This window comes from Apium graveolens, chromosome 7, assembly GCF_009905375.1.
Source record: "Apium graveolens cultivar Ventura chromosome 7, ASM990537v1, whole genome shotgun sequence".
Taxonomy (NCBI): Eukaryota; Viridiplantae; Streptophyta; class Magnoliopsida; order Apiales; family Apiaceae; genus Apium; species Apium graveolens.
Window position 1 is genome coordinate 181,157,331 of NC_133653.1, and position 72,089 is coordinate 181,229,419.

The 72,089-nt window shown below is 34.4% G+C and overlaps 3 protein-coding genes across 3 annotated transcripts; 2 read left to right on the top strand and 1 right to left on the bottom strand.

Moving 5' to 3' along the window:
* Positions 1 to 22,307: 22,307 nt before the first annotated feature.
* On the top strand, positions 22,308 to 27,357 carry LOC141675215 (mitochondrial phosphate carrier protein 1, mitochondrial). Its single transcript, XM_074481926.1, has 6 exons — positions 22,308 to 22,681; positions 24,636 to 24,985; positions 25,069 to 25,112; positions 25,757 to 25,971; positions 26,062 to 26,186; positions 26,955 to 27,357. The coding sequence occupies exons 1-6, from the start codon at positions 22,535 to 22,537 to the stop codon at positions 27,028 to 27,030; spliced, it is 957 nt and encodes a 318-aa protein (XP_074338027.1). The 5' UTR covers positions 22,308 to 22,534; the 3' UTR covers positions 27,031 to 27,357.
* Positions 27,358 to 28,750: 1,393 nt separating this feature from the next.
* Positions 28,751 to 46,046, top strand: LOC141671015 (uncharacterized). The gene is made up of 14 exons (XM_074477082.1): positions 28,751 to 29,182; positions 35,006 to 35,082; positions 35,639 to 35,797; positions 36,632 to 36,845; positions 37,657 to 37,743; positions 37,860 to 37,999; positions 38,934 to 39,014; positions 39,420 to 39,484; positions 41,465 to 41,640; positions 43,643 to 43,773; positions 43,873 to 43,960; positions 44,491 to 44,704; positions 44,865 to 44,971; positions 45,199 to 46,046. The coding sequence occupies exons 1-14, from the start codon at positions 29,015 to 29,017 to the stop codon at positions 45,646 to 45,648; spliced, it is 2,157 nt and encodes a 718-aa protein (XP_074333183.1). The 5' UTR covers positions 28,751 to 29,014; the 3' UTR covers positions 45,649 to 46,046.
* A 656-nt stretch (positions 46,047 to 46,702) lies between these two features.
* On the bottom strand, positions 46,703 to 49,436 carry LOC141671016 (homeobox-leucine zipper protein ATHB-6-like). The gene is made up of 3 exons (XM_074477084.1): positions 48,856 to 49,436; positions 47,994 to 48,367; positions 46,703 to 47,737 (listed from the first exon to the last, which is right to left on the bottom strand). The coding sequence occupies exons 1-3, from the start codon at positions 48,914 to 48,916 to the stop codon at positions 47,171 to 47,173; spliced, it is 1,002 nt and encodes a 333-aa protein (XP_074333185.1). The 5' UTR covers positions 48,917 to 49,436; the 3' UTR covers positions 46,703 to 47,170.
* Between the last annotated feature and the right edge of the window lie 22,653 nt (positions 49,437 to 72,089).

Sequence of the window (72,089 nt, forward strand, 5' to 3'; positions counted from 1 at the left end):
TCTGTTACAATATGAACTGTTGTTCTCTCTCAGTGATGAACAAATATCACTAAGAGCTGCTAGGTTACAATGTATAATCTTCTCGATAATGATAACACATATAGTGTAAACCCTAAGTCTGTGTTTATATAGTACACGGTTAGAAGATATATTCTAATTGATATGGAATACAATTCTGTCTCCTAAAATATATCAATCATATATCTTCTACAAGTCTTCCAGTCTTCTAACTCTTTCCATGCATATCTTCTTTTGTTTTAGTCTCGATCTTCTCCTGTAAATCAGCTTCATTCCTTAACTGAAAGTCTTCCCGCACTTAAGTTCTGATATGACCATAAGTTCTGATATTAAGTTCTGACTTCCAGTAAGTCCTGATTTCAGTAAGTCCTGATATGTCATGTTGTTAAGTTCTGAAAACTAAACACAAATCATATTAGACATGACATCTCAAATATATCTAACAGTTTGTTTTCAAATAAATTCTATATATACATGATGTTTTACGAATTGTGATTATTAATATCATATAATATGTTAATGATTTTGGTATATGAATATTACCGAATTTCAATCAATAACGCCAGAGAGTACCGTTGTATATATGAGGTGTATATTTTAGACCGAGGATCGGTTAGTATAATTTGATGTAAACCCGGAAGTATTCCAGAGGTGTTTTATTTGAGAGTATTAACGTTATAGTAGAGTGTGATGTAAAGTTGTAAGACCGAGGGTCGGTCAGTTTTTATAAAGTATAAACCCGGGAATCATCCCGAAGATATTTTGGACAATCAAAAGTCCGCACTTATTTTATTCCAAGGGACTCGATGTCTACTTGCGAAATATTAAATTACCTCGAATTTAGTTAAAACGATTTTCAAAGATCGTATTCCCTCACCTATATTTTATTGTTCGAATAATGAATATTATTTTAACTATTCATTTATTATAGGAGAAGTATTCTCCAACGATTATTTATTTCAAACTCGATTAATATATTGATAAAGGTTACCCTAATTATCTAAAAGTAAAATAGTTGGGGAATATTATTTCAAATATTCTTTTAGAACATAATCATTCGAGGTCTAATTATTTAATAATTATTATTTAATTATTATTTATTTATTAAATGATTTAATATGATTTAGAAATTATAAAATCTAGTTTAGAATATTTTCTAAGTTTCAGAAAATTATTCGAATATTTTCAGACCGTCGATGAATAAATCTCGACTTACTTTAAATATTTAAACATAGTTTTAAAGGAAACTCTCCCCCTTATTTATTTATCTGTTGACAACGGTCAACTCACATCCTTAGTACTTCCTCTGAAAACTTTCAGAAGTACATATATATGTATATATGAGGTAAAGTTGTGCCTATCAACAAGCAAAACGCTTGGGGAACTTCGATATAGTTCGATGATTCCAAGTATATGATGGGATTCTTAAAAGGACAAGGAGGGGTAGAGATCCAGTACTTCGTGGACTGGGGAGACTACCATATTTATTTTCCGTATGAGAAGGTACCATGTGTACTGAAGATCATACGAAGTATGCAAAATATACCCGGGTGGAATGTGGAAGCATATAAATCCCGAATGCGGCTTGGGTGACAACCATGATGTTAGGAAGTCGTCCTTCTACAAGTAGAAAAGGTTACTGTTACCGTTATACGACTGATCATCGTATCTCGGGGGCTCTAGTGAATGTCCTAAATTCTTCCAATTGGAATTGTGATGCAATACCGTAACCCAAGCCTAGGTGTTGGGGTATACTGTGACGCCCTCAATCTCGGGGTTAGGAAATGAGGACTCACACACCTCTATTCTAATAATAAAATATGCATAAACCCCGATTAACTACTAACAGGATCAACAGGATAAAGTATGAGACAAGATTACAACTACCAATCATAAAATATAACTTACAAACCCAAAATATTACTAAATAATCAATATCGATTCCGGCTGGGAACCGACAGATAACCCATTGTATCTTTATACACCTCTTTCTAGGCGCGAGCTCACTCATAACCTGTACTACCTGCTCGGGAAACTGGAAGCCCTCAACACGGTAGGGACCACCAGGTACGCTCTTACGAGCAGTGCGCCTAAGCCTGGCCATCTTCTTGCTTAACTGTCATGGTTAGATTAAGACAAAACAAGTGAGTAGAAAACTCAGCAAGTAACTATATAGCAGTTCTACAATATCAATTCTCAATATACTTTGAACAAACTAGGGCATTCTATTTTAGCTAATCTAGGTGGCAGATTTCCATATTTTTTTTTGTTTTCTTTGGATTAAGGAAAAGGTATCCGAAGAATAGTTGGGCTTTCAAGAAACAAAGCTCGAAACAGGACGAAAGCCGACATTCATCACAATTCATTATAGGATCAAAATAGATCTTTCGGTAGAGGAAAGCAACAGTATTTCAAGATATAGAATCATTCATATGATCAACAAATTCAGGAATCAGGGTTCTGAGCTTTAAGCTCCACATTAACATAATCAACTCTTTTCAAAGCAGTATAAACCATTTTCATTTCCAAAAATCAATTTACTGAATAAAAGTTTCAGTTCCCTTTTTAAATAATCATTTAGAACCCTTGATTGGATTACTTATCTTTCCATTTCATTATATACGGGTGATCAGCCCGTATCGACCTCCATTCCGGTCTTTAAGGTACCATTCGGCATAATTTCAGCCTTAAATTGGACTAGTCCCACTAGCCTCTTACCATGACTGGACTAGTCCCACTAGCCTCTTACATCTCAATCCAATCCATCAGGAATTCATTTGGAAAACCTTGAGTTGGAAAATAATGGGTTTTCTAAAATTCATTTTATCATTACCAAGCCTTTGAAATCATTCGGACTCTTTCAAGTCAAAACTCATTCTTAATTCATATTTTAAAGAAAACAAAGTTCAGGGAGTGAATCAAAGATACGCAAGGAACAATTCTCAAAAATTCTGTATCAAGGATAATAAGGCACTAAATTTGAAGGATCAGTAATAACTTAGGGATCATTAGGGCGATCAAGAGAAACAGGGTATCATTAACAGAGTTATCCAAGATAATTAAAGGTTCAATATGATTCATGGCATTATAGGAAACTGGAACAGAAAGGCAGATTATCAAAGGGTGAAATTAATAGGATTATCAATAACAGGTTATCAAGAACAAGGGTACTTCAAATCAATATCAGGGTTTCATAAAGCAAGGATTTTATACTTTAACAGTTCAATACTCTACATGGTATGAACAACATTTCCTTTATAGTCATTTACACAAGTAATCAGAGTTACTTGCCTGAAATTGCTTTCCTGAGGGTTGAACTACTGCCACCTAGTATACTTTTCCCTTTCCTAGCCCGAATGCCCTCACGCTCCGAATCTACAATATAAACCAAAAAATCTTAATTAGATTCCCAACTCTCGTTCCCGGAACGATCTCTCTATACGATAACTCGATTATATCTTTGACTCGAGCATACGAATATAGCTTATACAAATAAGCACACAGCACATAGCACAATCCTTTCGCGTAGTTTTTATATCCTTATATTCCTAGCAATCAAAGCATACTCGCTTGACCTAGGCTATTTCTCAAATCACACTAACACGACTCTTTTACGAGTACTAGACCCATTTACAACCAAACATTTACGTGCATACTATCACTTATATCAATCGACTTCATTCCCTTTTCTTTTATTCCTTAATTCGAACCACATAACACAATCAACTAAACAATCCATAGATATTCACATATACGCATCCAATCATTTCATTTTTGATTATCAAAAACCAAGTTTTGACCTTAAGTTCATATGGCCTATTCGACCTTATTGCAAATACCCACCATAAAATCAATCAAATACTCACTTTAATTCACATAAACACGTATCTCATTCAACAACCTTTAAAGAACCACTCTCCTTTCTTTTAATCATAAAAATTCCAACCATAATCATACATATACAATCAAATTTCTCAAAAATCACACCATACAACTTTAGTTCTAGCATGATCCAATATTTAAACTAGCACCATTTTCTTTATTAACAAATTTCGAACATAAACACCACTCAATCATGGTCATGCAATCAAGTTCTCATTAGTCACTAAGATATTTAGCAAAAATCAACTCAATTCTCTTTTTAAGCCTAAGACCCATTCGGGTTTATCAAGAAAACACACATGCAAAGATCAATCTTGACATGCAAAGTCTTATATCACATTTTCAACTTGTTTTAAACCTATCACATTTTCAACTTATTTTAAACCTTAACTTAGTCATTAATCTCACTTTCATCAAGATTTCCGAAGCACAAAGCCAAACATCACCTAATGACTCAACCTTAATCAAATCATTCAATCAACATGCATGCATTTACTTAATCACAAATCAATCTCTTCTAAACCCATTTTCTATTTGGCAAAAATTTCAAAATTCACAATCCAAGAACCAAACAAGGACATGCACATCTTGATCCTTTTTAAGACTAACATGCAATCACTTTTAGGCTATTCATACTTAGTGTTTACCAAGATTATCTCACAAAAATCAATTTCCTTTCTTATTAACATAAAAATTCGAACCTAACTTAGCATGCATCAATGATTTCATTCCTTTTCAAGCTAATAACAATCCATTATTACTTTAAATAAGTTTACTCAAATCAAACAACTTTAAAGATTAAGTCCATTCGGCCTTTTTCAAAAACAAAACATGCAACTTGATATTCTTACTCCTTGAATCACAAATCATCCTATTTCTTAACATCAAATCATTAAATCATGCATTTAACCACAATCAACTTGATTTCCTTAAAAATAATAATGGCCATTCGGCCTTATCAATCAAAACACCACATGCAAACATAAAGAAGTGATCTTAAGGTTCTAGAGCTCAGTTTTTAACATCATAGCTCACCACCGGTTCACCGGAGTTCATCACCGGTGGCGGTGGCATCTCGGTGGTGCCCCCATTCGGGGGTTTCCAACCATCAACCACCAATTACACAAGTAATCACACATGCAACACAATCCTCATTCAAAACACAAAACCCCTTTTTATTTTCATGAAAACCGAACTCAAAAACCACCAAACTCAACTTTGATCCTTCCCAAAAACTTAAAAAAAATAACAACATGCATGAATGAATACAAGTGGATATCTCTATTTCTCCCACAATTAGGGTTCCATACTCGAGAATGAGTGAAGAACAAGTGAGAGAGAGTGAAGAAAGAGAGAGTACCGAGAGGGAGGGAAAAATCCGAGAGAGAGAGAGAGTGAGAGGGTTCGAGAGAAAGAAAGAAAAAGAGAGAAGAGAGAATGAGTGCATGGGAGGAAAGAAAGAAAAAGAAAGAGAAGTGGGTTTATATACCACTAAAAAACAAGGGCAAATTTGTAATCTACTAATCCTCTTTTATGCTCATTATCCATTTTCTTTTTACTCATATGCAACAAAATTTAAATATAAAATATATTTCTCTCGGGAAGTCGAGAATTATAGAAAATGACAATTTTAATATGTAGGCCTCGAAATTAGATTTTTAACCATTACTCATAATAAGAATTTGAGCGAACGGTTGATTTTATATGAATTTCGCAAACTCGCTTTAATAAATACATTTTCCACATAAAATCAATTTAAAAATGCAAAGATCAACAATCAAATTCACTTATCATTTTTAAAAAGTCTCTAGGACCTCTATGAAGATAACAGAACAAATCCCATATTTTTATCCATCTCAGATGATTTTATAAAAATGCACGAAGGTTAATTAAAACCGTTACTTAAATCACATAATTCCTTTAAGATTCACAAAATTGACACAGAACATATAGTCATGCACACAGTCAAACAATCACACACATATAGTCACATAACGACTCAGGTCTGATCATAGAATCTATCCCTCTTTAATCTTTATCATCTTTTACGCGTACCGGGTCACGTTCAGCCTGACGGCCCGACGCTCAGCGTTTCGATTACGATTCTCATTATCTTTGCCAATCAACACGTCTCTTAAGACGAAATACTTTATTCATTCACTTCACATATAATTCACATTTTATATTATTTAATTACATATTAGGATGGGTTCCGTTCTACCTGACGGCCCGACACCACAGCTCGACTTCTAAGCTGACTCTTTAAATTGGAACGTTTTTATCCACGCTCCTTAACTCTAGTATACAGATAAGACAAATAATCACCGCTTAATCACATAATCTCATCACATAACACATACTTTACTTTCTTAATTACGACGCAAAATTCTCGGTCGTTACAATCTACCCTCCTTAAAAGGATTCTGTCCCCGGAATCTAATCTAAACAAATAGATGGGGATACTTTTCTTTCATTTCGCTCTCTAATTCCCAAGTCGATTCCTCGACTAGTGAATTTCTCCACAACACTCTAACTAGAGATACAACTTTATTTCTAAGCGTCCTTTCTTTTCGATCCAAAATTCGCACTGGCTGTTCTATATAGGATAAATCTGGTTGGATTTCTACTGGTTCCAACTCGATCACATGGCTCGTATCAGCATTATACTTCTTCTGGAGAGATACATGAAATACATTGTGCAGATGTTGCATTTGCGGCGGCAGCGCCAATTCATACGCCACTTTCCCAACTTGTCGCAATACTTCAAATGGTCCAATGTACCTTGGACTTAGCTTTCCTTTCTTTCTTAATCGAGTTAAACCTTTCCAAGGAGATATCTTCAACAAGACTTTGTCTCCAGTTTCGAATTGCACATCTTTCCGCTCTTGATTCGCGTACTTTGCCTGTCGGTCTTGAGCTGCAATTAATCTCTTTCGTATCATTTCAACTTTTTCCTTCGTTTGCTGCACTAGCTTGGGGCCAATTAATTTGCGCTCACCAACTTCGTCCCAATAAGTAGGGGATCTATACTTTCTTCCATACAACACTTCATAAGGCGGCATGCCAATACTAGCGTGATAACTGTTATTGTAGGAAAACTCAATTAAGGGCAAATGATCGTCCCAATTTCCTTTGAAATCTATCGCGCAGGTTCGCAACATATCCTCAATTTTCTGAATTGTCCTTTCACTTTGTCCGTCTGTCTGCGGATGATATGTTGTACTCATTTTCAATTTTGTTCCCAAATGATCGTGGAATTGTCGCCAAAATCTCGAATTAAACCTTGGATCTCTATCAGACACGATAGATACAGGAACTCCGTGACGCATCACGATTTCATCCAGATACAATTTGACCAGCTTCTCTAATGAAAACCTTTCGTTTATCGGCAAAAAATGTGCTGACTTCGTCAACCGATCAATTACCACCCAAATCGCATCATGATTAGACTTGGTTTTAGGTAATCCTACCACGAAATCCATCGCGATATGTTCCCATTTCCATTCAGGTATGTCCAGTGGCTGAAGCAATCTGCTTGGCCTTTGATGTTCCGCTTTAACTCTTTGGCATGTGTAACATTTACTTATCCATTCTGCAATTTCCTTTTTCATGTTTGGCCACCAAAAATTTTCTTTCAAATCCTGGTACATCATCTTACCCCCAGGGTGAATTGAAAATCTCGAGTTATGTGCTTCTTGCAAAATCTCGTGCTTTAGTTCCACAACATCAGGTATCCAAATACGTGAGTTAACACGGTATATCCCTTTTCCATGCTTTTGAGCTTTAATTTCTTCTCCTGTCAACTTATCCTTTTCGCGATTCATCACTTGTTCTTGACAGCATCGAATCTTTTCCAAAATTTCAGGTTGAAACAATATTGCATAAATAGCTTCACCTCCACATTCTGGAGTCTGCACCACTATTTCCATCTTTTCAAAGTCCTTGATTAATTCTTCTGATGACGTTAACATATTCAACTTTTCCTTTCGACTTAAAGCATCAGCTACCACATTTGCCTTTCCAGGATGATAGTTTATCGCACAATCATAATCTTTGATCAAATCCAACCACCTTCTTTGTCGCATATTTAGTTCTTTCTGAGTAAAGATATACTTTAAGCTCTTATGGTCCGTATAAATCTCGCACTTTTCCCCGTACAAATAATGCCTCCAAATCTTAAGGGCAAATACAATTGCTGCCAATTCCAAATCGTGCGTTGGATACTTTTGCTCATGCGGCTTGAGTTGTCTTGACGCATATGCTATTACCTTCCCGTGTTGCATTAACATGCATCCAAGTCCTTTATAAGAAGCATCACTGAATATCACAAATTCACCTTTATCATCTGGTAATACCAACACTGGGGCGGTTACCAATCTCTTCTTTAACTCTTGAAAACTTTCCTCACACTTTTCTGTCCAAACGAACTTCTCATTCTTTCTCGTCAATTTTGTCAATGGAACGGCAATCTTTGAGAAATCTTACACAAATCTTCTATAGTATCCGGCTAATCCCAGAAAACTTCTGACTTCCGTCAGAGTCTTGGGTCTTTCCCAATTTATTAAAGCTTCTATCTTGGCTGGATCCACTTTAATTCCTTCTTTATTAACTACATGACCAAGAAATTGCACTTGCTTTATCCAAAATTCACACTTTGAAAACTTTGCATACAACTTCTCTTTTCGCAGAATTTCCAAGGAAATCCTCAAATGCTCCTTATGATCTTCCTCCGTTTTGGAATAAATAAGTACATCGTCAATAAACACAATCACGAACTTGTCCAAATACTGCTTGAACACTCTGTTCATAAGATCCATAAATGCAGCTGGCGCATTCGTCAAGCCAAATGCCATCACCAAAAACTCATAATGTTCGTATCTTGTTCGGAACGCTGTCTTGGGTATATCTTCCGCTTTGATCTTTAGTTGATGATACCCAGATCTTAAATCAATCTTTGAAAAGCACGAAGCTCCTTTTAATTGGTCAAACAAGTCATCGATCCGCGGTAGAGGGTACTTATTCTTGATCGTCAACTTATTCAGCTCACGGTAGTTGATATATAATCGCATACTTCCATCCTTCTTCTTTACAAACAACACCGGTGCGCCCCACGGGGATACACTCGGTCGGATTACTCCTTTGTCCAACAACTCTTGCAACTGAGCTGGCAATTCCTTCATTTCAACCGGCGCCATGCGATAGGGAGCTTTTGACACTGGTTCCGTACCAGGAGCCAAGTCAATCGTAAACTTGATCTCTCTGTCTGGAGGTAGTCCAGGCAATTCATCAGGAAACACGTCCGGAAAATCTCTTACTACCGGAATATCGTCGATCTTTACAGATTCTTTCTCCACATCCACGACATGAGCCAAATAAACCTCGCATCCTTGACGTATTAATCTTCTCGCCTCAATAACCGTTAGAAATTTCTTCTCTTGCCTCTTTCCTTTAAATATCACTTCCTCGCCATCCTTGGTTTTTAACTTCACTTTCTTACTTTTACACTCTATTTGCGCCTCATGATTTGACAACCAATCCATTCCTAGTATAACCTCAAATTCTCCTAACTTAAAAAGAATTAAGTCAGCAGAAAAGTGCCGACCTTCTATAGACACATCACAAACAGGACAAATCTTATTAACAAGAACTTTCTCTTGATTTGCTACCTCTATAATCAAATTAGGCTCTAGAGGGTACGCAACACACTTTACTTTATCAAGAATACTTTCAGAGATAAAAGATCTAGTTGCTCTAGAATCCATCAAAACTTTTACTTCTACTGAGTTTATAACAAGCATACCTGCTACCACGTCCACACCTTGCACCGCATCTTTCATTATCATGTTAAAGGTCCTAGCTCTGGGTTGAGCTGATGGTGCTGGGAGAGACGGCGGTCCAGCAATTCTGAGAACATTAGCCTTCTGCACAGGCTCCTTGCAATTTCTAGCCATATGGCCTACCTTGCCATACTTGAAACAAGCCAAATCAGGCTTCCTTACTTCATTTGAACATTCTGAAGAATAATGCCCCTTATGGTTGCACTTAAAACATGTTATATCCAGTTTATTACGTCTCCCCGGGTGTCTCTTTCCACAGTTCCTGCATTCTTGCATCAGGGGCCTGCTATCCTTTCCCGGTTGTCCAGCTTTATGGAAACGGTTCTTCTGAGCTCCATTCCCGGGTCTAAAGCTCTAGAACTTTTTGTTCTGACCTCCACCATTCTTCCCAAACTTTCCTCTGAACTTTGAACTTCCTTGCTCTTGCTCAGAGCTTTCAAACTTCCTTTTTCCTCCTTCATTTTCTCTTTGAGCAGCTTCCCGCTCTCCTTCCACTATCACTGCTTTCTGAACCAAAGCAGCATAGTTCTTGATCTCCAACATCGCTATTTGACTCCTAATCCAAGGCTTAAGTCCCTGTTGGAACCTCTTAGCCTTCTTTGCTTCAGTATTCACGTACTCTGGCACGAACCTTGCCAACTCCGAAAACTTCACCTCATATTCTGCTACCGACATTTCCTCCTGTCTAAGATCCAAAAATTTCATCTCCAACTGATCTTGCATATAACTTGGCAAATATTTTTCCAGAAACATCTCAGTGAACTTCTCCCAAGATAAGTCTTTGCCTTCCAACAACGCCTTAGAAGACTCCCACCAGAAACTTGCTTCATCCCTCAAATAATAACTTGCGTACTGAGCTTTCTTATCGTCCTTAACTTCGGCTAGCTCAAAGGCTTTTTCCATCTCTCTCAACCACGACTGTGCTTTAATCGGATCTGGCAAACCTAAAAACTCTGGAGGATGAACGGATTGAAAGTGCTTGAAATTTCCAACTTTTGGGGCCACAGGTTGTTGCAAAAGCTGAGCAAGTCTGCTCATCAAAGTGATTTCTGGGTCTTGGGTGGGAATTTCTTCTTCTTGGTGATCTGGTGAGTTGGCCATTTCTCACAAACCTGATTGAGCAATTATTCAGCAATACGATAGCATGGCATATATATAACAACAATTTTTATGAAATCTCTTTTGTGGGTTTTAAGTTTTACCCAATTTACACTTGCAATCCTATTACTACATAATTCTCATATCAGTGTTGTTTTATCATGGCACAGAATAGGGTTTTACGATCTTTAGACATGGTTGTACGAAAACATAGCTGTATTTAAAACATGGCATTGAGAACAGTTTATAAGATAAACAAGGTGCACAAAGGAAAGCAAGATAATAGATTTATTTAAATCAAGGGTTACATAGGAAATATTCTGGATTTTAAGGTTCTGAAATAGGGTACAATAAATAGCAGGGTTAAACAGAGGAAAAACTGGAAAACATCCCCTTATCTACCCCTAACTTCCAACTACTACTACTACTACACTGGTCTGAAATACAACAAGATAAATGAAAAAGGGATCCCGGCATCTGACCAAGTATCCCAAAGCCTACCGGCGCTGAAAACAACAACAACAATCTACGGGCTCAACCAACAGTCCCGTCTAATCATCTAGAATCTCTCTCAACACAACCAACATCCAGCGAATGATCTTATGCAGCCTCCAGGCCTCAGCATCAGCATCACTAGTGGATGGTCCCTCATCCAATCTCTTCCTGGCAACCTGCTCTACCAACTGAATCCTAGCTCTCCATTCCTCCATCACCACCGAAGTCCTCTGCCTAGAGTCCCGAATCAACCTATCTACCAAAGCTCCCAACTCAGGAATGCGGGAGTACACAAAGTCTCGATCCTGGGCTAACTTGCCACCAATACTGACAGGAATAGTCTTAGGCATCTCCGACTCTGGCTCAGGGGCAGGGGTCTCTGAATCAGGCCTCAAGGGTGAAATCTGCATGGGGATCTCACTACTCTCAGAAGGGTCCTCCTCTGGGTCTGAACTAACATAAACATGCTCCTCTGGAGAGGGTGGAATAGGGTCCACAGGGGTACCAGTCAAGCTAATCTCTGAGTCTGAGTCACTACCACTACTAGGATCCTGAGAGAAAATAGCAACCAAGAAACAATGTTAGGGTTAAATAAAGCTTCCAGCTAACTCACACCCTAACTCCAGTTTCTGCTTTACCAATCAACGCTTTCCTTAGACTATACCTAATAGTCTAACTCAACTCTACATGTGTCGAACTCTCTCGCGATATAGATATATTCCCAAAATACCCCTTTTTAAAACCTAACTTGTCTCAGGGACTAGATCATGTAGCTCTGATACCAACTTGTGACGCCCTCAATCTCGGGGTTAGGAAATGAGGACTCACACACCTCTATTCTAATAATAAAATATGCATAAACCCCGGTTAACTACTAACAGGATCAACAGGATAAAGTATGAGACAAGATTACAACTACCAATCATAAAATATAACTTACAAACCCAAAATATTACTAAATAATCAATATCGATTCCGGCTGGGAACCGACAGATAACCCATTGTATCTTTATACACCTCTTTCTAGGCGCGAGCTCACTCATAACCTGTACTACCTGCTCTGGCAACTGGAAGCCCTCAACACGGTAGGGACCACCAGGTACGCTCTTACGAGCAGTGCGCCTAAGCCTGGCCATCTTCTTGCTTAACTGCCATGGTTAGATTAAGACAAAACAAGTGAGTAGAAAACTCAGCAAGTAACTATATAGCAGTTCTACAATATCAATTCTCAATATACTTTGAACAAACTAGGGCATTCTATTTAACTAATCTAGGTTGCAGATTTCCATATTTTTTTTTGTTTTCTTTGGGATAAGGAAAAGGTATCCGAAGAATAGTTGGGCTTTCAAGAAACAAAGCTCGAAACAGGACGAAAGTCGACATTCATCACAATTCATTATAGGATCAAAATAGATCTTTCGGTAGAGGAAAGCAACAGTATTTCAAGATATAGAATCATTCATATGATCAACAATTTCAGGAATCAGGGTTCTGAGCTTTAAGCTCCACATTAACATAATCAACTCTTTTCAAAGCAGTATAAACCATTTTCATTTCCAAAAATCAATTTACTGAATAAAAGTTTCAATTCCCTTTTTAAATAATCATTTAGAACCCTTGATTGGATCACTTATCTTTCCATTTCATTATATACGGGTGATCAGCCCATATCGACCTCCATTCCGGTCTTTAAGGTACCATTCGGCATAATTTCAGCCTTAAATTGGACTAGTCCCACTAGCCTCTTACCATGACTGGACTAGTCCCACTAGCCTCTTACGTCTCAATCCAATCCATCAGGAATTCATTTGGAAAACCTTGAGTTGGAAAATAATAGGTTTTCTAAAATTCATTTTATCATTACCAAGCCTTTGAAATCATTCGGACTCTTTCAAGTCGAAACTCATTCTTAATTCATATTTTAAAGAAAACAAAGTTCAGGGAGTGAATCAAAGATACGCAAGGAACAATTCTCAAAAATTCTGTATCAAGGATAATAAGGCACTAAATTTGAAGGATCAGTAATAACTTAGGGATCATTAGGGCGATCAAGAGAAACAGGGTATCATTAACAGAGTTATCCAAGATAATTAAAGGTTCAATATGATTCATGGCATTATAGGAAACTGGAACAGAAAGGCAGATTATCAAAGGGTGAAATTAATAGGATTATCAATAACAGGTTATCAAGAACAAGGGTACTTCAAATCAATATCAAGGTTTCATAAAGCAAGGGTTTTATACTTTAACAGTTCAATACTCTACATGGTATGAACAACATTTCCTTTATAATCATTTACACAAGTAATCAGAGTTTCTTGCCTGAAATTGCTTTCCTGAGGGTTGAACTACTGCCACCTAGTATACTTTTCCCTTTCCTAGCCCGAATGCCCTCACGCTCCGAATCTTCAATATAAACCAAAAAATCTTAATTAGATTCCCAACTCTCGTTCCCGGAATGATCTCTCTATACGATAACTCGATTATATCTTTGACTCGAGCATACGAATATAGCTTATACAAATAAGCACACAGCACATAGCACAATCCTTTCGCGTAGTTTTTATATCCTTATATTCCTAGCAATCAAAGCATACTCACTTGACCTAGGCTATTTCTCAAATCACACTAACACGACTCTTTTACGAGTACTAGACCCATTTACAACCAAACATTTACGTGCATACTATCACTTATATCAATCGACTTCATTCCCTTTTCTTTTATTCCTTAATTCGAACCACATAACACAATCAACTAAACAATCCATAGATATTCACATATACGCATCCAATCATTTCATTTTTGATTATCAAAAACCAAGTTTTGACCTTAAGTTCATATGGCCTATTCGGCCTTATTGCAAATACCCACCATAAAATCAATCAAATACTCACTTTAATTCACATAAACACGTATCTCATTCAACAACCTTTAAAGAACCACTCTCATTTCTTTTAATCATAAAAATCCGAACCATAATCATACATATACAATCAAATTTCTCAAAAATCACACCATACAACTTTAGTTCTAGCATGATCCAACATTTAAACTAGCACCATTTTCTTTATTAACAAATTTCGAACATAAACACCACTCAATCATGGTCATGCAATCAAGTTCTCATTAGTCACTAAGATATTTAGCAAAAATCAACTCAATTCTCTTTTTAAGCCTAAGACCCATTCGGGTTTATCAAGAAAACACACATGCAAAGATCAATCTTGACATGCAAAGTCTTATATCACATTTTCAACTTGTTTTAAACCTTAACTTAGTCATTAATCTCATTTTCATCAAGATTTCCGAAGCACAAAGCCAAACATCACCTAATGACTCAACCTTAATCAAATTATTCAATCAACATGCATGCATTCACTTAATCACAATTCAATCTCTTCTAAACCCATTTTCTATTTGGAAAAAATTCAAAATTCACAATCCAAGAACCAAACAAGGACATGCACATCTTGATCCTTTTTAAGACTAACATGCAATCACTTTTAGGCTATTCATACTTAGTGTTTACCAAGATTATCTCACAACAATCAATTTCCTTTGTTATTAACATAAAAATCCGAACCTAACTTAGCATGCATCAATGATTTCATTCCTTTTCAAGCTAATAACAATCCATTATTACTTTAAACAAGTTTACTCAAATCAAACAACTTTAAAGATTAAGTCCATTCGGCCTTTTTCAAAAACAAAACATGCAACTTGATATTCTTACTCCTTGAATCACAAATCATCCTATTTCTTAACATCAAATCATTAAATCATGCATTTAACCACAATCAACTTGATTTCCTTAAAAATAGTAATGGCCATTCGGCCTTATCAATCAAAACACCACATGTAAACATAAAGAAGTGATCTTAAGGTTCTAGAGCTCAGTTATTAACATCATAGCTCACCATCGGTTCACCGGAGTTCATCACCGGTGGCGGTGGCCTCTCGGTGGTGCCCCCATTCTGGGGTTTCCAACCATCAACCACCAATTACACAAGTAATCACACATGCAACACAATCCTCATTCAAAACACAAAACCCCTTTTTATTTTCATGAAAACCGAACTCAAAAACCACCAAACTCAACTTTGATCCTTCCCAAAAACTTAAAAAAAATAACAACATGCATGAATGAATACAAGTGGATATCTCTATTTCTCCCACAATTAGGGTTCTATACTCGAGAATGAGTGAAGAACAAGTGAGAGAGAGTGAAGAAAGAGAGAGTACCGAGAGGGAGAGAAAAATCCGAGAGAGAGAGAGTGAGAGGGTTCGAGAGAAAGAAAGAAAAAGAGAGAAGAGAAAATGAGTGCACGGGAGGAAAGAATGAAAAAGAAAGAAAAGTGGGTTTATATACCACTAAAAACAAGGGCAAATTTGTAATCTACTAATCCTCTTTTATGCTCATTATCCATTTTCTTTTTACTCATATGCAATAAAATTTAAATATAAAATATATCTCTCTCGGGAAGTCGAGAATTATAGATAATGACAATTTTAATACGTAGGCCTCGAAAGTAGCTTTTTAACCATTACTCATAATAAGAATTTGAGTGAACGGTTGATTTTATATGAATTTCGCAAACTCGCTTTAATAAATACATTTTCCACATAAAATCAATTTAAAAATGCAAAGATCAACAATCAAATTCACTTATCATTTTTAAAAAGTCTCTAGGTCCTCTATGAAGATAACAGAACAAATCCCATGTTTTTATCCATCTCAGATGATTTTATAAAAATGCACGAAGGTTAATTAAACCTTTACTTAAATCACATAATTCCTTTAAAATTCACAAAATTGGCACAGAACATATAGTCATGCACACAGTCAAACAATCACACACATATAGTCACATAACGACTCAGGTCTGATCATAGAATCTATCCCTCTTTAATCTTTATCATCTTTTACGCGTACCGGGTCACGTTCAGCCTGACGGCCCGACGCTTAGCGTTTTAATTACGCTTCTCATTATCTTTGCCAATCAACACGTCTCTTAAGACGAAATACTTTATTCATTCACTTCATATATAATTCACATTTTATATTATTTAATTCCATATTAGGACGGGTTTCGTTCTACCTGACGGCCCAACACCACAGCTCGACTTCTAAGCTGACTCTTTAAATTGGAACGTTTTTATCCACGCTCCTTAACTCTAGTATACAGATAAGACAAATAATCACCGCTTAATCACATAATCTCATCACATAACACATACTTTACTTTCTTAATTACGACACAAAATTCTCGGTCGTTACATTTACCATTAAGGTATTCACATGATAATAAGTCCACAAAAGAATTGTTTTCGAAAGAAGGTGTGTATCACCGAGGAAAACTATTTTTAAATAAACATATTTATCGTATATGGAATTATACTTAAATTTCTCATACAGTCTTTTCATATTGTACATAATTATGGCTAAGCATTATTGCTCACTCTTGCTTTCTTTTAAATATCACAACACAACAGATAACCAGTATGCCGGTGTGGGACTTAGTCGCTTGCAGTCATGGGGAGAATCCCTGACAGCTTTGTCTCAGGTGGGCCAAAGTATCAGATAGGTATAAGATATCAGTCGTAATTATTATAACTTCATGTAGAGGTTATGAATAATTGTTTGAGATTCTGTAAAGTACATTTGAGTTTTAATAACAGATGATACTTGTTGTACGTCATTTTTAAGGCTATAACTTGTGAGTGTGTGAGATTGGGGGTCTGTGATATGGAATTATTGGATTATTGAATTAATGCAGGTAACACATAATTGAAGGATTGCGTGACGATCCAGATTCCTGACCCCGGATTTGGGGGAGTTACAGTCCGCCTCCACGTCTATTGTTTTTTTCCTCTATGGGGTAAAATTTCTTCTCTTCTGCTTAACAGACTTCCTGTTTGGGTTGACATCCAAGCTATGCATTGCTATGGATTCATGCAGCCCGGGCATGTCTTTTGGGCTCCAGGAAAATACATCAGCATACTCTCGTAGCAATGACACCAACTCTTCTCTAAAAATTGTCTCAAGCCTGAATCATATCTTCACTATTTTAGAAGAATTGCTTTCATAAATCAGAATTGAATCTGTTTCTACCGCGGCCTCGACCTTTGCTTGGTCCTGGTTTGATATCATTTGCTGAATCCGGGCTTCCACGTTCTTTTTTTGTAGATTTAACCCTGGGCTGACGTCTTTTCTTGGTTGTTTTCTCTTACTTCATTTGTTTCAGGGTTGGTTGCTTGCATAATAGGATTGCCCTGGCTGAGAGCTGGGTTTACTTCAACCTCTACCATCACTTGGTTGCTTTTTGGCTCTTCCGAGCTTGGCTTGGTTTCTCTTGGATCCAGGTTGGATTCTATAACTTGAACTTTTTTTCTCGCAACATCCTTTGAGCGGGGGTGATGTTTCTTGTTGCTCTGTTGCTTTCGAAGGACTGTGGCTTTCCTTTTGTTGTCTCGGTGAGTTTCTGCCATGCCCAGGGCCTGGCTGTAACATCTTTCTATGACTTTGTAGTCTCCTTCTAACTTCTCCTATCCTAGTTGGAGTTGGGAACTTGATTTTCAGGTGTGATATAGAGGTGATTGCTTGTATTCTAGTTAGAGCTGAGCCACAAATTATTCCATTGTAGGATCAGGGAGTATTGATCACATAGAATTTTATAACATGGGTGACTTGGTTTGTAACTGACCCAAATATGATAGGCAGGTATAGTGTTTCTTGAATCGGGACCAAGTTGTTCCTAAATCCATAGAAGGGGTCCTCCCGACACTCATTTGAGTGGACATTCCCTAGTTCCATTAGATCTGCAGTATGCTTGAAGAGGATGTTAACCTAGGAGCCATTGTCTATCAACATCCTCCTCACTTTATTGTCAAAAATATCAAGTGTTACTATCAAAGCTTAGTTGTGATTGGAATTGACTCCTTCGTAATCCTTACTGCTAAAAGAAATTATCATCTCCGGGAAGGAATGGATAGAAAATACTTCATCACCTGATTCTGGGATATGGGGAGGTGAGTGGGAGTCTCCTAGGACTACATTCACCACATTCTTTCCTTTCCTTAATCCCTTTCCTTTATGATTAGTATCGCGGGATACGTACTGGCTTAGATTCCCCTTTTTGACTTGCTCCTCGATGAAGTACACGAGAGATATGCAATTCTCTGTTTTGTGGTCATGCGTTTCGTGGTAATCACATTGTCTATTGTAAGGTCGGCTCTCCAGGGGAGTCTCATGGGCTTCGGGGGGGGGGGGTAGAATGGCTTGTCTTTGATCTCTTTCAGTATTTCCTCCCTGGTCCTGTTCAGGGGGGTCCAATCTGGCTCCTGCCTAGGCTCCCTGGCTTGCCTAGTTAGTCCTGGGTCGCTCTTGGATTCCGTCTTAGGCAAGTCTTTGAAATATTGGAGTATTTTGCACCACATGGGTCTGCTGGCTTTGTTGGCTTTGCTTAAACTTTTTGTCCTGATGGTAACCCCCTTTCGTTCGATCATCAGAGTTCTTGCTCCAGGATCCCCCGTTCCGGGTCATCCTCATAGCCTGGAGCACATCTATTTCTCTAATGAATTTGGCTGCCATAGAGTAGGCAGCAGCTAGGCTCTGTGGTTCCTTTTTTATCAACTCTATAATATACCTTTTTGGTCCAGGTTCCTCCGGAATATGCTTAGTGCCTCCCGCTCATCTAAGTTTGAGATCTTATTGATTGCTTCCTGGAAACGCCTCATATAGGCTGAGAGAGTTTTGTTGTCATACTGGCGGATAATTTCGAGATGGCACATGTGCATCTCATGAGTCTTGTTTGCTCGGAACCTCTTGAAAAAGGATCCATGGAATCTTTCCAGTCGTGGATGCTTTGGGAGGGGATCCTGCTAAACCACCTCTGAGCCCCCCCCTAAAAGTCGATGTAAAGAACCTAGACTTTGTTAAATCATTGTAGTAGTATATCTGTGCAATTTGCTCGAAATAATTCAAGTGTTCTTCTGAGTCTCCCAATCCGTCAAATAAATTATATTATAATGCTTGAGGTTTCTCTGCCGGGGGATGGCCTCTAAAGAATGGCTAAAGGGTGTTAAAATTTCCCCAATCTCCATTCTAGAGTATTTCTCCATCTTTCTTTGAAGTTCATAAATCATATCTTTGAGGTCCTTCTGCCCCTCCTCGTCATCATCAGAAATGACCTCGGGGGTGGGGTCCCTCCGGGTCCTCTTGGTCTTGGACTTGGTTAGTAGTCTCTCCTCTTCTAACTGCATTCTTTTTTGAATCTTTAGCTCAAGCTTTGTTTCTTCTTCTCTTCTTATCTGTACTCTCATCTCTTCCAACCTCTTCTTCCTGGTTGTTTTTGTCTCTTTCTTACTTTGGTCTTTTTGATTTTTCTTCCCCTTAGCTCAGATCTGTAAAAAACAGATCTCCTAGATTGCTGAGAGTCTCCGGACTCTTCTTGATCATCCTCTTGTTCAAATTCTAGCTGAACCCGAGCTTGCTCTTCTCTGTAGAGCCTGATTGCTTCAACCAATTCATTGCTGGTTAGGTTGGCCATATGTTCTTCGGCCACTGGAACGTTGGTATACTTATATTGATTCAGCTCAATGAGGTTGCTCCTAGAGTGTGTCTCTGTCGGCCTTAGGGTCATGTGCCTGAGAATGGTCCTGGTCCTGGACCTGAGTACTTGCGGAGGGTTTTCCAGCTGTGTTTTTACCTGCCCTTGCCATTATCTCAAGTGTACAAATAAAAACTGACCAAGATTTGAAGCTAAAAATGTAGATCTAGGGTTACTTTTTAAAGATAACAAAAATTTTCCAGAACAATAGCAAACAAACTTTCTGGGTTTTGCTAGCAATATTACGGAATAAGTATAACGGGGTCTAAAACACGAAGACAATATGCAAGCTAAAGCAGATCTGGGTTTTAAAATAATCAAAAATATCTATATATAACACACACAAACGTGGCTCAAAAGCAAACGAAACTGGGTCCACACAAACGTGACCTAAAATGACGAGCACACACAAATGTGGCTTAAATAAACAACATTCATGGTTATGAGAGAGTATGGTTGTTTGGTTTCTTTCAGGTTAAAGAAATTGACTCTTTTAAGAGTTTGCTCATGAAGGTGAATCCAGGGGCACCGTGACCCAAGGATGGAGACCCCTCCTTCTAGCGCCAAATGATTACTCCAGATGGCGGGGCTGCTCCTTCCGACGCCGCGCCTGGACCTTCTTGCGGTGGATGAGGTGCAGCTACTAAGGGGTGTCTGTAAAACAACAACAAATGGGGGTTTGAGCCCCGTGGCGCCTCTGGTGTGAGATTAAGAACCCGTTTGGGGAAGACGAAGATAGATAGGAAAGGAAGGTGGATGTGTGTGTATATTTGTATGTAAGAGAGCGTAACCCCTAAACATTTTCCCTTTGGGGTATTTATAGCCCAAAGTTAGGGTTTCGGGGTTGGTACTTTCAGATCAGGGTCGTTCGTTACTGGAGGCAGAGGACGCCTGACTCGGATAGATCCCCTACGCGTATCCAGGTAAGTACCATCTTTGAGATGCACCAAAGGCGTGCCGACGCATGTCATGCTTGTCTCAGATGTTGGTTGTTGACGGATGTCATTGTCACGTGCCCATGCGCCCTTCCTTGGCAGGCTGTAGGATATGCCTGTGTTTGGGGGACCCCCTCGAGTCTGCTCTAGCTGGGTTGGATCCTAGATGGAAGGTGATCTTGCTCCTGGGTTGGGTCTGGGCCCGGATATCAACCTGAGCCTCTTGTTTGCTTCGGGTGAGGGGGTCTCAGTTCTTCAACTGAGCTGTTCTCACCCTAGACCTGAGTTGGGTCATAACCGGGTTGTTTATACCCTATCACTTAGAGCTCAATAAGAGTTTTTTCTCTAATACATTTTCATTCTTAGCTATTATTATATTTTTATATTTATCCCATAATTTTCTATATGTTTGACTTTTTTAATCAAATTGAACGCATGTATACTACAAACTAATTTTAAGAAAATAGTATACTGATAATGTGTAATTTACCTTACTTCTAACTATCGATTCACCTTTATACATGACTCACTCATTTTAATGAAATTGAGAGAGTTATTAGAATTAGTGATCTCGATTAAGTAATATATGATAAAGTAATAATTTCGCTTAAATAATAAATTTCAGGAATCCCAACTTAGGTTAATATTGTAAAATAATATTTTCGCTAAAAGTATAAGATAATAAAAATTAGAAAGTAATGGACCAAGTAATATGTGAAATAATAATTTCACACAAACATACACACACAAAATTTATTTTTTTAAATAAGAAAATATAGTACCTTGTTTCTTCATTCCACTCCAACCAATATTAATCTGTTCATTAATTTAATGTAAAACATAAATAATTCCTCATATATTTTGCTCGAGTTATCGCAAATAATTGTTTATTGTGTTTGTTTAAAATGCTTTTTTTAATGACACACTTAAGAAGATATTTTTGTCATTCGGGTTCGACAGTGTTCATTACCGACTAAATAATTACTTCATTCGTAATTGATTCCATAACCATATCATTCTCGCTTAAATAATTTATGAGAAACTCTACATCCGTCACATTTCTATATCGTAAATTAAAGATAGCTTTATTTAATTCTTCTACTCCTTCATTTAGTTCACCAAGTTCTTGTAATACGTAAACCATAATAATTCTATAAAATAATAAAATATTACTTTATCGATAAAATAATAAAATATTATTACTTCGATAAAGTAATAAATTCGGTAAATTAATAAAAAAATTTGGTCCCGAGTGAAAGAAGTTTAACTATATTTTACTTTTATGATTTATTTTTAATTTTTAATGTAACTGATTTTTTTATCACCTCATTATTACTATTATTTTTAAAAATCACCTTATGAGTCAGTATGACTTTATTTTTGGCTTAATCGAATGCCTAAATTGTAGAACAGAGATTATACATGGGCGTTGTAGACTTGGAGTTGGGGTCATGAAAAAAAGGAAGGGAGACGCGTTTAAACTAGGTTCAAGTAAAGACGTATGATTAATCTGCAACAAGTTGCGTGTAAACGTGGATTCATCTGCAGCAAGCAAACATGTAGGACTTGTTGAAAAAGCCAAACTAACAAAAGTACAAAACCCTAAACCCAAAAACAAACAAAATATATATACATACATACATTATACATACAATTGATGAAAGAGTCCGACGAACACAAACCGAGGAACCAGGAATGGAGGAGGATAGATTATTACAAGATATGTACATTGGGAGGAATGTTAAGTGCTGGAACTACTCATCTCCTCATCACTCCTCTTGATGTTCTTAAAGTTAATATGCAGGTATGTATGTGTATCAGATCATTTTGTTTGGTAATATTTGTTTAGTTCTGCATTTTAATGATCCGTTAGTAATTGATCCACATTTCGAGTTTTGTTAGAGGAATTATATTTTTAAAGTATTATGACATGATTTAGGCAATTTAATTCGGGTTTGATTGAATTTTTCGGAAACTGTTTTAAAAAATCAACACAGTTAAATGCCGTTTGAGCTGGACATATTTTTGGTTTCCGTAACTCAGTTTAATATTAAAATGTTATGCATAAATGTTTTGAGTTCTAGTAATGTGGTGTTGTAAGAATTGGCTTTGGGCAGCTTGTTGATCTCTGCCTTTCAAGTTTCATTCAGTATATATATGGACAATTAACTACGATAAAAAGGTTAAAAACTCTTTTACTTGGATATGTAATGACTAGACTTTGTATTACATTCCACAGACAATGAAGGAGAAGGAAAACCAATGAATATGAACAATATTGAGTTCAACTTTCAACTTCTAAGTATGTTAAAAATAATTTTATGGATCCTCAAATTGTAAGTTGTAATCTGATAAATGTTATTATGATAGAAAGAAAAATAGACATATAGGAACAAGTTAGAATTATTAACTGGTTTGAATAATCTTAAGAAGATTCAGGTTACAAGTAGACTTATTCGATAGACTGAAGCTGCTCATATTAAGTAAATGTAATTCTACTAGTACCGCAAGTAACTGTAACTGCTACTTTGTAATTCTATCATATCCAGAGAACATAAGTGACTGAAGCATCATACAGTGGAAACATACAGAGTAGCAATTCTATGAAAAATCTTGCATCCTATATATGTAGTATCTAGAAACAAGCTAGCATAGTTTTTAAAAGCTAAAAGCTTAAGGGGCCTCCCAGAGCTTAAGCACATAGTGAAGGTACCAAATTATTGAAGAGAAGCTCACTAAATAAATAAACACACACTCATATATGCAATGACTAAATAGTAAACATTAACACCATTTAGAAAAAATAATTACTTAGACAGCCAGGGTGGACTCTCTTTTTTTCAAAAGCACATTACAATCGCTTCACGTGGCCCTCTTAGCTCTCTTAGCTTGTTAAGTGGTGCTTGAAAGTGGATGTTTTTAAAAGCACAAAGTCAGCTTAACCAATCCTAAATTAAGTGAGGTAAACTTTTCACAACCATACAAGTTACAAACATATACTCACCTAACTAATGATGGTTTCTATAAACGTCAAGTGATTTTTCTAACATTACAATACAGCAGTTAATAAACGTGGAACGTGTAAATAAGGGGCTCCCATGTATTTACACCTTGCTGTGGACGAGGACTCTCTATAAATACTAAATGCTTAACATTATACTCCCTCTGTCCCAACCATTTCTTTACATTTTCTTTTTGGGATGTCTCATCCAATTCTTTAAATTTCAAAACTTACCAAAAATAGTCAATGGGTCCCACCACTTTCCCACTTTTTCTCCCTTTTCACACTACTTTTACTCCACTATCTCCATTTTATACATTAAAAATCAATGGGTCCCACTCCTTCATCCACTTTTCTTTCTCTTTTTCACTACTTTATACATATTTCTTAACCTCCGTGCCCAAACCAAACGTAAAGAATTGGTCGGGACGGAGGGAGTAATATTTAGGCGATATGCTAAGCATAAAATTAATAAAAATCTGATTTAACTAAATTACATTTTTCTCAGATGCGTCTTGCAAAGATTCAGACTTTAGGATGAAAACAACTACTGTAAAGCTACCCTGGAAGATACTTGTCACACTCAAAAACAGAAACCTATAATAAAACTTTATATGCTAATACATCATTACATGTCGAAATTGTTCAGCAACATGACACCTCGGCACAACAAAGAAAACTTTTTATATTTCTTGTCCAAGGCTTTAATCAACCATGTCTTGCTGAGTCTGGTCATCTGATCGTGTATATACTTTAGGTGAATCCAGTGAAGTACAATCGCATGACATCAAGTTTTAGTATACTTTGGAAAGAACAAGGCCCGTCTGCTTTTGGTAGAGGTTGGTCCAGCAAATTCTTTGGATATGGTATCCAAGGAGGTTTAAAATTTGGTCTCTATGAATATTTTAAAAGGTTTTACTCTGATGTGTTGGTGGAACATAATAGGAATGTCACATTCTTTCTGAGCAGTGCATCAGCACAATTAGTTGCTGATGTAGCTCTATGTCCATTTGAAGCCGTGAAAGTTTGTGTTCAAACACAGCCCACTTTTGCAAAGGGATTGGTTGACGGTTTTCCTAAACTGTATGCATCAAGAGGGATCTCTGGGTCAGCTTCCTAGCAACGTTTTATTTTCTTTGTTGTGTTTACTATCTTTATACAGAAATTATCCAATTCATATTTGCTTGCAGATTGTACAAAGGGCTTTTCCCACTTTGGGGTCGTAATCTTCCATGTAAGATCAGCACTATCTGCAAATCATGGTTTCACATGTCTAGTATAAATACTTCATACTTGTGCCTGGAAGCATTATACTCTGTTTTGGTTGTGGTCAGCATGACTAAAAAGCTAGAGTTGTGTAGGAAAGCATTTAAAATAAGATCTAAACTTTATAAGTGTGTTTTTATACTTCTATTCCGACAACTTCCTGGCAACATCTCTCCAGTACCTCAGGAGGAGAATAAAAAAGAGTCACTTCCTGGCAAAATGGGAAGTAATAATTAAAACTAATAATAGCTGGACTAAGTTGCAACGGGGAAGGAAAAGAATATGTAGGGTATGTAATGTGTGAGTCAGGCCTATTCAAGAATAATTTATTTTTCTTGCTGTACTTCTTCGTGTGAGAAACTACACATCATCCTTTCACTTCAACTTTGTTAATTCTTGTTCACATTTTTTTGCAACTTATAAATTTGGTAGAGTTATGTTTTTCTGAAGTCTACAATAAAAATTATGTGTTAAAAGAGTAAAAGTTTATTGTTTCTTCTCCGTAATCGACTCTAGGAAATAAGAACTTTGTATAATCATATAAGTATAGTCTTTTATACTTGCGGTGCTATTCTTATTTTAACAAATTTTCCCTGTAATCATGTTTGGCAGTCTCAATGATAATGTTCTCAACATTTGAGCATTCGGTGGATATGCTATATGGAAATGTTATACAAAGAAGAAAAGAAGATTGTTCACGGGCTCAGCAACTTGGCGTGACATCGTTAGCAGGTTTTGTTGCTGGTGCTGTTGGTACCGTAATATCTAATCCTGCAGATAATATAGTCTCCTCTCTCTATAACAAAAAGGCTGATAGTGTGCGACAGGTTTTGCTTTTTAACTAAGCACTCGCAATCATTTCTACCATAATTTATCTAGCATACAGGTTGCTGTACTAATTCTAAGGTGTCTTTCAGGCAATAAAGAACATTGGGTTTGCTAATTTGTTTACAAGAAGTCTTCCTGTACGGCTCACGATTGTAGGGCCAGTTGTGACTCTGCAATGGTTTCTCTATGATACTATTAAAGTACTCAGCGGACTGTAAGTGCATTTTTTTATATTTGTAACTGTTACTGTTGGTTAATAACTTCATATGCCAAATATGTGTCGGTTTTAATTTTTGGCATATTGTCCTCTGGGGTGCAGTAGTAATTGTAATTAGTCACTAAATCAGAAAAGGAATTTTCTTAAAATATAGACATTAGACACAATAAACATATTCTTTTGACAGATCTGCCCCTCTTGTTTCTCATCTAATAAATATAAAGGTCTTAGCTTAGTACTTGAATTAGTATTGACTAAAGAAGTTCCCCTCTTATCTTTCGTCCTGATTTCATTGTTGCCCTTTTATCTTGATAAAGTCTCATATCAATCCTCCAAGTCGCCAATTTGTAGCAATCTAGCCCTTTGGACATCTAATAATTTTAATGCATTACCATTGGTGTGACATTGTTCAAGGGCATGTTCACCTACTAATATTTCCACTGGAAACAATTATAAACGAATACTAATAACTTTATATAGTAACTTACTATGGGAACAAGCTGATGTTGATTGCCCCCTTGGCTGTCATGATTTCACAATTTGTTGAAGTTATAAAGTATAAACCGATGGATATGATTAATTACCGAATGTAGCTACTTCAGACTGTCTTTGTGTATTAATTCTTGATTGCTTCTACCTGATATTCAAGAATCTGGAAGAGTTTAAAAGTTTGTTGTTTGTCATACATCGAATGCAAAGTGTTTCTTCAACTCATTTTAGGGGTAATCTTTCCCAGTGAGATTTTGATTTTGACAACTTGTTCAGGCCTACGAGCGGAGGGCTTAACAGTCATGTAGAAGAAACTACCCAGCTCATGAGGAAACTTCAACAGATTGACTGACAATCTCTGTAGCAGAACCATGGAAGTCCATATACTGTATATGAAGAAACATGATAATAAATATAAGGTTCAGGCTGAGAGAACAGATGGCAAGTTACTCCGTCGATATCTTGATCATTAGAATTTTGTTTACAATTCTTTGGCCCTAGAAGATTACTACATTTATTTGTATGATTTGGCAATGTAGACAATAATTAGTAGAGAATGATCAGCCCTTTTGAGCAGTAATGGGGTTGGACTCCTGCAGAGATCTTACTCTGCAAACTCATTAGGAGTTGGGAAATAATTTAAAATGGCGCTGTATTCTCAGCTCAGTAGACGAGTTCATGGAATTTGCTTGTGTAGCCATTTGAATTTGAATATATTCTTTATTTGTATGCATATCAAAGTAAAAAACTATGCTACTTTACTGCCAGAAAATATAATTAAAGAGTAAAGTAACAGGAGTACCTTTCATTTGAATTAGCATATGGAGATCGGCGAGGAATTGTACAAGTTACATGCGACAAGCCTTATATGAACAAGAACAAGAACAAAAGTAGTAATCTTATATGTTCCACTCGGTTGCTTGTGGACCATTATGTTTGATGTTTTTTTGTTTTCTATTGAAAATTCGAATAAGAACTTGTTTTTCTGCTAATTGAATAAGAACTTGTTTTGTATAAAAGAAAAATGGTTAATTGTACTTTGCAACCTACTACTATGTTTTAAAAAAAAAATTGTACCAAAACTTTAAGAAATTCAGTTTACACCCTCATATTTCAAATTTGGGATTCATTATCCACCCCTTTTCAGAATTTTGTTGAATTGGGTAGGGGTAAAATCGGAAATTAAACAATATACTTAATCAAAATAAAATTTAGTTTGTTCACATATTATTAAAAATTGTATATTATTTTATAGCAACTATAAAATAATAAATTTTTAATTTTCAAATAACACTATTAATTTTACATTCGATTATCATTCTTTTAATATCAATTTCAAAATTTTTATTACTCTACTTAATTAAATTTAGTTATATAATCAAAATTAATTGTTAAAATATTTTTTTGTAGAATTACAAAATACTAGAATTAATAATATAAAATGAAATCAAAACTCAAATTACTATTCATATTAAAAATAAAAAACATACAATTTTGTATCAAAATTCAATTTTTAACATTATTTTAAAAGATATGAAATTAATTTACTTAATATTTTTGCTGGATTTCCGATTTTGCCCCTATTCAATTCAACAAAATTCTGGAAAGGGATGCATAATGAATCTCAAAGTTGAAGTATAGGGGTGCAAACTGAATTTTCCAAAGTTCTGGTACAAATTTGTTTTTGAAACATAATAATAGGGTGTAAAGTGCAATTTACTCAAAGAAAAAAGAACTAATAATAATCTGTTATTCTTTTTTTTTACAAGAGTCCAGTTATTACTGTCGAATAACTTTTTTTTTAGAAATTCTACAAATAAATAGCAAAATAATATATGTACGTGTAATTTGACTTCATTTAAATAGCAAAATAACATAAACTGTGTAATTTGACTCCATTTAGATACATCTCAACCTAAAAATCTGAAATTTTTGGTTGTTAATTAATTTTAGCATTTTTAGTTTTCTTTTTAGCATTTTTGTCAAAAATCTTGTAACTTGACTCCAGGGGCATCTGGAATATCCCTATTTTTACAAAAAAAATAAAATAAAAGCACAAATAACAAAATTGACAACATTTTGTTCCGCTGCATAAGTCAAAAAGGGGAAAAAACTAGAACGGAGGTGCAAAGCAAACGTGGGTGATGGCGTACGTTAGCACACCCAAACCCAATTGCAGCACCACCGCACCGATCGCACAAAATATAGACACAATACACACATAAACTCATACTTATCGAAAACTACTACTACTTTTACACATCATTCTTCACTCTACAATCCACGAACTATAACAAGAACTCTACATACACATATACATACACAGGAGAGCAGAGATGTGGGTGTTTTATCTGATCTCGCTTCCTCTAACCCTGGGAATGGTGATCTTAACTCTTCGATACTTCGCTGGACCAGACGTCCCGAAATACGTGTATATCACCGTTGGATACACTTGGTTTTGCTCTATTTCTATCATTATTCTCGTCCCTGCCGACATTTGGACGGTATTATTCTTTCACTTGCTTTGGATTTGCTACATTTCGTATTGCCTGCTTTGCTTTGCGTAATTCAATTACTTCAAAATATGATTGAGATTTCTTTCTAGATCGTAGAAATGTTGTATTTTGGAAGGAATTTACCTAAATTTAGGGGAATGTTACCGTAATTTTTATCGTGGTTGCAGTAAAACCTCGATAAGCTGATAATCTCAGCAAATTATATTGTGTTTTTTGGTCCTGACATAGTAGCTACAGTGTTATTTAACCTCAATAAATGGAAAAAATCTCCTGTCCCAAGGGCTATCATTTTGTTAAGGTGCAACTCTAGTTGGAGTTGGCAAAGTTTGATATAAACTTAAATATGATTCAATGGATTTTAATTGTACTATTATTAAGTTTGTGAGTATTAGCGTGTTAGGTACTAAGACATTATCTAGTTGTTGTTAATACACAGAGCTGGCTCAAGAAATTTTGAGGCCTTGGGCGAATCTCAAAATGAGGCCTATTTTTATAAAATTAAATATTATTTAATAATAATTTATTTACAATATTTAAACATACAAAGTAATATCACCTAAACACACTGCTACATAAAAAAAGAGGAAAAAAACATTAGACAAGATCCACTTGCTACAAACACCAGGCAGCTAGAATATTGTAGTACTGATCGGCCGATAGTGAATTTTAGAGGCGATTTTATTTACCTTTTGTCCCCGTCACAAAAAGCAGAAGCAATTTTCCCAGCAAAGTTACAAACTCGTAAGCAATTTTTCTGCAAAGAATGACCGATAAGAGAAGGTGGGTAGGTAGAGAATAGAGTTTAGGTGTTTGAATAAGTAGATGATCGTGAGATGATCGTGAGATGAAAAGTTACATTAACGTTACAATTTTGGAGATGAAAAGCAAAGCTGACTTATATTTATTAGGTTGGAGATCTAGTCAAATATTTATTATGAGCCCAAAAAAGTTACATTAACGTTACAATTTTACATCATCTATAAAATTAATCATTCACTTATATTTATTAGGTTGGAGATCTAGCCAAATATTTATTATGAGCACAAAAAACAAAACATGACTAATATTTTTGGTAAAGATATTATCCATTTTTCAATTTTTTTACAAGATTTATTTATGAATTCTAATTTTTTTAACACCTCAAAGTAATTTTTTTGATATTTTTTTTTATTTTACAAATCTACGTGTATATATATATAGTAATATAATTTTTGGGGGGGCCTATGGAAAATGGGGGCTTTAGGCGATTGCCTAACTCGCCTATATGGTGAATTGTATCCTCTACCCGAACCCGGCTTGGTCCAACATGACGTACAAATGGGTTGCTTTAACCCGATCCGAGTTGGAGTAAAATAGCAAATCAATATCAGTTTCAAAGCTAAAAACTTGACATCAATTTCAGTACATAATCTTTCTTAGGATACGAAAGGGAATTGAAGTCAAGAACTTACACCCATACATATATACATACGTCCATAATATGTATATATATAAACCGGATCTCTAATTAATCTTTAGTTTAATAAGCAAATCATGGCTTGATGGAAATATAGATTGACTTGATAGAGAAAGAAGATGGGAAGAGAAAAATGAAAGAGATAGAAAAGGAATACATGAGTGATCAAAAGATGAGGGAAGTGGCCTTGAAAAGATAGGGTTAAGATTGAGATTGACTGCCATGTGACTTTGTGAGGCATTTTAAATTGATTTGGGCTTTTATTTGGGCCGAAAGACATTGACTGAAATTAGGATAAGCTGAGAGATATGTTTTAAACATACACACACATACACACACATACACAAATGTTGACCCGATTTTTTCGGGTATTTTACCCAACCCAAACCGAAAGTCAAAAACCCCGACCCTAATTCGTACTTTTGTGGGTTGGGTTCGTGTCGGGTTTCGGGTCATCTGTGATTTTTCCACCGCTATATATGGTGCACCAGCCCTGATAATACATACTGTAGGTGTTTAGTTCGGAAAAAACTCGGAAGAAACTGCTTATCAGTTATCACCTACGAATGCCTAGGAAGCACAATTACCTAAATTTAGCGCCTAGGCATTCCGGTGCATGCAGGTCAACTATTACAGTGCTGAAGCCGTGAAGCTTAATTACTCTTATTTTAGGCGTGAATTGATGTGATCAATTCATAGTTATTATTGAATAGTATATAAATTTCAATCTCAAAATTAAATATTGTGCACTCCTTCGATCCCATAAATAGTCACTTTGACTTTTGCATATATTTCAATATGTTGAAAAAAATATTTGTGTACAATTTTTTTAATATTTTTTTGTATAAAAAGTTTGAATCTTAAACCACGGTAGAAGTTCTTAAAAGGTTCCAGTCATAGAAGTTCTAAAGGCCTTTGTTGAGTATTGCTATTTCGACAATTTTCCTATATTATTTCTGAATGTGTTATAATACTAGTACTAGATTCTCGAAAGGGCCGAGCCTTCCTCTAACACCTTGAGATTTTGGAGCGACTAGTTCCTTGACATGGTATCAGAGTCTAGGCAGGCGGGAGGACTCATGTTCGATCCCTGCCACCCTCGGTATTTCTCACAATAGTATCGGGGCACAATTTTTAAAATTAATGCCCCAAAGATGGGCGTCCGGGATCTACTCTTTGACCACATAGGCTTTCAAGTGAGGGGAGTGTTGGAATACTAATATAAGATCCTCGAAGGGGTCTTCCTCAACTTCTTAAGATTTTAGAGCGGCTGGTTCCTTGACAGAACTGTTCTAATACTACAAATCATTCCTTCTGTTGTTTGCTTGAGTGCCATTTTATTACTTCCTGAAATTCCATCATCTTCCACTTCTAAAGAAGAAAAGTAGAAAGTGAAATTCTTTGGGATTTTCAATTTTATTGGTATAGATAAGAACGCAAAGAGGTTATAATTATTGATATAACTAAGGTTTTCAAATAGTTGACTACAAAATTATGTCAACACAAAATCAATACAATTTTGACATAATAATAAAGTTAGATCAACCCAAAAACATGTAGGAAATGGTCAATCAAGCAATCTATCATTACTTAATTTGGTAATTATATCGAAAAAAGTCTCTTGAGCTTTTGCATAGTAGCTTCATCCATTTCCTACATGTCTTTCGATATAATTATCAAATTAAGTAGTGAGAGATTGCTTGATTGACCATTTCTACATGTTTTTGGGTTGATCTAACTATATTCTTATACAAACATTGTATTGATTTTGTGTTGACATAATTTTGTAGTTATTGACGAGGAACGAAAATAAGAATTAGTTTATATTTATTTAAAGTAGAGACTAAATAATGTATTTATATATATATATATATATGTTTTAATGTGGGCTTATGAGTTTATTAGTTTAAGTAGTTTGTTTACAATAAAGCCCAATTGTTTACGGGACTTAGTCCATTAGGTTTAGGAAAATTTTACTTTCATAGCAAAAATTTAAGTTCCAGAGCAAGAATCATTGAAAAGACAAAAATACCCCACATGTTAGCACAATAATAAGCAAGTTAAAAATCAAGACGAGGACAATATTATCTTTTTAATAGAAATTTGCTGTGGAAGTTAAAAATTGGCTCTGGAATAACACTACCCTAGGTTTAGTACTTGGGTTTTATAGTCTATATAAGTGATGTAATCGCGCACATTATTACGAAGCTTTGCTTATACACTTTTCTTGAGAATATTATTGATTTTATTCTTGGTAATCATATAATTCATCTCTTATTATCCGCTTTCATATTCTGTCGTACATCAGTTTTGGAGATGCATTAACACCTTATAAGTTGGTGTATTATAGATTTGTTCGCGCTTGCGCTTATCGATTCCTTGTGAATCCCATAGAGCTTGTACTCTTTTCCATCAACTAGTAGGAGCGTCCCACTAAATCATAGCTCGTGATATCGGGGCACAACTTTTGCATGCAACTAGAATCATTGAATCATAGCTAGTGACACCGGATTATTGCAAAACTAGATAATACCCTTGCTACTTTGAGCGTTCTAACAACAATTATCTAATCATAGCTCGTGATGTTGAAGTAATGCAAACTGGATAATATGATTTTATATATTCCATAAACAAATTTTACCTAAATTTGATATACGTAACATAATTATTAACATATACTCCCTCCGTCCCGGCCAATTCTTTACGTTTGGTTTGGGCACGGAGGCTAAGAAATATGTATAAAATAGTGAAAAAGAGAAAGAAAAGTGAGTGAAGTGGTGGGACCCATTGATTTTTAATATATAAAAGGAAGATAGTGGAGTAAAAGTAGTGTGAAAAGGGAGAAAAAGTGGGAAAGTGGTGGGACCCATTAACTATTTTGGGCAAGTTTTGAAATGTAAAGAATTGGATGGGACATCCCAAAAAAGAAAGTGTAAAGAAATGGTTGGGACAGAGGGAGTAAGAGATATGTTGTAAAAATTAATAAAATTAGACCAAAAAATTGTTATGATTATATAAATAATTATATCTATGTTTAAACAACATAATATTTTCAAGACATTTGTTATACTAATATGTTTGTTAAATTGTTATTATACAAATTGTTTGTGTTTTTATTTAGAAAATATATATAAATTTGTAAATAGTTTGAAACGTCATTAAAACCAAACCCAATATACTCAAGACATATGTTACACTAATAGGATAAATTTATTGTAGAAAGTTTATGGTGTGTATCATAAATATAATATTGGATAAAAATCAACCTATGTAGTTGAAGGTTGTTTTATTAACAACAAAAACAATTCTTTGTTAGTAAGATATTGCATCATAGTTTTTTTTATAAGAATTGATATTATTGCATCTTTATCATTGAATATTAATATTTTCCTTTTAACAAAAAAAGGTAAAAATAATGCTAAAACATGAAATCAAGGGAAGAAGAAAAAAGAATAGAGAGAATGACTGGAGTTGGTAACTAGAGAGGAAGAAAGAGGAAGTTAATAATTGCAATTTAAGGCCTAGGCCAACCCACTCAGTATATATCTTTTAGAAAAGAACTATGTTTGAAAACCACTTAGCCTAGTCCAGTAGACAACACACTCAGACCCTTCTATGCAATGACCGATCCTCAAAGAATCTTGGGTTGTAGTCGGTAAGAAAAAGAAAAATAGAAAGAGGTCAGAACAGTTTTTCAGATTTACTCTCGGTTATTTTTGTGTATAGTTTGTGTGATGTTTTTCTCAAGAAGAAACCGAAATAATTTTTTCACTGGTAAAATATACCCATCACCAACTGGGTTACCTGTACGAGCTGGGTCTGTACTAGTCGAGACCGCTCGAGAGTCGAGATTAGTGGGTTGGCTAGTATGACTTAATTTTAATCGCCGGACTTGGCTGAGCGATCTCTATAGTTGTATGACATCTATAAGATAGGTCTTTTAATCGACCACTTCATTAAATGGTTGCATTGCACATTTAATTTTATGTGTAAGTAAATTATACTCTAAAAAACTCCCTACAAATTTTCTTGAAAAATGTAACAGTGTAGACGATTTAATGACCTTTTGTCTTTTGAACTCTTCATGAGTTATCAAATCCACGAGAAGGTATTTAATATAAAAAATTTGCTTGCTTGCCTGCCTGCTGCTGTTAGTTTTATCGGAAGTACAACTAAAAGATGCAAAAAAAAATTAACAAGAATAACCATGACATAGAATTATTAACTTAATCAATTATATTAACTTTGTTTATTCTTTTCATTATTGTGCAGATAATTATTGGTAATGAAAGACATAAAATTATTAACTTGATCAGTTATATTAACTTTGTTTATTCTTTTCAATTATTGTGCAGACAATTATTGGTCATGAAAATAGTGTCATCTCTTTTTTCTGGAGCTGGTCGTATTGGAGTACATTCTTGCTTACTTGGTATGATGCAGTAGATTGGTGAATTGGCACACTATTGTTGTTTTGAGGTTTCTCTATATTGCATAAGATCTTTTAGATTAATTTAAGTATGATTTATGACTTGACATTGATTTGATTCTAAACATTTATTTACCAGGTGTTTGGAAGATTGAACTATCTAAATGACAAAATCAGTTAAATTGATACACTGATCCCACTGAATAAGTTTAAGGGGTTTTTTTTACCATCCGCTGACATCCTATTATATGTACTAAATTTCACCCAGCTAAAAATTTCATCAAGTTCGAAATGTCGCGTCCAGTTCTGTTAGTTTCGAATATAAGCTCCTTGAGATGTTCTTTGATCCAGTGAATATATTTAATTGATGCAAGTAACAGTTTTTCATTTTCCCCTGTGATGTAGGCATCAATATCTTATCACTTACATAACATTTGATTGGCTTTCTCACTTTATACACATAATGTTGCATGGTGTTTACATTGAGCATCTTTATTGTTAATTGTAAAAGCAAACCAGATAACGTGGTCAAGTTTTGTTATTCTTTTTGACTGAGCAGGCTCGTGGCCCCCCTTATCCAGGGTTATGAAGATGCTGGAGACTTTACAATGATGGAAAGACTAAAGACTAGCATACATGTCAATTTAATCTTCTATTTCATTGTGGGATCCATAGGTCTTTTTGGACTTGTTCTACTATTTACTCTCCGCAAAAAAAGGTTACTTTGTACTGTTACTATTTATAGTTTTCGTCTTGTTTTGAGAAAACAATATGTTTCTTATAATATATCACTAGTTGAGATTTTTGTTCAGTGTTTATCTATTGTGCTGTTAATACTCTTTGTTTAAATATGTTAACAGTTGAAGTGCTTTCGTCATTGGTAGTTTAATACTTGAATTCTGAATGCAATGCATGACTTGAGAATGAGATAGTGAGGACTATAAATCAGATATGTTACTTGATAGATCTTGTGAAAGAAACAGTATATTTGAGGATAAAAAAACGCATCCAGAAACTCTTTCTTACCTTGTGAGGTTTGTACGTGTTTATGGGTTTATCTGGGTTCCATGTTCTGTTATATAAGACTAACAACATTTGTCCTAGACATCTAGTAAATATGTTGTTGATTTGTTCTGCTCGACTGCTCCAGAGTATACTGTAACAGCATTCACTACACACTGCTTTCTACTTGCATGATTTTTATCAGACTTTTTATTACATAATTCTTATATACATTATACACTTATTTACATTATTTTTACATTATTGTATATTTAGTGGCTTATAAAATGCAAGTCCCCTGATCCCTGGAATACGACAGTGTGGATTGAAAGTATATATGCACACTCATTAATTATAATTTGTTATTATTATTTTGTTGACTGGTCGACAACTAGTACAAGCCGGACACTCACACACACATATTATAATTTGTTATTATTATTTTGTTGACTGGTCAACAAATAGTACGAGTCGGACCTCTGCCGACTTGACTCAGACTTTTTGCCGTGACAACTTCATCACTGCTCTTGTTGGGTGCATTCATTCACAGGACTGGAACTGTGTTAGGTCTGGCCATGGGTTGTTCCAATACTTTTGGACTTGTCACAGGCGCATTTCTTCTTGGTTTTGCATTGAGTGAAATTCCAAAGAGCATTTGGAGAAATGCTGATTGGACCACTCGCCAGAAGGTTCTGTCTCATAAAATTGCCAAAATGGCTGTGAAACTTGACAATGCACATCAAGATCTGTCGAATGCAATTGTAGTAAGTAATTTTATTATCAGTTCAAGAGTTTTAGTTACAAGTGGGAATAATCATTATATGTTGTATGTAATTTTGCCAGAGTCGTTTTTGTATTTACCCGATGTTTCTCGTAATTCTGATTGTCCTAGTTCCAGTTCAACTTGGATATGATTTAGCCAAAAAAACAAAAGGTTCAACTTGGATATGCTCATATTTCACCAGTTGAGTAGTTTTAACATGTATGAAGTATTCCCGCTGTTTCACTTTTGATTGTCCTAGCTCCAGTTCAACTTGGATATGAATGATTTAGCCAAAAAAACAAAAGGTTCAACTTGGATATGCCCAGATTTCACTAGCTGAGTAGTTTTAATATGTATTAACTATTCCCGCTGTTTCACAATAGTTCATTTCTGAAATTTAATTGACACCATCGAAATCGTGAAATTCTATGTTGTCGATTATATGGTTCTAGTAATTAACATTATTCGACTAGCAGTACTTGCACTAGGGTTATAGCTGAGCGTATGTATAAAAGTCAGGACCATTTACGTTCCTTTCAAGTAAAGTAAGCTGCCAATTGACTTCTTAAAATGAAAATATGTTTGACTGCCTATTATTTGCAAAGCTAGTCCCTTAATAATCAGGTCATCCTGAAACATTAAATGTTTACATTCTATGATAGTATCATATCTATGTCGAACAGATGAATTAAGTACAGTTTTTTCATTCAATATATTTGTGGCGGCCGTTACATATAACAGAAAAAACTATATGTGAAAATTATTTCTTTGTAGTTCATCGAACTTCTTTTTTGTCATTGCAAATGTTTTAGGTTGCTCAGGCGACTTCCAAGCAGATGTCCAAGCGCGACCCTTTAAGACCCTACATGAATGTCATTGATAATATGTTGGTTCAAATGGTATATTTATCTGTTTTACCTTTTTGTTTGATCTCATTTTGCTACGAATCATTTAATATCCGAGTAACTTTACCTAACACAGCTCTCGGTTTCATTATTCAACATCAATATGTCAGTTCAGTGAAGATCCATTATTTAAGCCACAAGGTGGTCGCCTAGGGGATAATGACATGGAATATGATACAGATGAGAAATCAATGGCAACACTTAGGCGCCATCTAAGGGGAGCTCGAGAAGAATACTACCGATACAAAAGGTAGAATAAATGCAACTATAATATTGGTAACAATAATATGAAATATGTGTACTTTTAAAGCAGATTCGGCTGCACCTTTTTTTGTTCATCACAGATGTGTATTGTTAAATCACCTAGCGCATGTCAAAATGAATTAGTTGCCTAATGATTTGAATCACTTTGTTTAATCAACTTTGGTCAGTATATTGTTCCTTTTTTGCTAAAATATGGAGCCAGTTTTATTAAATGTTAATTAGTGACCATTTTCATTGTCTCGCTTGGGCATATGGCGTATGCTTTGATAGTTAATTTGTGGCATTAGATGTTATTTTCCTTAATGGAGGATGGGGGGCGTTGGTGAAAGGTAGTTTCGGATGATCTTTGTTAAGGTGGCAGATGGGTGGAGCATTGGTGGAAGGTAGTATTCAGCGGATTTTTTCAAATCGGTCAATTTCCTAGAGCTTATAACTTGCGTACGACATGTAGCTCCCTATTTAGAAACTAATTTCTGCTAGAGCCTAGACGGTAGTCTATTGTTCAGATTTTATTTTTGAGCAATTTAAATTATACTAATACTGATGAAGGACTTATTTATCACAAAACAAGGATATTTTAGGTAGAGTATGATGTAAAATATGTATATATTTAGCATGTACTTGATGTTATGCTTACAGCTCTTATAGGGACGGTGAGTTACAATTTTTTGATTATTTTATTTTACTACTTTTTGAAAAGATGACCTTTCTGTTTCAAAAAGTAAAATATTAAAGACGAAGGTGGTTGGACTTTTCTTTTATATGAATTCTTACTCTTTCACATAATTCTACTTCTCTTTCAGCCTTTGTAACCATATTATTTGTAGATTTTTAATAATTGTGAATTGAAATTACATTATTGCAGCAAGCCAGTAATGCCAATCCTATTGATGAACAACATCTATGTAATTGTTTTGCAGTGAGTATATGACATATGTGTTGGAGGCTCTTGAACTTGAAGACACAATAAAGAATTATGAACGAAGAAAGGCAACTGGATGGTCTGTTTTTAAATTTGTTACGTTCAAAAATTTCTGCAATCTTTAGTTCAGTTTCTTGTTTTCATTGGGAACGTCTAAGTTCACTGTTATTTAAATTCTAAATTTAAAGGATTTTGGCATACCAGAGATATTAGAATATGTCATGCTATCTTTAATCCCCGTCTAAAGCTGTGTTGTCCTAATTGTCTTTTTGATTTACAATCCTGGTGTCTTCTCTGTATCTTTTGTAACTTCTCAGTTTTCAGGCTTCTTAAAGCTGTTAATTGAATATAGAAGTAATGTTGCAATATTTTTCCACAAACTTGAGACTGTTGAGCTAGTAGCATCTTGGCCTGTATTTTTTTTTGCTGATTGATCTTGGCCTGCATTCTGATTGTTAGTATCTTATGTTTTGATAAATTTCAGGAAATTTGTTTCAAGTCTCAGACCTGAGCGTACCGGCACATTGGGATCCTTTCTGGATACAATTGGTAATCAGAAGAATAATATAACTACTTTTATTTTTCCCAGTAGCTACTTTTTTGTTTTAGTTACTGTTATTTAACTGGGTGGTTTTTTAAGCCTCATTTTTTTATATGCACATTGTTGAATGAAATTATTGATATGCTAGGGGTTTGAAGCTCTTGAGGAGTCATAATAGTAATACTAGTTCATTTTTTTAAAATTATTATTTACTTCCATTTGTACTTTGAATAAAGCATTATAGTACTCCTCTTTGTGAATAAGTATGCCATTTTATATTTTTGGACCCCAGTTCGTGTGAGTCGGTCATACACAAGGGTTCTTGAAGTCCCAAGTTTCCGTGACCGTGAGTGGATTACAAATAAGGTTTTTTTTTTGTTCTCCCCGTCCTTTATAATGCATCCACGTCCCATTGAAGGTGCTTTTTCACTTGACTGCTTTTGATGTACTAATTTTGAATAAATGTTTTTCCAAATGGCTTTTTCATATATATAGATGAATTAGCACCGAATATCAAATTTTAATTAATTATAATCCAGGAAAGGATATTTTGGATGTTTATAGTTTTCGTTCATGCACACCCAAATTTATTTATCTTAAAATTTCATTCTCTACTACTTTCACCTCCCCCCCACCCTTCCCAGTCTTCCAAGTTGCTACCTCCACTTTACCTACATTAGTACATTGTTACTTTAACTCTCTTTTTCTTTGTTTCTCATATCTTAATCCCTCACTTGTGACATGGAACATTTTCATTAGAGTTAGAGCCTGAGAGGGAAGCAAGTAAATATATGAATAGATGAGACAATCATACCTCACAGCAATGGCTGCAACTTTATTTATTTTAGATTTTTAGGGAAATTTATTCCTTACTTTTTATTACCTGTATTGTTCAACTTCAGGAGTAGCTGCTTCCAATCTCCTTGAACAAAGTCTTCAGCAATATATACTGTATATACAAAATCTGATGAAAAAACTTATTCACAATAAAATTATTTTTCGATCTCTTTTGTGGCGTTCTTGAGTCCATGTTCAATTCTTTCTTATTTCGGTGAGAAATAAGTTATGTTCTTAGGTAGAGAAAACGTTCAAAAGCACCACGGTGAAGAAAAAATGATGCAAGAACAATTTGTGTAGAAAAACTTGTAAGATGGTTGGACAGAGATATGATTCGGAGAGGGGAAAAGAGGGACCCTGCTGATAGGTATTCCTAAAAATCAAACCGAGATGAAGTTTTTGAAACACTAACACAAATTGAAGAAAATTAAACACAGATGAAGAAAGAAGTCTCTTAAGTGCAATTTTAAAAGAAAATTTAAATACATATGAAGAAAGACTAGAAAATCATCTTGTTATCTTTGGTTAAAACGTCTTATAACCAATGACACTAATATTCTTATATTTTCTCTTACACGGACGACCAGTTACCGTTGACATTCTTCATCATGTTCATTGGTCTGGTCGATGAGTTTCCAAAAGTCTTAATTTCGTAACATCTTACAACAAGATTAAAGGAAAAGCTGTACGATTATTATAAAGATATACTTACAAAAGTACTTGTTAGAAAAAATAACGGAGTGACAATAAAATTACAATGTTGCCTTCACTTGGTGCCAGACAAGTCATGTGCTGTGAAATTGGTAGTTTTAAATGTCACGAGTAGCGTGTAGTTTTAATTATATATTAATTATTGGATTTTGTGTTTATAGTTAAATATACATAAGTGTAGGGTATTGTTCTGCCTAATATCTTTATAAAAATGTCAGTTCAGTATTTGTAGTTCACAAAGTCAAATAAATTACATCCATGTCAAATTTTGGGGGTTCCTTTTGAATAATATGAATGGCTAAAAATGATTTTTAAATAACTTACATGATTCTCTTACTAGCACAGAGTTAAGGTACTGTTGCAACAGTGGAATACTACAATTGGTTTAATCTAGATAGTCAAGAAAATTGAATATTATAATAACTGCCGATATTTTACAGAATTGATTTGGAGATGTATGATGCGGAAGCATTTGGTGAAACTGCTGGCTATCATTCTTGGTTGCATGTCAGTGGCAATTCTTTTAGCAGAGGCTACACTCTTGCCTAGTGGACTTGATTTGTCTCTTTTTTCAATTCTTATTAATTCTGTGGGACAGCAAGAGATGCTGGTGCAGGTAGCTTCAAAATCTTTTATTTTTCTTTTTTAACTTGTAGAAAAATGGGTTAATATTATCTGGACGTGGTACAGACCAATTCATGCCATCTTTAGATTATGCTTATACGCATCTTAATTGCTTATTTTGATATGATGCCTTATTGCGTATATGCTAAGTTACCCGGACTCGGGTACGGTTGTCGGATACGGTGCGGAACCAAGTGTCAGACTCTTAGTTTTTAAAAAATTAGGATTTGTAGATATGGATCCAAAATTGGACACAGGTGCGGGGATTCGGCAAATAACCTTCACATAAGCGAAATTATACCTACTTTTTATACATTACATTTGTAAATTCGTGTCTTCTACCACATAAAGTAAAGATATACATAAAATATTTGAACATAAATCAAAAAAATAACATGAAAATAGTAATCTCTAGACATCCCTCTTAAGAATTAATAGGATTAAGTTGTTGCTAGGCCTTATAAATCATTTTGAACTGGATTTTTTAAGGTCAAAGTGTTCGGTTTCCAACTAAAGGATCCGACACAGACCCCATACCCACATCCATTTCATGTTCGATGGACACGGGTATGAGGGCAAAATTGAAGACTCCGGGTAGCTTAGCGTATATGTATTATATATACTAGCTTATAACATGTGCGATGCACTGATTTTATTTAATATTACATGATTTTTAATTTGATTTATATTGAAAATTTTAAAACGTCAAAATTTGTTGTTTTGAAATTTTTAAATGACATGATTTAATATTAATTATATATTAACACGTGTATGTTCTTGATATTTTTTTTAAAATAAAGATATTTAAGCAATAAAAATATGAAAACAATAATGTGTTTATGTTTAAAGGGTAATTGGTTCGTTATTAGTAATTATAATATTATTATTTAATTTTGTTAAATAGAATTGTCTGTTACTTCCGGAAGATGAGCTAGTTTTGTTATTTTAAAACAAGTAATGTATTTTAGTAAAAAAGGTAATTGGTTGGTTATTATTAGTTATTATATTTTATTGAATAGAGTTGACCGCAATATTTTTGTCAAAAGATGTGTTTTGGTTGGAGAAAATAAAAAAGGTAAAAAAATTTACTTTAATAAGGTAATTGATTTATGTGCTAATTAAGTAAGGGTAAGTGGGTAACCAAGTAAAATATTGAAATCGTTAAGTAAGTGTAATTAAGTAAATTAACAAAGTACCAGACCAACCAAATTTTCAATGTTTCGTCGATTATAATATAGTATAGATATGATAGAATATTTTATATATGATAGAAAATTTTATATAGGGTTAGAAATGTGTATTTAACAACTTTACACCATTCATTCTGCACAATCTTTAGAAAACTGGGTTGCTTTTGGGATTTTGAAGAACTGCATTCTGTTGTAAACTCCAAGTTCCCTTTCAATTTAAACTAAGCTGTGCTTGATATGTTATAATATCTATCGTCTGCTGTAAACTACAGTGGACCTTTGCTGTCTATGTAAGTTGAGGATACAGTTTCTCATGAGCTATTAACTACAGATTGAGTTCCAAAAAGAATTCATCTGAGCTTTTCTAATTCAAATTCTTAATACTCATATCTGGACCCACTATTTACTCGAAAATGAAGATAGTAGGATCCGGCTAATAAATGGAAAATCTTTGTTTAAATTTTTTTAAAGATAAAATATATGTTGAATTGCATATCTTTCTTCTTACCTCGTTTCTTAATATGTTTGCTGTAAATTCATTACCCCGTAGTCCCCTCCTCAAACCATAACATTAGTAAATAAAAGTTAAGAATGAGATCATGAATTGCAATAGTTTCGGTTTTAGTCACATTTGTTTATTATCTTGCATCATAGTACATATGGACCTGTATATTTGCCTGCTAATGATGGAATCTATATGCTTGAGCTTTCGAATCTGCAATATAGGCTTTCTGTCATTACTAAAATTGGACAGACCAGTTAATTGATATGCACATTTCTTCTTTTTTCCTGAACTCTCTCCAGGTCTTTGCTTTTGTTCCTTTGATGTATATGTGCGTTTGCACTTACTATTCATTATTCAAAGTTGGAATGTTGATGTTTTATTCTCTGACACCAAGACAGACAAGCTCAGTCAATCTGCTTATGATCTGCTCGTAAGTTTTTCTTGTGAATTATACCAATTTCTGACCTTCTGTTTTGTCATCTTATTTTTTTAGAAGTGTTGAATTATTTTTATTTGGAAATTGTACCAGAATGGTTGCTCGATATGCTCCACCAATTTCATATAATTTCCTCAACCTCATTAGTCTTGGTAAAAAGAAGCAGACTATTTTTGAAAAGGTAAGCATTATAAATATTTATTTGCTGCATTAGCCATTTTTTATATTTATATATCAGCTGCATAAGCCAGTTGTGCAGCAAGTAATTATTGAATTCCGGGTCTTCACACTTTAATCTTTTGTCTTAAATTATATGTATAATAAAAAACATAATATCTAAAAGATTTCTTGATTCTCTGGCTGATTTTTATTAAATTGAGTTCTGATTGTAGTGTTTCATTGTAGAATTCTTGCCAGAAATTGCACTTTATTGTTATTCTTTGGCGTGTGGGTGGTGTCGATCTTTAAGCTAGCCAAATGAATGTTCCTCCATCTTATCATCCTTGTCCAACAGTCTAAAAGAAACAACTCTTATTTCTTTATTCTTTACTTGCATTTTTTGTTCAGTCATTGATAGTACCATGCTATACTTTTAAAATTGCCTATCTAGTCACTACTACAACAGGGTATGACAATTTATCTTGCACGATTCTTTCGCCTTCTATTATTTTTTCATTCGTTCCACATGCTAATGATTTCCTATGGCTGCAGAAAATGGGGAATATTGACGATGCTGTCCCTTTCTTTGGCGAAAATTTCAACAAAATTTATCCACTAATTATGGTTGTATATACGATGTTGGTAGCCAGCAATTTCTTTGACCGGATAATAAGTTTTTTCGGCAACTGGAAGATATTTAAATTTCAAACTGAAGCAGATGACTTGGATGGATTTGATTCATCAGGTTTACTAATACTGCAGAAAGGTAAGCATATCAAAGATCCTTCGGTGTAAGATTCTGAATATACCTGCCTTGTCAAGATAAGATGATGTGAAGAACTATATTCTGATCTTAAACATTTGTTAAGAGGCTAGATACTCTGCCGCTTTCATACCAGTAATCCATTTAATCACCTGTTTCTCAGAACGGACTTGGATCGAGCAAGGACGAAAAGTTGGTGAAGCTGTTATTCCGCTGGCTAGGAATTTTAGAGACCCGGGAATAGATTTGGAGATAGCTAGCAATGGCACGGTATGTGCTGTGCATTTTTGAGTGACTTTTTACATAATTCTTCTTTTTAAAAATAAAAATAGATTTATAAAAATGAATACACCTTATTCAATTTCTCATTGAATACGAAAATGTAGGGCTCCTTGTTTTATTAATGTCTTTACAGAAGTTCCTTATAACTCTACATTATCGGGACTCAGTGTTTGCAACCTAGCTTTATCTTGTAACTGGCATTTTGAATATTTCAGGATAGAAATGCTGTTGAAATGAAAGCAACTTCCGGTTTACATGAGAATGAGTTGAAGGAAAGTTCAACAGCTTCTAGTGAGGCTCGTAGATACAGTGGACATAGAGAAGCCATTAGCAATAAGTATGCTGCAATAAGGGAACAAAATAGAGATACGGACAACATGAAGCCGCTGGAGGATCCTGAAGCCTCGTTGTTGGACGCATCCAACTCACAAGAAACTAAAATTTCAGGAGGCCCATCTTCTAGCTTAGCGTCAAAGTGGGCAACAACAATGAAGTCAGGTTTTCAAACTCTAAAGACAAATATAGGAGCCAAAAAGTTTATGCCCTTACGCCAAGTTGAGGATTCCAAACCTGTTCCTCACGTTTTTTCGCCAGAATCTCTGGATGATATATTTCAAAGATTAAAACGGCCTAATGCTGAGGAGGGGGTAGATATAGATGTATAGATTTTCCGGATAAGCTAAATTTTGTGCTAAATGTTGTAAATCTGGCAAGCAGACTGCAACATGTACAGGTCCTAAGAGGAATTTACATCGAGGTCATTCAGATTTCTAGCTGTTCAGATCTGGGGGCAGGCGTGTCCATTAGTGGCAGATATTTTAATATTACCAACAGGCTCATATGAATACAAAGTGGGAAATCATAGTTTTGTTTATTGTTCAACAGAGTAAAAGCATATAATAGAATAGCCAGTAGTTAGGATGTCTCTTTCCCAGATCGCTTAAGTGACGTTAGAGATCGACTGTGTAACATAATGTTGTTCTTTGTGCGATTTTTTTTAAAGATTAAGGATGCAACTAGAGTTTCAGGCATGCCAAAGCATATATATACGTACATACATCTACTGATAGTTTACCACTTGCTTCCTTTTAATCTAAACTGCTCGAGTCGTCTGCTTGTTTTCGACTGAAAAATCTGTTTCTATTTTCTATTACACTATAAACCTTTTCAAAAGGCTGATAGTGTAATTTGAATTGTATATTCTTATCTTTATGTTCTGGTTATCACTTTCACGACTAAAACTTTAAAAATATAATTGCGTTTGAAATGGACTTCTAAAAGCAGCAAACAAAATGACTTGTAAAAGCATGGAAATGAGTTGTATGAAAGTTGTAAATAAGATTTGATACTCGGGAATAAAAGCACCTAGAGCCGTGACTACGATGGTTTGGACGTACTGATAAATTTCAAAATTCCAAGCCATGTCTGACACTCTACACCTCCAGTGAACGTGACATTTTGATACGCAATTTTAATTTAATAAATTACACATTCATTAATCAAAACACAATTTTAATTTAATAAATTACACATTAATTAATCAATATAATATTCCACTTTATTTAATGCCAGGAGTTGTTGATCTTTTCCTAAAAACTTAAAACTCAATTACTGCACCAACCAATTTAATAGTTAGTAATCTAAAATTGCACCCATGTATTTGATTTAAAAAATTATAAGTCGGATGTATGGTGCAATTGTTGGTGGTTTTAGTGAGTGTTGGTTTAAAAGAGGCATTGATTATTTTTCCCACCATTACAAAGAAAAGATTGCATTCTCTCCACTGAACAAGCAAGCCATCGGAGTGCTTAATCTTTCTTCCAACATTTTTTTAATAAATTTAACAGCAGTACTCAAAGTGCTCTTAATTAATCCTTAATACTAATAATAAAAATAACACTAATCTAACCATCCTGCACGTCATTGATTCGCCAACCCTCCACTACATGGGCCCCACCACCCTGTTTTCCCTCTGCACCACACCACACGTGATTCTCTCTGCAGCCCTGCAACTTCAATCTGTACAAATAATTGAGAGACCACTGTTTTTTAGCCCTTTTTTTTTAGTTTTTTTTTCTTAAATTTTGTAACTTCCCATTTTGATGAATAATTCATCAAATCTCGCATGAATTATTTTTTAACCCCCCAATGACTGATTTCTTACTTTATTTTTGGTGGGGGTTTATTTTAATTCCACTGATCAGGACAGTACCACTGAAGACTAGGATCTTGATCATCTGAAAAGAAGTTGCAAGACTCATCTCCACTGAGAAAGTTGTGTTCTTCAATCTTCACAAACTGCGGCTGATAACATGCTTTTTGAGCATCCCCTAGAAAGGTTTTCGACAACGATGATGTTGAGCTGAACGGGAAGCAATTCATGGAAGACGGCATGAACTGATGACTCCGAATAGGAACCCCATTAGTAGCATACGAAGAAATGGCTGCCTTTGGGCTGTTGTTATTGTCTTCGTTTAGGATTGCGCTTGAATCGCTATCATCTGATGACCCGTCTTTGAAATCCGGGAAAAATGTAGTTAAATCAGCAGCCATTGTAATCCCATTGTTGTTCTGATGATCAAAACTTTCGAAATTAACCTCTGTATTGACATCTTCGCATTCGATCGACGGACTTTTCAGTACTACATCAGTAGCTTTCTCACTGTCCTCAGTAACCATCATCTCTTCTTTCACTGAATGTTCACTGTTTTTATCAGTGTTGTCCACTTCCAACTTCGAATTCAGCTCTCTTATCTACAGTTCAATGATAAACTTATTCAATATGGTGAGCAATTCTTTAATTTTACGCTAATTCAGCGTATTACTACTGTGAAAATTAATTTGTATATGTGTGACTTGTGTGTTTACCTGCTAGGCCATTCCTATAGAGCAATTTAGGTTCAATTTTAGTTATTTAGCTTGCAAAATGTAATTAGCAAAAAAAAACTTGCAAAATGTAAAGTATAATATCATTACTAATATACTTGTTGGGTATAGTGTAGTAAAGTACCTCTTTCAGCAGAGACTGGTTTTCTTGTTGAAGAGTATCATTCTTAAGCTTGAGGCTGTCGTAATTGGCCTTAAGAACACCATAATCTCTCTCCAGTTGTTTGGTCTTCCATCGGGCACGGCGATTTTGGAACCAAACTGCAACTTGTCTAGGTTGCAAGCCAAGTTCTTGAGCAAGCTTAACTTTCCTTTCCGGTTCAAGCTTGTTTTCAACTTCAAAATTCTTCTCCAATGCCTTGACTTGATTTACACTTAGTCTCCGCTTTTTCTCCGAGATCTGACCCATTTCTTCCACACAACCTTCTTCATCTAACCCCTCCAACATGGACTGAAATTCCCTGCTGTAAACATGGTTGTTTCCTGGACTCCCTTCTTCTATAATAACATCAACATAAAAAATTACAATTAGCTAAAGCTTAATTCTCAGTAACTAAAACTAGAAAACCAATTAAACTAAGCCCAAGATGTTTAAGCTAAGGGTAAGTATGTGGGGTAGCTTAGTTAGGAACACACACTAACTAAAACTAGGAAAGGAAACTAAGTTCACTTAGAATTATGTAAACTTGCTAAATTTGGAACAAAAACAAACTAACTAAAACAAGGAAAGGAAATCAAGATGATTAGAATTATGTAAAGTTACTAAATTTGTCTCCCCCCCCCCCCTCTCCCACTCTCTCTCTCTCCCTCCCTCTCCCAGACACACACACACACACTTGATCTACCAAAAATTAAGTACAGAGCAAGAAATTTACAAGTATGAGCATAAAATGAAGTTGGAAACATCAGACAAGAAAACATGACAAGGGTATAATCAAGAAGAATAAATTAAAAGGTACAATAAAATAAAAGTGATAATTAAGCACCTGTTGTTGGACAGATGGACATCAAGGCACCCAAAGAATCAGTACTGCTAAGTCTCTTCATGACTAGTTACAAAACAAAGTGGTAGCACTTGTTAAACAGATCAAGAACCCACTTTTTATTTATTTCTTGATGATGGTATTTTAGAATTTTCCTTCTTTTGCTATTTTTAGAAGAGGAGCTTAAAATCAAGGATTTATTTTAATTCACTTGATGGAAGCAAAATTGTTGTAATAACAAAAAAGAGGCCAGGTGGTAGCACAGTGTTTGATATAATCTGAATAACTGTGCAAACCTCTCTTGGGTGTCCCATCTTTCTCTATATTTAACACCACTTCTCCCTCTGAACCCATCAAAACAAAACCCAAGCCAAACAAACCCCCAGAAGAGAAATAATTAGAAATAAAAAGATATTGCAGGCTGTTTCACTACATCATTATTACACAATCAAGTTTCAAGAACCATGCATATGTAAGTATGTATAATTATTACACTAATCTAATAAGACTAGAAAAGGAAAAGAAATGAGGGAGGTATGTAAGAAACTAAAACCCAAACAAACACAGCTCAGCTGGCCTTCTCACTTGTCTCTCACTCACTCTTTAAATAAATCAAACTTGGGTTATGTCTAGAGTTAATATCTTACTCGGGTTAGGTACATTGCATTTACATTTGCATTTGCATTTCAGAAATGAACATTTTGTAAAGTGCATGCAGCTTTTTGTCCACCGGCTAGTGTCGGTTTCAGCCTACAGGAAGCTGCTGAGTTTTTAAAAGCCAACGCAGCAAGTAGAGGTGGCCACTTGTGCGGTTCGGGCCGGGCCGCATACGGGTTGAACACTAAAAATCTGGACACTGAACCGGCCCGGTGGAGAAGCGAATCGGGCTCGGGCCGGATTTGAACTGGAGAAAGAGGAATCGTAACCGCACGCAAGTTGGCGGGCTACGCGGGTTCAACGAGTCGGGCTTGTGCGGGCTCGACAAGTCGGGCTTGTGTCAATTTTTTTTTTTTTATCAATGAGTTTGGTACTGAAGTGTAGTCTAGTAGTAGACACATATCTAGGCAATAATTTTATAGCAATAATTAATAAATATTATCGAATTATATTATTAAAATTTCAAATAAATAAATTTTAGAATTTAAAATTTTTATAAATTAAATTCAAAAAAATTATGTAATATTAAAAATAATCTGTGATATGGGTTTTAGGTTATTATTTTTCATAATAATTTTTTTATATATCTATTTTAAGGTTCTACTTGTACTATTGATCTATAGTTAGCTGACACTAAAATGTGAATTTAGAAAGTAAAGACATATAAAAAGAACAAACATTCCTACTACATTTATAACTTAGCAAACTAACAAACCAACCCAAGTGTCTGTTCGGGCTCACGGGTTCGCGCGGGCTGTGCGAGCTCACGGGTTCGTGCGGTCCTGCGGGTCTTGTGCGGTCCGTGCCGGGTCCGGTCCCGATTTTCGAAAACTCTATTCGTAACCGGCTCGTGAAATCTAACGATTTGTGCGATTCTGAACCGGCCCGAACCGGGCCGAATAAATCCGGGCTTTACTACGAGTCGGTCCCGGGTGGGCGGTTCGAACCCGCACAAGTGGCCACCTCTAGTAGCAAGTGATCAAATGATCTACAATCTAATTCAAATTTATGATCACTCCAACAATGATATCCAAATCATTTTTTATATTTTATAATACAAAAGTATCGTATTATAATTTTTTATTATTTAAAATTTAATGTTTGAACATCATTAACTAATTATATTACATCTAATAAATTAATTAAATAAAAGATAATTTTTTCAATCCACTTAAAAAATAGAAAAATTATATACTTAATTAACTAAAAACACATTCATTTTATTAATTAACATATAAAAGTATCATTAACTTTCAGTAATTAGTTACATATCAATTTAAAATTTAATAAACTAGTACTACATAAATAATAAAATCATTATTTTATATTAAAGTAAATTTGGATCAGTGTGGTAATTCAAATGATCTAAATTTAAATTATCATTTGAATTATTATTGGAGGGGGATTAGAGATAATCTGCCCAAATATAAATTTTTTGATGTTCTAAATGTTGGACTGCACAGGGAATAAAAGTTTAGACGCCACAACTTTTTGATGTTTTTGTGTATTTTATGGGTACATAATGTGCAACAAAATAAAAAGTAGGTATACTTTTTATTTTTCAAGGAGAAAGTGAAAATTGAGTAAAAGTTTAAAAATAGTAACTTTTAAATTATTGTAAATTATTATGTTAAGAAAAATTAAAAGAAATATAGTAATTTTAAAAAAATTTAAAAACCATAATATTCTGGGAAAAAATTGATTAGCAAAGTATGTAATAGGAATGTTATTTTTTGTTAACAGTTTAGACAAATAATATAAAAAATTTCAATAAAGTTAATCAAATAAAATGATAAAACACTATTTTGTATGTTGAAAACTTGTTTACCATACTAATTTTAACAATTCAATTTTTAGGTGATTATTAATTTATTTTAAATTATATCTATATTTGATGTTTATATATTCAAATGAAAACTATATTTATATAATTACATGATTTTATTATATAACATTAAATAACGGCATATGAAGTAGTTTTTGATTTTCTTTTATTTCCTTGTTTATGATTATTATATCTTATTATTTATATACTTGTAATATTTTAGTTCAAATTTAAGTTTATTTAAATTATTTTATGTATTCAAAATATTTGATTTCTACAATTTTTAGTTAATTTTTATTGTTTCACGTGCTTCTGTTTCTTTTGGGTTGTTAGGGTCCTTTTTTTTCTTGCACATGACACATGTAATCTCAGGCACGATTTTGATTTTTTCATGTATCTGAACTTTTTTTTGGACAAATCTCTAAATGAAAGAAACTTGGAAAGACGAATTCGGACGAATTTTTTACAAATTTGAATAAAATCTCAAATAACCGATTAATGTTTGGTAATTTATCAAACAAAATATTTTATTGAAATCAAATTTGGTAACATTTGATCTGAACTGTTGTGCAAGACATGAATGTACATAACAAGACTAAGTTATCTCGACAATTTTAAGCTTATGTTGTTTGATAATCTAACTTTGTATCCTATATTTATATTTCTTAAGTCTGTAAAAATGTTAAGTAAATTAGACTCGAGGATTTTTCTGTGAACAGAATCAATCTAAGGAATAAACTTTAGAAGAAGATCAAATCCTGATCATGCCCCACAGAGAAGTGTAACAGCTTGGATTTGAATAAAGTTGTCAGATATCGACAAGTCACATATCAAAGAATACCGAGAAGTATGTCGAGAAGTTTAAAATGACTTGTAGAAAAGTCCCAAGAAATATCGACAAGTTATTCTACATGTAGAGAACTCAGATATCTATAAGTTATGTCTTCATGTAGAGATCTAGAAATATCGACAAGTCAAATTCTCATGTAGAGAACTGGAGATATCGACAAGTCAAAAGCTTATATAGAGAACTAGAAATATCGAAAAGTCATTCTACTTGTAGAGAACTAGAGATCTCGACAAGTCATTAACACATGTAGAGAACTCAAGATATCGATAAGTGATTATACTTATCGACATGTGACATCTCTACAGAACAAAAGAGATATCGACAAACTATTTCATAATTCAAAATGCATACAAATTGAAAATTCAAGATTAGCAGTCAACAAACAATTCTATCACTGAATTGGAAAGACTACAAATGGAGTTTGAAGAATACAAGATCAAGAGACAAGATTTACTGGATAAAGGAGGGTCACAGACCTACTAGATTCTGCACATATTTGCTAACACTGGAAATGGAAATGTACAAAATAACTGTGTTAGTCCATTTTAATGCAAGTTTTGTAAACCCGTGCATGTTGATTTATAAAGCATGTCCCGGGTCCTTTGTTTAGTAGTAACAAACAGATCGAGGAAATATCTTGTATTCTCTCTCAAGAATTGTAGTTGAGTTCTTATCTTTAAGAACACATATTTGTAGCTAAACAAATTTGATTTTAATAAATCAAGTGAGTTTTTGGTAATTGCTTGTGTGTTTTGTATTAGTTCTTTATCTCTACAAATTCATATATTTGTATTGTTCTAAATAGCCAAACATTTTCACAAGTTAACTAAAATTCAAGAAAACACATTCAGCCCCCACTACTAGAAAAAATAGAATAGACCTCGACTAAAAACCGATGTCTATGAATAAAAAAATCTGATGCCTTCGTGGGTGATGTTAAAGACCCCCAATTTAACATTGATTTTAAACTGATGTTAAAGAAGACGTATAACATCAGTTTTTAAAGATGTTAAATTTCTAATGCATATCTAATCTTCATATATTATCATAATATGATATTTTTATCAATTTAAACATATGTGAGATAAGCAAAATATTTCAATTTACCCATTAAACTCATGTTACCAATACCAATAACAACGGTTTTCAAGATAAACCGATGTAAACATAACTTTTGACATCGGTTCTTAATTTCAAACCGATATCTATTGGCGACAAACCGATGTCTATAAAGCTTAATAACATCGGTTTTCTATTTTAAGATTTTTTTGTTTTATTATTTAACATCGGTTTTAATCAGTATTACTAATGTCAATGTTCAAGTAAAACTGATGTATTAAGTTTTGACAGACATCATTTTCCACTGTAATGATGTTTGTACCTGTTTTATTAATACACATTTTAAAAATATAGATGCCAAAAATTTGTCAAACCAATGAACTACCAAAATCAATTGATGCATAATATCAGTTATCTATAAATATAACAACCAATATTCCAACACCCGATACACAGATTCATCTAATCAAAATATCAAGTACTACACATATCCATCCATCTATTCTACTACTGTCTATACAAAGAATTTGACTTGGTACCGGCAATAACATGTAAAATATCATTTGAGGAATGCCCTTGTTCTTCTGCATCTTCCCACTTCTTAGTAAAGCTCCTGTAGCCTCTGGTCCCGTATGATGACAATAAGTTTTTGACAGACCTGGTGATAAATTACAAATAACATGTGGTTAGGATCAAATATTCATTCACATATAAAAAGTTTAATTTGAAGTACAAACAGAACTACATATAAAAGCTGAATTTTTTTTAAAGATGTATGCAGCTATAATTATAGTTTACATGAACTTACAAGTATGTAAGTATTCTTTGGCTAAGAATGCAGAACTGATGCATTTTCATCTTTTCCTTCCCCCTCAATGTTTACCATTTACATGAATCCAGTTACAATATTCAAAAAAACAAAAATACATATGGTCCATCTGGACAAAACAATAAACTTTAGCTATAGAAAACTATAAAGATCTTCACTGGCACATTTAAAATTTAATCTCATCAGTGATGGAATAGGCAAAGATCTGCAAGTCATTGAAGAAGCCACTAGATCAAATTAATAAAAATCAAACCATCTTCTGTAAAAAAATACCTATCCAACCACTGTACACAAAAGAGAAATTACAATGGATTTATTTTTAATCTCAATTTTTTAAATATTAGCCTAGTCTAACCTTATCTGAGGGTACAAGTCAAAAAGAATTAGTTGTGGTGAGATATCCCTGGTGCCAGAGCAAGTTATATCCTTGTGTTCTCTCTTTATTCTTACTACTAAGCTCCTTTGGATATATATGAAATTTGAAGTTCATTCTTTTATCCCATTGTACAACATGAAACCATAAGTTTAAACACAAGTTACACAACCAATTTGTAGATATATAACCATACCTCTGCATTTCTCCTAAATTATAACCATACCATAAACAATCTTCTTACAAGCGTTTCTCCTAAATTATAACCATACCACTGCATTGAACTTTTTGGTAAAGAGTGCACAAGGAGGATCAGATACTATTAACAATTTGATTGGTAATATTAAATAAATATATCCAAGGCCACAAGGAATAGGAGTTCAAGAGCAGGGTGGAAAAAAATCCAAGAAGTACGAGCAACTGACATTACATGGATACCGAATTCAGCACACTTTGCTAAAATATAAATTTAACTTACTTCTGTAAAAAATTGAACAGGATTTCTGTTCAATAGTGATCAAGAGGCATCTAACATATCATTTGAATCAGGATCACTTGCAGACTTTGACTCCTTTTATGCAATTATGAACTCCACGTTATAACCTGACAAGCGCAATTAGAGGTGGTTACATATATGAGAAACCTATAATCATACGCAGGAGCATGCAATAAAATACAAAGGCAAATTAATGTTGGGATTATCAGGTCATTTATTACTAACTTTCCAAACTGAAGATCGAACTCTAGACGCTCTTGTCATCCATAATTTCGCCTGATTCCTATAAGATGAATAAATTATAACAAACAAGCATCTTGAGAACTAAAGAAAATACTTAATAAAGACATACAACAAAGCAAAACTAAATGCAACAATCAGATATCAAAGTATAAAAAGACTCCAGAGGTAATTAAAAATAGGTAAAAAAAGATCAAATTCTAAGTCCATGTATGATTAGATTATTTTCATTCTTCTTCTAGTATCTAGTGTATCTATGTCTGGGAACTTTTTGTTAAACTGCTATCTTTATGTTTATGATGCTCAGGGATTTGTAAATTTAAATAGTAGTTGCTATATGTTCGCTAAAAATAAAATCTAATACAAACAAAGGCAACCTACAGTGTGGTTGGGGTTGGCATTGGCTTTCATAGCTAGCCCAAAAAACCCTTTTTAGTATGAGGGGCCATGGGCGTTAAGCAGCAAGTTCTGATTGATCTCATCTTCCTTGACCTGGCCTGCACGGACATAGTAGTTAGGATTACGAGTGGCTTTAATATGTCCTGCACCTAATCCTACAAATTCTAAATACCGAGTATCTAGAAGCAGGTTGTAAACCAAAGTCCTAAATTTGACTACTTTAGTAGCTAATACATCTCATTATACTTTGCAATATATACACACAATGAAAAAACTATGTAATTACCATTTAAACAAGCTGTCACTCATGTGAAAATATGAAAACACGGTCTGATTTATTATATACATGTGTAGCCCCGACAATGAAGTAGCCAATACCACATATAGTTATACTTCAACACAAGGTGAGATGTACAACTAAAAAGCAATCAAGACTAAGAACATGCAGAATCCAAAAGAATTTGATGCCAAACATACACATTTATTATTCTCAAAAAATGGGAGAAGATAGTAACATTAGAGGATCCCATTCCACAACAAACTATCATGTGGCATCTGGAGCAAGAGGGAAGGAAAAACTCTCTCTATCAAAGCAAAAGAAATATATCGATCATACAATGGATTTAGTAAGTATTACTCACATGTCATCTCCAAGAACACCTCCATGGTTATTTTTGTACAAGTTATATAAAAATTTTACACCTACTCTCTGGTGTTCCAGAAGCCTGCAATTTATAGAAGCAGGGACCTGCAATCATTAGATCATAAACCTAACTTGTCAGGATTATAAAATCAGTTTTACTTTTACATATCTAAACATCTTTACTGCTACATTTTGAAAACAATAAAAAAAACGTTAATATAATTAAGGATGACAACAACGGGTAGCAGCAACAAGAACAACAATAATTGCAAATAACTACAAGGTTCAATACTTCAATTTTAGTCACTGGAATATTAAGCCACTTACGTGACAGAATGCTTATACAACTTCAGATCAGAATTCTTATACAAATCATGCAATGTGCATAGTTTCCACTTTCCATACATATTAATATATTATACATCTGCAAGTATAATGACCTTAGGCAATCAGAAGCAAGAAATTGGTCAGCATAAAGACAGTTACTTTCATCCTGAACAGACGTGTTCACCACACACAAACACGTATATAAGACTACAACTACACATTCATGTATGTGTGTGTTGAGCTTAACAAGTTGTACTCGATGGTAACGGACAAAGTGTCCCTCAGGAGCTTCATTATTTCTAACCATAGAAAGAGGGGTATATGAACAATAAGTTAAACACTTAATCTACACTATATAATCATTACGCATTTTTATCTTGTTAAAAAAATGTCAGAAAGATCAAAGTACTAATCATTAACAAAATTGTCACAAATTTTCTATAATCTCGGAATAAGAACTACGTTGATACAACCTTTACAGTGAGATTAAGCCCATACGTTCCCGGTCAAAATTCGACAACCTTTACAGTGAGATTAAGACCAATCTATGACTTATCTAGCAAGAGAATTTTCAAACATCAGAGTCAAAAAGCCTAGATATTTCAAGGGTAAAGGCTAAACATCCTTGTTGTGCAAGACATGCCTACATAATAATAAGACTAAGTCACATTGACAACCCTAAGATTTAGTTGTTTGATAATCAACTTTGTATTTTGTATTGTATTACTTGAGTCTGTAAAATGATTAGAAGATTAGACTGGAGTATTTTTCTATAAACATATTAAAGCTAAGGAATAAACTCTGGAAAAAGATCAATCCATGATCATGCCTTAGAGAAAAGTGAAAAAGTTTGGAGTTGAATAAAACTGTTTCAGAAAAATGTTCTAAGTCAAGATATCAACAAGTCACAGATCAAGTCATATAGAGAAGTAATTCGAGAACTCCAGAATGACATATCGAGAAGTCCAAAATGGCTTATAGAGAAGTCTCGGAGATATCGATAAATCAAATAAAGATATGAAGATTGGAGATATCGACAAGTCATTTCTGCAAGTAGAGAACTCGGAGATATCGACAAGTCAAAATGAAGATGTGAATATTGGAGATATCGACAAGTCAATTCATCATTAGAGATCTCAGAGATATCGACAAGTCAAAATATATATAGAGATTTCTGAGATATCGACAAGTTAATTGTACAAGTAGAGATCTCGGACATATCGACAAGTTATTTGACATGCAAATATCAAGAGACCTTGACAAGTCAAATAAAATATACCTATAGAGAACTCGGAGATCTCGATAAGTCATTATACTTATCGAGATGTCACTTCTCTATAAAACAAATTGGAGATCTTGATATGCCTCTCAAATACAGAATGCAAATAAATGAATATTCAAGATTTCAGTCAACAAACGATCTATCAACTAGATTGAGAAGTCTACAAAGTAGCTAGAGAGAGTACAAGATCAAGGGCCAAGATTAAGTAGACAAAGGATGGTCATAGACCTACAAGATTCTACATAAATTTTCTAAGCCATAAATGGAACTAGAAAAAGGTTGCTTTAGAAAAGAGTTTAGTACATTTTAGTGCAAGTTTTGGAAACCTGTGTTGCTAGTATATAAAGCATGCACTGGTTGTAATGACCGAGAAATTACGCTTGTATTATATTATAATAAAGATAAATTATGTGTATTATTATGTGATTAACTGTGTTGAGTCGTTAAACCCTAATTGCTATGTGTTACGTGTTTTCTGTTATGATCCGAACGTGTTTTGGATATTTATTTAGTGTTTTATCGCAAGTTATATATTTTATATCAAAACCCGTACAACTCAAACAGTGTTTTAAAAGCCCGTTTTTCAAACAAAATTATTGGTCCTATTTTACCAAAAACAACCTATACCATATCGCTATTCTGAACCCCTAGATGTTTTAAAAATTTACCTTTTTCGCGAAAAATGACTTTTCCGGACCCCTTCGGGTACCAAAAAACCCCACAAAAATCACATTTTTATTTTTATATGATTATGAATTTATCATACATTATTTTCTTTGTATTTTTGTAATATTCATAATTTTTGGGAATTTTTGACATTTATTTTGTATTTATGGGATATTTAAAAATTCATTATTAATACCCAACAATTATAAAAATTGGGGCCAAATATTTTTATTAGATGTGTAATTAGACCCTTAATTTTATTTAGGGGTATTATTTTTCATAGTATAAATAGCTGAATTATTATTAATTTTTAGTTAATTAATTATTAAAAATCAGATTAATAAAAATTAGAAAGTGTTGGTGACTTTTGTGTTCTTGGAAGAGGGAGCAGATCAATCAATGGTTTTGGGAGATTTACTAATCCACTGAAAAAGCTCGAGTAACCGATACAATCCTTGTGAAGAGACGAATATATTGATACTAATATCATCAACTGAGGTTTGGTAAATCTTAAAATCGATTTTTTTGTGTTCTTGGCATGAATTTCGATTTCTGAGTTTGAGGGATCCTTTGATTGTTTGATTGATTCGGTTAGTTTTGTTGTAATCTCAGGAGTAATCGGGTATTTTTATCTCGATTTTAGGACCCTTGAATCGATATGTCGAGTTCTTGAGTTTTACTATTTTTTATTTCGTTTTTTTAAGATTTATAGATGTTCTTGCTTGTGTTTGATGTTAGGAAGTGATTATAGATCTCTGTAGCTTTAATTTGGCATAAGAATCATTTTTTTTGGTTCCGAATTAAACGAAAACGACTTCGCCGGATTCTGGATTGAAGCTCGCCGGTATTCATGGCAGTTCTAGCCGGAGAAGAAGATGGAAGCAACGGGGATGGAGGAAGATGGTGGAGTTGTGTTCCAGGAAGGCTGGGGAATGAAAATCCCCAGTTAATCTTGTCGTTGCATCGCCGTATTAGCCAAATTGAGTCGCTGAAAAATAGCCTGTCGGCGTCGGGTTTTCTGGGCAGCTTGGCTGTTCTTGAGGACCCGGGTTCGACCCGGGTTTGATCTTCAAAACCTGATTCCCATATTCTATTTTCTGTTTCTGGTTTTTAACTAATTTCTTTTATTTTATAAAATTAAAAATCAGATTTTAATAATTCTAAAAATCTAATAAAATTAGATTTAAATTCTGAAAATTATGATTAATAATTTCTGAATTATTTTATTAATTTAGAAATTCGAAATTAGTTATTTATTAATTAATAATTAGGTAATTAATTAATAAATAAGGATTAAAAGTAATCAAATAATATGGATAATAATTCGTTAATTAGTTAAATATTGCGAGTAACTCGTATTTATACGAGTAGTGTTTCGATAAGTTGGAATTAGTATTCGAGCGATAACTAATTTATTCGAAGAGTGTCGTAATGATTATTCGTATCGAATAATTAAATACTGATAATTAATTAATTAATTAATCATATGAGATATAATAATAATAATGGTTCGATAGTTATGCGAGGATCGCGAGTAGCTCGTATTTATACGAGTAGTTGCTCGTTGAGTTAGATTATGATTCGAGTAATGATTATTTATTCGATAAATAGCGTATCAGTTAATTGTAGTGAGTGATTATTTGTAAATAATCGATCTAATCGAGTAAGTAATAATAATTTCTAAATAATTGTAATAAATTGTAATTAATCATAATAATTAGGGATTAATTATTTTAAAATACAATAATTATTAATTAATTATTTAAAAATATATTTAAGAATTATTTAATTATAATTAATTAATTATAATTAATTATTAATAAATTAAATCTTGTTTAATTCATAATAATTAAACCGTCAGTTCGATTTGAGTGAAACGAATCCAATAAAAATAATTGTAAGCCATAATTTCTTCCAAAAGAGAGTGGTCTTGTGATAGTTAATTGTTTATAAGCCCTATTAGGGGTAGAATAGAGTCAAATAAATCCCGAAAAATTATAAATAAAATCAAATAGGGTTGGTTAATACAGGTATGAGTCTAGTATCGATTCTAAAAATAAATATGAGTCCAAAATTAGTTATGTGCTTTATGTGCTATATGCTTTACATGATTATGTGAACCTTACGTGCTATATAATTATATGTGTATATATGCGAGTCAGATAGAAACGCATGGGTAGATTGATAGGGTTGCGTAGTATCAATTCGAGATACGCGTATGTATTAAGTTATCTAAACGACTATCTTTCTATGATTGATTCAGTATCAGCAAGACCGATCAAGTAGGAGACCGAAGGCGGTGAGTTGAACCAGGTTAAGTACGCGCAATACAAGTTTTTTCCCCTATTCTAAATTTAGAATAGTAAAAATTATACCCTATTTTTCATATCAGTTACACTTTGATAATTCTTGTTCATATACACTGTTACACAATTATTGATCCTCATTTATATTTCATTTCGATTCTTGATTTCTCTCAATTTATTGAATCCCCTATTCATATTCCAATACTTTTACCCTTGTTACATATACTCTGATATATCCTGGTGTTGGGATACATCAAAAGCATTCCGATTGTTCCGGATGCTAAGCTTTGGACTGGATGGTTACGATACGGGCTGAGTTTTACCCAGACCATTAATTAATAGGCCGTAGTTTCCTGAGTACTCCTTATGTTGGTCGGGTCTATACAGTTGGGTATAGATTCGCACTATATCCTGACTGATCAGCAGGTTATATTGCATAGTTAGTTCTTGTTTCCAGTCTTGTTCATTTGGCACTCGCCAGCAATGGCAAATTATTATTTTATACATAAGCAGATGGTTGTTCAAACCAACAGATTATCGGTTCATTAATTCTTCTCTCTTTACACTACATATATTGTTGCAGGCTTGTTAAGCAATTTTGGCTCATCCTCTTTTATTGTTATTCCTATTATTTTACAGTTAAGGTAGAGAATGAAACCCATCAGAACCCGTATAGTCAAGAAGCGAGTCAAGCAGCGGGACCCTCTTATACCAAGAGTGTTCATCTCTACCCCAGAAGAGAGCTTTGAGTTACCAGATCAGGTGTAACAAGATAAGTAGTAATGTTGGTTTGAATAAAAGTTGTGTGGTGAGAATGTAGATAGAATAAAGTTTTGTAACAAAGAGAGTTCTTGAGACATATTGTTTTTATTTGGGTTTGTAATAAAGTTAGTGTGTCTTTCTTGTTTTCAACTCTTAACCTTAAAAGATCCTGAGTAGTAGTAGTTCGGGGTAACTATTATATTTATATTCCGCTTGTGCAGGTTTAGTTCGTAGTTGATATTAATAATGCCCCAAATCTATACCCCGGATTTGGAGGGTGTTATACCGGTCCTTAGTTAAGTTGTAACAAACGGATTCACATTTTTCTTGTATTCTCTCAAGAAAGAAGCTGAGTTCTTATATTTTTTAAAAACACAGAATTTATAACAAGACAAACTTAATTAATACAAATTAAGTGAGTTTTGAAATATTGTGTTTGTTGTGCTTGTTGTTTTAATTCTCCTAACACATTATCTCTACAATTAAACTGCTTTGTTCACACACCATTATCCAAATTTCAAAAAGGCTAAAAATCAAGATAATACATTCAACCCTCCTGTGTTGTACTCAGTAGCTAACAAGTGGTATCAGAGCAAAATTTGAAAGTAAACAGATCAAGTTTTGGAAGTATGAGTGCACAAATGATAAGCAGTATCAAGATACCAACCTTTGATAAAATCAACTACACACTTTGGAAAAAGAAGATGATGTTGTTCATAAGGATGACCAACTTATTATATATACAGATTCTTAAGAATGGCCCTTTCACCCCCATGGAAAGGGTTGATGAATCTACTGATGGAGATATGGACATCCCTGCTCATTATGTCCCTAAAGACCCCTTAAAATACACTGAAACTGAAAAGGAAAAAGTCTCCCTGGATAGTGGCCTGCAACTAATTCTGATAGAGCCACTTGACAACGTTATGTACAACAATATTATCAATTATGACACATCCAAACAGATTTGGGAGAAGATTGAGATTTTGTGTCAGGGTACAGAGGAAGTCAAATCAATCAAAGGAGAATACTGGTGTCTCAATATGAGGGATTTATGGCAAAACCTAAAGAAGGAATTACAGAAGTTTTTGAAAGGTTTAACAAGTTGATAAATGACTTGCAGCTTCATAATAATGAAGCTGAGGAGGTTAACCTAAATTTCTTGCTAGCTCTTCTTGACCGCCTTGAACAGAAAATATCAACTATTAGAGAAGGAAGAGATTTGAGCATAATAACACTGAAAGTTTTATATGGGATCTTGAAAACTTATGAGCTTGAAATGTTTCAAAGAAAGTCATTAAAGGAAAACCAAGGACATGCGGTTAATGGTTCCAGTGCATTAGTTGTAAATGACAGTGAAGCAAGTGAAAATGAACAAGATGCTCAAGTTCCAGTTACTCAAGTTGTGGAGCAAACGAACAAAGGACCTCAAAAGCAAGTTGTGTTGGAGCTAGAGGAAGATGAGTTTTACACCTTGGATGAGCTAGATGAGATAGAATAATCTATGGCTTATTTGGATAGGAAATTCTCTAATATTAGAGTCAAAAATCTATGATTCTTCAAGAACAAGGGACAATCTTCCAACAAAAATAATTGGAAATCAAAGACTCAGTACAACTCAGCTAGCAAAGGTGGCTACAAAACTGGATCTGTTGACAGATCAAAGATAAGGTGCTTCAACTATGATGAGTTGGGTCACTTTGCCATTGAGTGGATGAAGCCTAATAAGATGAAAAAAGACAAAGCCTATTTATAATTGGAGGAAAAGTATGAAGCCCTCTTGAAGAAATAACAAGAAAAGACTTACATTGTTGAAGAAAAAAGTTGGGATGATACTGATGATGAAGATGAGAATGAAGAGTTTGGAAACTATGCACTAATGGCTCTTGAACAAGGAGAGTCATCCTCATCAAAATTTGAGGTACCAACTCTAACTACCATTGATTTAAATACAAGCCAATATAAAGAAATTGTTGAAAAGATGAGTGTAGAGATGTTTCATATCCACACAAGCATGGTGGCAGCTACTGGGGGAGTGAGCAGACTGTCAAAGTTGAATGATAACCTTGATATTGAGAAGCAAGATTTAGAACTGCAGCTTGTTGGGTTTGAAATAGTCAAGCAAGAAAATGAATATTTGAAGAACAAGCTAAAGTGTGCAAGTGAAATATAAGTTTTATTGAGGGAAAAGCTCGAGAAGAATGAGGTGAAACTGAAATTTTTCAGGAATGCCTCTCAGTTGGTTGGTCAGTACCATGAAAAGAACAAACCATGTTCTAACATAGCTATTGGTTTGTACTATGATGCCTTGAAAAGTAACAAGAAAAGTGAAGATGATAAAGGTAAAATAATTACAAATCAAGATGTCCCAGTTATGCTGAGAAAAGTTGATGCACCTTCATTCAAAACATGTGAAGTCAATTTCAGTGAAGTTGAGTTGGTTATCAAGCAAGAGCTTGTAGATGAGGACAATGAGAAGAAATGCATAGAAACAACTTCAACTTCTAAAACTGAAAAGAAGCCCATGGTAGACAAAGTTTCTAAGAAGCCAATAAAGGAAATCAAGACTGAGAATGCAGGAAGGAGAAAGAAGAACATGAATGGGGAAATTGGAGTGAACAAAAGAAAAACTTTGCATTTGTTATTGTTGCAGATGCTCCCAGGAAATAATGTCAGAAGTGTGGCTCTACAAATCACCTAACTCACCTTTACAAAAAGGTTGTTAGTGAGCCAAAAGTGGGAGCCTGCAGATATAAAGTGAAAGATAAAATTATTTCTCATTAATATGAATGAACGTATACACCAGTGTATATAGAACTTCCTAAGAACAAGCTACACTCAGTTACCTAGATTATAGGTAATTAAGTCAGAAGATAAGCTGACTAATTCAAACTTCTAACTAACAGATAACCCTTTCAGTTTTGCAGGACTTATATACAATATTCAGATAATGAATTAATATAATCTTATCTTATTTCCACACTCCCCCTCAAACTGAGGAATAGATATTTATCATTCCCAGTTTGGCTATAAGTTCTTCAAATGGTTGTCTTGACAAGGCTTTAGTTAGCATATTAGCTATTTGTGATCTTGTAGGAATATACAACATGTTAATTATTCCCTTATCTATTTTCTCCTTGATGAAATGTCGATCAATCTCTGTATATTTGGTTCTGTCATGGTGCACAGGATTATGAGCTATGCTTAGAGCAGCTTGATTGTCACAAAACATATTTATAGTAGGTTTAGAAGTCATCCTTAGCTCCTCCAGGATTCATTTAAGCCATAGAGCCTCACAAACTCCTAATGTTATAGCTCTGAATTCTGCCTCGGCACTGCTACATGCTACTACTGACTGTTTTTTACTCCTCCATGTCACCAGATTACCTCCTACATAAGTACAATATCCTGAAGTTGATCGTCTATCAATAGTTGAACCTGCCCAATCAGAGTCTGTGTAGACCTCAATACCCTGGTCAAAATGTTTGCCAAAAAATAAACCTTTTCCAGGAGTCATTTTTAAATATCTCAATATTCGATAAACAGATTCAAGATGTTTCTCCTTGGGACAGTGCATAAATTGACTAACAACACTTACCGGAAAAGAAATATCAGGCCGAGTGTGAGTAAGATATATAAGCTTACCCACTAATCTTTGGTACCTTCCTTTATCAACCGGTGGACTTTTTTCCTCATAATCAAGATTCACATTGTATTCCATTGGTGTAGTAGCTGGATTACAACTGAGCATCCTTGTTTCTTGAAGAAGATCTAGCACATATTTTCGTTGGGACATTAAAACTCCATTTTTGGTTTTTGTTATCTCCATTCCCAAGAAATATTTTAGAGATCCCAGGTCCTTGATCTCAAATTCGGCTGATAGAATCATCTTCAAGTTTTTCATTTCTGCAGCATCATTTCGTGTTAGTATTATGGCATCAACATATACTATTAAAATTGAAATTTTACCGTTAGGTGAGAATCTGAAGAACATAGTATCATCAGACTGGCTTTGAGTATAACCAGAACTCTTCATGACATCACTTAACCTCTCATACCAGGTACGGGGGGATTGTTTTAATCCATAAATTGATTTCATGAGTCTGCAAACTTTGTTCTTGTTTTGATGATTTACAAAACCTGGAGGAATTGTCATATATACTTCTTTGTTGAGATCACCAGTTAAGTTTGTGTTCTTTACATCAAGTTGTTGAAGAGGCCAGTCATTGTTCACTGCAAGTGACATAAGAACTTTAACAGTGTTAATCTTTGCTACCGGGGCAAACGTTTTTTTGTAGTTCACTCCATAGGTCTGAGTAAAGCCTCTAGCAACCAATCGTGCCTTGAAACTGTCAATACTCCCATCTGCCAAGTACTTCACTTTAAATAACCATTTACATCCTACTGCTGATTTTCCAGGAGGTAATTCTGTAATATCCCATGTCCATTCTTTTCCAGGGCCTTGATTTCTTCATGTACCGCAACTTTCCACCTTGGATGTTTAAGTGTTTCATGAATATCTTTGGGAACTGATGTACGATCAAGTTGTGTTGTAAAAGCTTGAACTTTGGTGAAAGTTTCTGTTAGGTCACACACACTGTAGAAGGGGGTTGAATACAGTGTATACTATAATGAAATCGAATTAAGAACACAAGTATGAAACACATAATAATATTATTAATAAAATAGTATTACAATGGAACCGTTCTCTCTCAGTGATAAACAAATATCACGAGAGCTGCTAGGGTTACAATGAATAATATTCTCGATTAAGATAACACTTATAGTGTAAACCCTATGCTGTGTTTATACAGACACAGTTACAAGATAAACTTCTAATTGATATAGAACATAAGTCTGCATCCTAAAATATATCAACTAGTTATCTTTTCTTCCAAGTATTCTATTCTTCATAGAATTATTCTTCATGCATATCTCTTCTTGTGTTTGCCTTAATCTTCTTTCCTTCAATCAGCCGCCTTCCCTATCTAAAAGTCTTCTTAAGTCCTGATATTATCTCCTGATAAATATCTTCTGATATCTTAAGTTCTGATAACTTAAGTTCTGATATCTTAAGCTCTGGCTTCAGTATAAATATTGATTTCCAGTTAAGTCATTATTTGTCCTGTTAGTTAAGATCTGAAAACTAAACACAAATCATTATTAGACATGACATCATAAATATATCTAACAATCTCCCCCAACTTGTAAATTAGCATAATATACAAGTTTAATAGATATTTGATGATGTCAAAAACATTAAGTACAAATGCATATGAGAATTTGACTAACTATAACTCATAGTCCTTGTAGCTTTTACCATCCTTAAAGTCTGATATCAGCTTTAGCCTTATGACCTTCAGAATTTAATAGTTGTAGTTCTTGACTTGGCTTCAGTGTGTGATCTCTTTAATGTCGGGAGTTGTTCTGAGATAGTTCTTCAAAAGAGTTCTCTCAGCATATTTAAGTTCATTATGCATCCTCCTTTTTGCATCTTTAAGTTCAACTGTATCTTCACCTGTCTGAAAGATAGCAGTCCTGAGATCATTTATTTTTGCTTTCCTTATATCCTGATCCAGTCTGATGATATAGGCTTTATCAGACTCTAGATTGAATTCAAGTCCCTTAATACCAAGAAATGTAGTGATGATTTTGGCGGTATTAGGCTTCATCTCAACTATATCACCATTGTGAGCTATGTACTTAGGATAGTAAGGTCTGTCAGACTTTACAGATTAAAGTTTCTTCTGCCTTTGAATATCATATTTTAAGTAACTGGCAGCAATGTAATAACCCCAATTTTTGGAATTTTTGAAACCCTTATGAATAGTGTTTTGTTGATTATGCTGATTAAGAAAACTTTTCATGCCACACTATGAAGGGGTTCTTTTATTGATCTTCTGGGATATTATTAGTACTCTATGTGGTATATAAGTGTATGTAAAGATCGTCAGAATCCAAATTCGAACACTTTGATTTTTCCCGAAAATCCACCAGATATCGAAAGAATTGAGTATAAGGTAACAGGATAAAAAGGATTTAAATTCAAGGATTGTAAGAGAGGATCATAAAAGGAATATAATGTATTGAGAAAGGTTAAGGGAACCCAAGTAATAAGATCCCTCAAACGATAAATGAAAACGAAAGTTAAGCGAACCGTATAATAGATCAGCTGTCATTAGCCAAGTAATTAGAAGATAATCAAAGAGATTAGTGGGGATGATGTCATCAAACCAATGAGAAGAGGACAAAGGAGGGAGGGTGACATCACATGGTGACATAAGCATGACCAAGCAAAGTGTGTTGTTGGTTGAATTAGAACCACACAAAAATTACCATGGTAAAAAGGTAACAAAACAAATCAAAAGCAATCAACCAAGCCAAAACAATTCATTTCATCAAAATTAGAAGTTGACTTCTCTTCTTCAAGAACAAAAGCTCTCGGCTTTTTCTTCTTAAACCAAGGAAGAAATTTCAAAACCCTAGCTACACACCTTCAAAAATCAAGAGGTTTGTTTCTTTAGCTTCCATAATTCATAACTTAGATGAGCCATAAGTTAAAGCTCAAGATTCCATGATTTACATAGCTAATAAATTCATCAAAGTTCTTGGTGAATAGTGTGTTCAAGAACTAACTTTGTGTTTTCTTATGTTTTCTTCAAGATTCAAGCTTAGTAAAGATAACTAGTGGTTAATTAAAGCTTCCTTATTGATTCTCCACTCTCCAAGGAAGGTATAACCCCTCCAAACCCTAACTTTATTTAAGTAATTAGGTTTAGTTTTGTTGTTATAATTCATGAGAGGCTTGCTTGTTGTGAATGTAGAGATTAGTTGGTTTTGTAAAGTTTTTAGAGTGGTAGTTCTTGGATTGTTGATTAATGAATTTAAGTGTAGTTTAAATTTATGTTTAAGAATAGTATAAATTGATAATGTGAAGTTGTTGGGGCTTTTATGATGTAGTATGAATGGATTTTTGGTTGGGAGGTTGATTGTGAGATGATTTGGAGTGGTTTAAATTTGGGTAATCGCGTAAACATAGCCGTCATAATGTCCGATTTACTTTAGGCTGTTTTTGTTCTTAACATAAGGACCCGTTAACTCACTACTAGGTTTTTACCATTACCATGATTAGATAGTTCATGTTACGAGCTTCGTTTTGATATGTAGTTCGTTTGAATCCGATGAACGGTTTAGGAGAAACGACCGTTTTAAGTAACGGCGTTTCGCGAACGAATCATTACCCCTCGCCTTACTTTGAAACATAGGTTAAACACCTAAAAGACTAATTGGAGTATGAAAAATTTATGTAAAGTGTGTTAGGCAGTTGGTAAGGCACTCGCGAAAGAATCGCCTTAAAACTCGTAATGGTTAATTTATTAAAAATAGTGGAGCCGAGGGTACTCGAGCGACTTAAGAGAATCAGTAAGCGCAAAGCGAGCGTTAGAGTCTAAATTGGTTAAAATATAGGTTTATTAGTGACTTTGGTTTAATTCCAACTTATATGTTGTTTATAAGTTACCAGACTCGTCCCAAGCCATTTGTAACCCCCAGTCGCTCAGGCAAGTTTTCTACCCGTTATACTGTTGTGATAATGTTTACTTTTGTATATGCATTATCTTGTGATAGATGCATGATTGTTATTAGCAAATTCTTGCGATATATTGTAGCATGTGATATGGTATATATGCATGCATGTTTCGTATTCTTGATACATATATCTGTTGATTCAGTTGATAATACATATGCTAGAGATAAGCGGCAATTTGCATATACCCTTAGTATAGGGGACTCAAAGGTAAACATTTTTCTAAAACCGGGAGTCGATGCTCCCGAGTATAATATATATATATTTATATATATATATGAATAGTTTTTTTAAAACTATTATTTGAATAAGGTTTATTCGATAACTTTATTTTATTAATGAATATTATTTTGAATATTCATTCGAGGGCTTTTGACTCCTTTTATTTTAGTAATGAATATTATTTTGAATATTCATTCGAGGACTTATGACTCTGATTATTTACTAATTATTATTCTTTATTTTATTAAAGAATAATGTGTCGATAATCAAACTTACTTTTGATTATTCAAATAAAGATAGTACTTTCGTATAAGTATATCTTTGGTTATTTAATATTCATTTCAAGTTTAAGTTTTACAACTTCTACTTCAATTCTTTATGGGAAAATTATTTAAATAATAATATTCAGATATTTTCTAATATATTGGGACTGATTTATTTTATTAAATCAGCATCACTCCAAACATTCTTAAAAATGTTTTGCGAGTCTTCAAAATGATTTTAAACGTTAGAGCGGATCCCAAAACTCATTTTTTTATATTTAAGATACTCCTTTCGAAGGGGATTTAAATACTCGCTCAAAACCTGAGGGATCCGGCTCTGTGGTATGTTTTATATTCGCAACAAGGTTGCTGTCTTGATAAAAGAGTTTTTGATTACTTACCCAATACTCGGGAAGTAAAATTCTTGGAACAAGTTAATCCATTAACAGGCATCGCCTGGGAAATATCGGTGAGTTTTCCTTTCCAACTAGATACGACTTCTCGGTGGAGCCGTATCAACAAGTTTCTACTTGGGGAAAGTGGGGACGAGCTTTACGTTTCAGAGTCATGGATTTCATCTGAACTAGGAGTGGCGTAAGTGGTCGAGTGGCGCCGGCCCAGCCTAATTATATTGGCTCAAATGGCCTGGAAGTTCCGCTAAGACGGTCCATTCCTTAGGAGTCCAGTGTTCGGTTGACAAGTAAATCCGACAGGTTCTCCTCTACATGTAGAAAATGATGGGGTTGTACTACTGCGACTGATCATCGTAAGTGGTCTTCCTGGTGCGACAAACTCCCGTAATGAGTTCATCATCCAGTTGGATATTTCTGCAACACTACCCAGAGCACCTCGATAGAAAGGCTACGGTTGGGCGATTGTTGAGTGTTGGCAGGGTCAAGCTTTCAAAATGATGTTTGCATCAAATGAAGTATCTCGTAACTTCATTTTATTTTGATGATATTTTAAAGATTGATTCTATACAAGTTTTTTCTTGTAGCTTAATCTATGGGATGAACTAATTATAACTTGAACGGTGGTAGTTCAAGTAGTATTCGGAAAAGATATAAGTATATTGGAGTATCTTGTAACTTCATCTTTTAAACTTATATCTAGTAAATGATTATCTTATGCATGACAAAGATTTTTAGAAAAACGTTGAGACAAGGTTAGATATATGAGATCACCTTGCAACGATATTTTTATACAGTTATAGACTGGAACTCTGTGTATATTATGCATGGAAGAGGACTTCCAAGATTTTGAAAAGTATATATACATATATACTGAATATTTTGCGACTTGGTCGCGGTAAGATATCAAACTTGGTTCATTTCTTCTTGACCAAGACTTTCATGAGTACTATGAGAATGCTCATATATTGTAAATCATTATACATATTATTTTGGTGGGCTTGTTGCTCATCCTTGCTTTCTTCTTTCATCACACAACATCAGATAGACAAGATGAACAGGACCAAGCTTCCAATTCACAAGCGGTTAGAAAATGTTCCGCAGTTTTCTGGAAGCGTTGATGCCGCCGTAGCTGAGGTAGGAGCTACCAATAGGCTAGGCTTTCAACTATTGATAAACCAGACTTATGTATAATATGAATTGTAATAATGGCAAAGAAATGTAAATTTATTCAGAACCTTCTTGAGGTGTAATGGCTTATTATGTGGAATAACATGACTTGTGTTATTTTTTTGGGTATTCATTTCTGAGACTATAACTTGCGATGCATGTGTGTATATTGTGGGGTCACAGTACGCAGTAATTGGTTGATTGTTAAGATTAAGTGTTGTTAAGGGATATGGAACTCGTGACAACCCGAATCCCCGACCCCGGATTTGGGGGTGTTACAGAAATGGTATCAGAGCCAAGCGTTATAAACCTCAGAGATGATGTGATGTTAAGATAATAAGTTCACTCAGATAATAAGAACTCTTGCCAAGTTCATGGTCGGACTACTTAACGTAGTACTGATAGTTAAAACCCTTACGGGAACCCTTATAAATATTATGATAGTAACATAGTTCGTTCTCGTATAGGGCAGCAGGGCACCGAACCCTGAGGTTCAGGAGCATCAGTATGAGGATGTTTTATTACATGTTGGAGATCAAATTGTGAATCTGATAGAGTACCCTAATGAGGGACCGAATGAGATTCATATTGAGAATGTTGCGGTTGAGGATGTTATCCCAGAAGGGATTGTTGCCGAGGAGGATCTCGTGGAGGATCCTGACGAGAATGAAGAGAGGACCGCTGAGGAATTGATGACCGTAGTCAGGGCGACTACCAGAGCAAGAATGGCCGTGAGGGTGGCACTAGAGAATGAAGAGTTACCAAGGGCACAAAGGTTAATGAGGGCAGAAGGAGTGGGGCCTTCCACGACACCAATTATACCAGTATCAGACCCTCTTCCCGAGGTTCCTGAAGACATCCATGAGGTTCCAC

Excerpts from the sequence above, each read along its gene's own strand:
- LOC141671016 (XM_074477084.1), bottom strand. The coding sequence starts at position 48,916 with ATGAAGAGACTTAGCAGTACTGATTCTTTGGGTGCCTTGATGTCCATC. Across the intron at positions 48,368-48,855 it reads GTCCATCTGTCCAACAACAG|AAGAAGGGAGTCCAGGAAAC; the intron begins GTGCTTAATTAT and ends ATGTTATTATAG. Across the intron at positions 47,738-47,993 it reads ACCAGTCTCTGCTGAAAGAG|ATAAGAGAGCTGAATTCGAA; the intron begins GTACTTTACTAC and ends ATTGAACTGTAG.
- LOC141675215 (XM_074481926.1), top strand. The coding sequence starts at position 22,535 with ATGAAAGAGTCCGACGAACACAAACCGAGGAACCAGGAATGGAGGAGG. Across the intron at positions 22,682-24,635 it reads TTCTTAAAGTTAATATGCAG|GTGAATCCAGTGAAGTACAA; the intron begins GTATGTATGTGT and ends TATATACTTTAG. Across the intron at positions 25,113-25,756 it reads TTGGGGTCGTAATCTTCCAT|TCTCAATGATAATGTTCTCA; the intron begins GTAAGATCAGCA and ends CATGTTTGGCAG.
- LOC141671015 (XM_074477082.1), top strand. The coding sequence starts at position 29,015 with ATGTGGGTGTTTTATCTGATCTCGCTTCCTCTAACCCTGGGAATGGTG. Across the intron at positions 35,798-36,631 it reads TTTACTCTCCGCAAAAAAAG|GACTGGAACTGTGTTAGGTC; the intron begins GTTACTTTGTAC and ends ATTCATTCACAG. Across the intron at positions 41,641-43,642 it reads AGCAAGAGATGCTGGTGCAG|GTCTTTGCTTTTGTTCCTTT; the intron begins GTAGCTTCAAAA and ends AACTCTCTCCAG.